Source organism: Maylandia zebra, linkage group LG22, assembly GCF_041146795.1.
Source record: "Maylandia zebra isolate NMK-2024a linkage group LG22, Mzebra_GT3a, whole genome shotgun sequence".
Taxonomy (NCBI): Eukaryota; Metazoa; Chordata; class Actinopteri; order Cichliformes; family Cichlidae; genus Maylandia; species Maylandia zebra.
In genome coordinates, this window is record NC_135187.1 from 11,062,641 (window position 1) to 11,134,729 (window position 72,089).

A 72,089-nucleotide genomic window follows, 5' to 3' on the forward strand; every position below is an offset into this window, starting at 1 on the left:
GCAACCTTCAGACTCTAGTGGGAGTTGGCTTTCCTGCCCATGTCACGTTTTTTAAAAAACATGTAATTGCAATATAAATTCATGTCACAGGCTTATCTACCAGTTTATTTAATCACAGCACATTTACAGAATACCCACATCCCTAATCATACCTGATCGAATTTACATTTACTTTACCCATCCCGCTGTGTTTCAGCTGAATTAAGTCCATCATTGTGCAATTGCACAACACGGCGAGGGTTCTGATCAGTGAGCCAGAAAGGCTCTGATTCTCTGATCCTCTTATCTCCCCTCCATATTTATGAATCTGAGATCTATCTCTGTTTTTTATTCCCCGTGTTCTGCTCTGTAAACTTCCACATGCTCCAGTATTTCTTTTGCGTATGTGTGTCTATGTGTGTGTCTAAAATGGAAAAGCTATAATGTCTGGCATTACGCTTTAATTTCCATGGAAATAGGTTGCAGCAGAGTGCTCCGAATGAGATGGGAATTTCAGAGGCCCCAGTACTTACAAGTTGGAATTTACCAAGCGGCTTTTTGGTACCGAACATTCATGCACATGCAAACACCACGTTCCTTAGGCTGCCTCATTCATGCTGCGTCGAGCTTCTTTTCACAGAATATTGCAAAATGGAACTTTGGAATCAGATTGAGCAGTTAACTTTGTGGTGTAAAAAAATCTACGTGTCCTGGAATGATTAAAAATAGTTTTTACTGATATGAAAATAACATCTCGTTTTTTCATTATACGGAATGTCAAGGAACTGTGTTATCTTTGATCCAAAAGAAATTAGAGGCCTCCAAAAGTGGTGGCGGCATATCGGCCATGACAAAATGCAGTCCGCTAAACTGTGTCTAATTTGAACTGGCTCAATAAGAGCTTTTTCCAATATCTTTCCTACACCTGGGTCCTCCCCTTCTCTAGCAAAATTACTCCTAGAGACTGCCTAGTAGGCATGCAAAACACCCTCTTGCAGCTACTCACATAATTACAGAGGCAAACACAGACATCTGTGCCCATAGGGGCAAAAAAGTGATTTTGTCCAATAATGCATCCTGCCACGGGGTTGAACTTTCAGGAGAAGCAGAGCTGGACCGTGGTTGAGGACAGAGAAAGGGCTGAGGAGAAGAAGTAATAAGAAAAAAAATAGTGGATGTGCCTTCAAAAGTCTCTGGATAAACAAAAATGAGAGAATTTTGGATTTTTAACCCACAACCACAAAGACATGCCACTTTCACGTGTGCAATGAAACGAGACAGGGAAGCAGGGTGTTAGGGGGAGATGAGAACACGATCGAGATTGTAAATGAGCAGTAAGTAGGGCTATATTATGTAGTTTGCAGTTACATTGTAACAGAAGCTGGATTTCCAGCTAAATACAAAACACATGATAGCTGGACACTTTACCATCCTTTGTTCCTTCTCTTCATCATTACCCGTCCAGGTTATCCAAAGGTCATACCAAAAAGCCATGCCCTGTTCAGTCACTTAAATCACCTTTATCCCCATTTGCATGCTGAGTGTGACGTATCTTATTTTGTTACTGCCACGTGATGAGGTATTTAGATAATTGCATTAATGAACAGCAGAACAGGTGTATCTAAAAAAGAGGCAGGTGAGTATAAATCCCAATATTTGATGCCCCTAATGTAACTTGAGGATACTTCAGCATATCTTACTTATAAAAGAAAGTTAGATCTAACTCTTCACTTATTAATTCAATTATTTGGAACTATATGGAAGAAAGAAAGAAGAAAGATGAAAGGAAAAAAGAATGAAAGTTTGATCTGGACAAGAAGATAAATCAGAGAAATCACTGGACAGTGATGGAGAATAAATGTCGCAGTTAGAACTACACATCTAAATCCATCCAGAAAACTTGGAAAATACTCAAAGCATAAAGTTAGAGGTCCATATCTGGTCAAGTGGTTGCCATTACTCTGCAGCACTGTCTCCATTAATTAACTGTCATTTCCAAATGTTAACAAATGCCTCACTAAAATGTGGCAGCTGACAATAAAAATGATTTGTTTGATCTATCTCCTCTAACACGAAACCGCCCTCCACGCAGAGTGCACCAAGGTAATAACCATGCAGTATCATTACCAGAGATTAATAGGGCTTTTAATATAGTCATTAAACTCCAAGCTGAAATATGGATGACAGTTGTTAGCTGAGATAGTTTTCTGTTTCATTTCAGGATGCTTTCAAGCTCCTTTGGGTGCCAGAGTTATAGGTGCCATTGGTGCTATCAAGCGCTGACAACATCCTTTGGCATTTACACTTGACTGGGTTCTAAACTATGGATGTTGAGCTCATCTGCACTGTCAGGCAATATTCCTATCACAGCATGTCAAAACCTTGCTTAGCAAAGATAAACAAATACAATTACTATAGGAAGCAGGATGGCCAAAGTATTTTAAGCATTTTAGTGTCATGGTCCTGGGTCATTTTGACCCAGTGTTCTTAGTTTTTCTGTAGTTTTGTATTTTGTTTCTTATGTCCATTGGATTGTTTGGTTTGGTATTTGGATTCCCCCTGTGTCCATGTTTTTATTGTGGTGTTTGCTCTGGTACCGTGTTCCCATCCTATGTGTTCTGTGTTCTCCTCATCCCCTCGTATTCATCCTTCTTCTCTGCCTCTCTCTCTGCCTCTCTCTCTCCGTGCTCATCTCTGTGTACTGTGTTGTGTTTAAGGTCTTGGTGTCAGTATCGTCAGTTTCGTGTCCTCCCTGCTCAGCCATGAGTAATTGTCTTCAGCTGTGTTCCCCATGTGTTCCCACTTCCCTCGTTACCTTCTGTGTATTTATGTCAGAGTGTCCCTTTGTTCTGTGTTGCGTCGTCCCTCTAGGTTGTGTGCATTTTCCGTGTCTTCCCAGCGCCTCAGCTTTTAGTTGCTCCCAGTATAGTTTTGTATGACTTCTTATGTTCCTGTTAATAAAGACCGGCCTTTGAGTTCATCCCCGTGTGTCTAGAGCCGTGCATTTGGGTCCTCTCTTGCCTTCACACAGCCGCCGCATGACAGAACGACGCAACCACGAAATGGACCCAGCAGGCTCCGCCCGTGAGGGAGATATTCTCCGTGTACAGAGTCTGGTGCAACGAATAACCCACGCCTCGGACTCACGGACAATTTCCGTCGGACTTAACGCCATAAAGGCAATAATCGAGGGAAACCCTTTCCTTCAGCAGCTCACCTGCTATGAAGGCTTTATCGACGAATTGAGCCGAGCTAAGGAGGCATTACAAGCCCGTGAGCTGGCAGACAGTGTCCGTTCCCGGGATTCCACGCCACAGCGACTGCAGACGGAGATCTCCGCCCATCAGCCACCGCAGCAGCAGCAAACTAAGCTCGCCGCGACGGTACCGCAGCAGCAGACGGGGCTCTCGGTGTCGCAACAGCAGCTGCTAAAACGAGAGGGTTTTTTGGCGCCGCTGCCGCGGAGCCCTTCTCCATCCCCTCTCAGCTCTGACCGTCGCTCTCCCGCTGCTCTCCTAGCAGCGATGTGGTCGGATGATGAAGAGGAGACCGTCACCCCCGCATCATCACCGGTTTCCCCCGTCACCTCCGTTCCCTCATTAAGGAGGAGACGCCGTCGCCGGTCCTCTCCTCAGTCGGATTCCGGGACTACTGGGCAGCCGGCTGGGGTGAGTGACAAAGACACTTTCTCTGTTCACTCTGAGGCTAGTTCTCACTACTCTGAATGCAGGAATGCAAACTCTGTGACTCTTGCCGTAGACGCTAAAGGCTCACGGTCTGTAAACGTTGAATCTGAACCCGAACTTCTTATGAACCATTGTACTGCCCGGAGGGTCAACTCAGAGACAGTTTCTCCTACGTTTGGACTCATATTCGAGAAAGATCATCCTTCGCTAGTGTTTCCTAGGTCTAAAAACTCGAAGTCAGCATTTCCTGAGTTAGAGACACCTGTTTCTGTGCCCTTTACCTGTGTGTCTGCTGAGGATGATTGTTTTGCAGTTAAGCTCACCCCTGGGGCTTTACTACCTGCCCCCTTAGATGGTAAAACAGTAAAATCCAAGACTGTAAATGTTCCTGTGATAGCTCGACCCCAGCTCGTTGCTTCTGAGCCATCACCCCCGGGGATTGTCCATTCTGACGTATGTACTGATTCAAATGTTCTTGAGTCAGGGGGCTCTACACCCACCACTGTTTACCCTAGGTTTACTGCTTCCGGCGATCCGGTGGTAAAAGACTTTGTTTCATCTGCCTCTCCGGTGCACAGACCTATGTTTACATCAGCTATTAACCCCTCCTCTGTCAGTATAAGTACGGTTAGCTCCGAAGAAAGAAGCTCTAAGACTGTTGGTGCATCAGCTGATCACATTTCTCTAGAGTCTGTACACACTGAAGGTGATGCATTAGTGCCTGTAAGCTACAGCTTTAGTACACTTAACGCTACGAAGTCAGAGCGCTGTTCCTCATCCGCTCACTCAGGGCAGGGAATCGATCTCTTGCAGACTGTTCTTTCTAGGCCCGCCTCCCAGGCCCCTTGTGTTCTAGGGATAGCTGCGGCCCAGCACTCACCTGCACCTGTCTCAATTCCCCAGGTGAGGGGGGCTGGCGCCCAGCTGGTCCCTGTTCCGGTTTCCGGGTCAACTGAGGCTCTGCTGGTCCCTGCACCCGTATCGGCTCCTCGGGTGGGGACAGCAGCCGCCCAGTCCCTGCCGAAATCTGTGCCAACCGCTGAGGTGGGGCCCGCCAGGACCCAGCCAGTCTCTGCACCTGTACCTACTCCTCAGGTGGGAGCGACTGGTGTCCAGCAGGTGCCTGCACCTTTCAACTGCGTTGTAGGCCCAGGGGAACTGACACTGCCACCTGTCCTACATCCGCTCCCACACCCATCATTGCACTCAGCTGCACAGGATGCCCCTCAGTCAGTCATTCAACCCATAACCCTGCCATTAATACACTCTGTAGCTGAGCCATTAGCCGCTCAATCCGCGGCCGATTCAGCCGCTCCTCCACCCATTACACCTCCACCACAACCGACAGTGCAGTCTCCAGTGTCCCCAGTGCAGCCTCCCTTAGCACAGTTATCCACTCAACCACCAGCACCACAACTGTCACTACTACCTCTAGTTCATTCACCTGTGAGGTCATCAACTCCACCGCCTACTCCACTCTCACCACCACCGTTACAACAGACATCACTTCAGTCCCCTGTGCCAGTGCAGACACCCTCAGTTCAGTTTCCCGTGCAGTCATCTACTTCACCACCATTAGTAGCTCAGGTCCCCGTATCTCCAGTAGCTCGGCTCGCACTTGAACCATTGGCCCAGTTCCCCGTGGCAGTGCAGTTCTCTAGCCAGCTTGACATTGAGCCAGGGGTCCCAATTCTCTCTGGCTCTACATCAGCTCCTGCTGGAAGCTCGGATGAGCTCATCCAGGACTCCGTGGCTCCCGCGCCGCCATCTACCTTGTCCGCTGGGGGTTCCAGTGAGCCCGGCCAGCACCTCCCTGTCTCCGCTGGAGGGCCCGAGGGGCCCGTTCAGCCTCCTGTCTCCGCTGGAGGGTCCGAGGGGCCCGTTCAGCCTCCTGTCTCCGCTGGAGGGTCCGAGGGGCCCGTTCAGCCTCCATCAGCCTCTGCAGCTCCGTCTGGCCCAGCCTCAGAGTCCTCGTCCCCGTCTGGCCCAGCCTCAGCCTCTGCAGCTCCGCCTGGTCCAGCCTCAGCCTCTGCAACCTCGCCTGGTCCAGCCTCCGAGTCTTCGTCCTCGTCTGGTCCAGCCTCAGCCTGTGCTTCGCCTGGTCCGGCCCCCGCATCGCCACCGTCTGGTCCTGCCTCGTCTGGTCCTGCCTCGTCTGGTCCTGCCTCGACTGGTCCTGTGCCCACCAGGCCATGGCCAGCGCGCCTGAGACTGGAGGGCCGCCGCTGCCTTCCGCGCGGTCGGCCCCCTGAACTGCTCCGTCGTCTCCTTCGCCGCCGCCGCTGCCTTCCGCGCGGTCGGCCCCCTGAACTGCTCCGTCGTCCCCTTCGCCATCGCCGCTGCCTTCCGCACGGCCGGCCTCCGGACCAGCTCTGTCACCTGTGCCACCCACCTGGTCGGCCCCCCGACCGTGTGACCCGTGACCTCTTGTGCCTGTGGTCTCTGGGTCGGCCCCCTGAACTTTATTTGACCTTTGGTCTTGTGCTCCTGTGTTTTCTGTTGTTCGTTTTTGTTTTTTGTTCCGAGCCCTCCGTCCTAGGCCCCCGCCGCCCGCCCTGGGTCGTTTTCTGTTTGGTTTTTGTTTTCCTGTGTTTGGGCTGTCTGGAGCCAGCCCTTGAGGGGGGGGGGGGGGGGGGGGGGGGGGGGTACTGTCATGGTCCTGGGTCATTTTGACCCAGTGTTCTTAGTTTTTCTGTAGTTTTGTATTTTGTTTCTTATGTCCATTGGATTGTTTGGTTTGGTATTTGGATTCCCCCTGTGTCCATGTTTTTATTGTGGTGTTTGCTCTGGTACCGTGTTCCCATCCTATGTGTTCTGTGTTCTCCTCATCCCCTCGTATTCATCCTTCTTCTCTGCCTCTCTCTCTGCCTCTCTCTCTCCGTGCTCATCTCTGTGTACTGTGTTGTGTTTAAGGTCCACATCTTGGTGTCAGTATCGTCAGTTTCGTGTCCTCCCTGCTCGGCCATGAGTAATTGTCTTCAGCTGTGTTCCCCGTGTGTTCCCACTTCCCTCGTTACCTTCTGTGTATTTATGTCAGAGTGTCCCTGTGTTCTGTGTTGCGTCGTCCCTCTAGGTTGTGTGCATTTTCCGTGTCTTCCCAGCGCCTCAGCTTTTAGTTGCTCCCAGTATAGTTTTGTATGACTTCTTATGTTCCTGTTAATAAAGACCGGCCTTTGAGTTCATCCCCGTGTGTCTAGAGCCGTGCATTTGGGTCCTCTCTTGCCTTCACACAGCCGCCGCATGACATTTAGGCAATTATTGGAAAGTGGAGAACTCACCAAAATGAGGACAGAGAGAGAATCCTGGCTAAAGTCAGACATTACATTAAAAGCTTAACAACCAAGAGTCACACATTTGAACTTCACATTTTTTTGCTTCTTGCTAGAGGCAAAAAGTCAAACAAGGCATATCTTGCACAGCTTTTTCGCTTAACTTAGACAAAAGAAAGCCTTTTTGTACCTCACCCTTGCCCTCCAAAATGCAGCATTATCTGGGGTCAGGAAATAAAGGTAGGGATGAGGAATACAGGAAACGGTAGGCTTTACTCTGTATTATTTTTAGCAATTTAATCCAATTTCAAAGAGCTTTGCTGTGTTGTTTTGCTGTGAGGGGATTGTGTCACACAGAAAGCGTCTACTAAAAACTTAGAGCATCTTATGCAGGGAGCACTGTGGCTGTGGTTTGACGGCTGATTCCACCTTGGCAAAGTACATGGACTTGTTTTACTATAACAATAACCTTGCTCTCTATTAGCAAAGGACAATATGCAAAGCACACCTGCAACATCAACATGGTTTTCATTCTACCCAGTCCTTACTGTGACTTTCACTGTAAAATGATAAACCTGTCCAATGGTAGGCATCAGTTGTAGCCAGTTAATTGTATATCTGCAACAGCTACAATAAAACTCTTGACTTTTCTCTATAATGTGGTTTTTATTTTCAGGAAAATGCTGTTAGGCAGGGAAAAGGAAACATATCCCCACGCATACGAGTGAATGTGAACAACTAAGCGGGGACTCTTTTATTTTTTGAGAAATGAGCAAGCCGAACATTTTATGTCAATCTCAGAAAAAAACTTAGTTTAACATGTCAGTACTTTCTGCTTCTCCACGTCTATTTGGAAGCCTCTAGAGATTGCAGCAAATTATTTATAGAGAGTAATGTACATAAACCAGTTTTAAATTATCATCATACATTTAACACGGTGATGGATTGGGGACTTGTACTCTCAAGGGTGTACTCCGCTTCTCTCCCTGTGATAGGATGGAAATAGATGTGTAGTTAGTGTTTTGTATAAAATAGCAATTAATCTTGTTTTTGGTTTGTTAACAGGACTAGCTTTGTGGCGAGTAATTAAGCTGGTAATAAAAACAGTAGGGCTTCAGCCTTAACACCCAACAAAAGTTAACTGCCAATTAGTTTTATAACTTTAATTACTTGAAACTGTAGAGAAGTGAACCTTAAAGGATTCGACGGGGAATGAGTGATAAAAGGGTAGTGGATTCTGATTGTATAACCTGAACTCCAACCTGACCGCACTATCAGTGGAAGACTGATATATTGCTGCTTTCATATATATTTGCCTGCTGGTGTTACTGTCAGAATTAGGATCAAAATGATAAAGATATAAAATACCCCCACAGCCATGTTAAACTCTTTGGGAGAAAGCTGTGCTTCAAAGAGACACCAAGTATTTTTGACCTTTACATAACAAAGCAAGTTGACTAAGAATATATTCTTATCTATAGGAACAGCCTCGGGAGAGGTATGTGGTCAGACAATTACTATTTAAATCATATCACAGTTCTGTGAAGACAGCATTAAATCATTTGGGGCTTTTTTTTTTTCATATTCACTCCTGACCTTAACTAAAACAGCAGTACCAGTGTGATGATAAAGCACTGCCATTTCATAACGTTGCTGTCATCGCATTAAAAGGTTGTTGGCATGCCCACAGTTTTTTCTTACATAAACCACAAAAAAATTGGTTTAGTATATCAATAATATGAGTCATAGGAGACCAAGAAATTTGGGCATGCTGATAATAAAACTATTAATGAATCTGGGGACTTATTTTTAAGACGGAGGTTGTCATTTGTCATCTACATTAAAATACAGCACAGCCCCCAGGGTTTAAATATTCTAGAGATACTTCCAACTATTTTTGCCAGTATGACAAACTGCCATAAAACAGTGGGAGGTTAAAAAAGAAGGGAAAGCAGCTGAAAAAGATTCCTGTCAGTACCTTAAGATCTCTAGTTTTTGCATATTCAAGTGTTTTTCATTTGTAAAAGAAATCTGTTTTGTAACATGACCTTTCATGCCCGCAAGAAATAAGCAACCTCCATTAAAGATTCAAATTAATATCCCATATACAACTCAGACATCCCACTCTGTTTAGTCTTTTGAGACTCCCTCTATAATGGATATTCAAAAGTTTACTCTAGTGAGCAATAAACTGAGATTTCAAAGACTTATTAATAATCAGGAAATGATGTCATCGCTAAATTCTGATGAGTAATGCAAATTGTGGTTTCTGTTAGAAGTTGCCTATGTGGGATTGCTAGCAGAATAAAACTATGGTGTATGTGATGGTCCTTTCTCTTTGTTTTGTTCTCTTTTTTGTTCCCTAGTGGATCTAGGGAACTATATACAGTACATTTATATATTTAGAGTTTCTGCCCCACTAAAATGCACCATGAGAAGCAGCTGGTGAACAAGTAAAGCTTACCTAAAGTTCTTTTTACATGAAATCATAGCTTGTGAACTGCCAGCATCTTTGGCTCTCTTCCTTTATCCTGTCTCCCTTCTCTCCTGCCGCCCAGGTCGCAGCAGATGGCCGCACCTCTGGTTTCTTCCTGTTAAAAGGGAGTTTTTCCTTCCCACTGTTACCAAAGTGCTTGCTCTTAGGGGGTCATATGATTGTTGGGTTTCTCTCTGTGTGTATTTTTGTAGGGTCTACCTTACAATACAAAGTGCCTTGAGGTGACTGATGTTGTGATTTGGCGCTGTATAAATAAAATTGAATTGAAGCATACACCGTTTGAGTGTAGTATAAAACAACACCTTTTTGTAACAAACACAATCATGTGGAAACAAAAAAAGGTTTTCACAGGACTCTATGTAGGGCTATGTAAAACTAAATACACCCTTAATGCCTCCATGGGAATCAAGAGGCTAAGAAGCAGCTACGTGCTGCTTTAATTAATCAAATACACTCGATTAATTAATCATAAGCAAGTGTGACCACCTCCATCAAAGCAGAACTTTTGGCACTTTGCTGGTCTGGTGTGTGTAAACACAATGCTGTAATCTTCCCAGGTACAAATTCCCCCAAAGGTCAGCTTGTGCAATGTGCAGAGAAATTGCAAAAAACCCAACAGTTACATCACAGACTCTACAGCCCTCAGATAGTACACTATCACTGAATGTTGGCGTTTATGACAGCACAGTTTAAAAAAGACTGAACAACTGTAGCTTGTGTGGAAGGGTTGCCAGGTGAAAGCCTCTCCTCTTTAAGAACATACACCACAAGGCAGCACGACTGAGGTTTTCACAGTTGCATCTGAACATACCACAAGACAAATGTCAAACTTGAATGAATCAAAACAACACCGTATAAAAAAATGGAGCAAAATTCCTCCATGATGATGTGAGAGATTGATAAAATCATACAGAAAACGATTACTTATTGCTGATAAAGGTGGTTCTACAAGCGGTTGAGTACTTAGATTTTCACAGGACTGCATAAATGCTCTTTGACTGTGTATAGTATGCAGTCTCATTGCTATGCTCTCCAAGCACATTGGCCCGTATATGCGTGTGCTGCAGCTCACTTTCAATAAATAATTTAATTTCCTTGCAATATCTGCACCCATTGTAACTGTCTTTGCAAATAAGGTTGATTTAATTAGATTTAATTAGGTTTGAGCGTGTATTCTTGTGTCATAATGGTAGACTGGCACCAACGATTTATTAATTATTTAACATCTAGCTATCTATAATATTCTGCTGATGTATTTTTATTATCATTTGAGCTTGTGGTAATAATAACCCAACCACAGTAATCCAGACATTAGGTTTCTGGGTTGTTGTCAACCTTCGTTAAGTGTCATTAACGTGTTTTCTGTAGTTTTGTCCTTTACAAGAACTAAAAATGTGCCAATCTCAATCACCTCCCTGTCGGTCTCTTTCTTTTCCTCCTCTCTTTTCCTATCACAGATATGATTGTTGAACAATACTGTGCACCATCAATCAGTCCATCAGTCACGTAAACAGCAGAACCTATTTCATTTAAATGTTTGCCAAAAACAGGGTTTGGAACAATCAGTGACAGACAAACCGGTCAGGATGCAGTTTCCTGCAGAGCACCCTGCAGGGGCCCAACTTCAGGACAGCCTCTGTGACAACAGGGGGTGGTGGATTCTCTTTGAAATAGAATGTGAGTAGGATTGTGGATTGGTTCCTGGATTTTAGCTCATTATAGTGAACTTGAAAGGGCATGGCAGTAACGACCTTGATTTAAAGACAAAACGTTTAAATTGTACAGGGGGATTTTTAAATCACCCTTTTTCCTGATATGTTTAACTCGTCCTATTAATTTTCACCAGAAACGTACAGCCTTATAAATTCTGACTTATTATCACTGCAGGCTGTTTTTTTTTTTCCTTCTCTTTTTTTGGATCCATTTAAGAGTGCAATGAGTTTTACATTGAACATGAAATCTATTCCTATTGCTAAATATTGATTGAGGTAAAATACAGATTTCCCAGCTTTATAACCCCAGGGAGGAATATGAAAAAGTTATTAGATCACTTACACAAAATTGCGAAAATATGTAGTGTATTTCAAATACACCCATTTGTGCTGATCGCCATACATCAGATGACATGGAAACAATGAAAGTATTCTCCCTTCAGGCTTCTACGAATAATTAATAAAGTGAGAGCTGCCTCAAATTAAAATGATTGATGTGTACATGTGTGGGGGTTTCTTCGTTCTGGGTCTTTTAAAAAAATACTGAAATCCACAATCAGTTGTGTTTTCAAAGTTGGGTAAGGGGCTTTAGATTTAAACACACTTGAATTACCCTTCTTTGGGGTTTTATGCATGTGCAGTCTTATGTGCAGCACAAGGGCATCAAACATGCCTACAGGCACAACGTTTTACACACACACTGAACCTCATATAGCCATTGTGACTTGTAGTTATAGTGAGGACTGAAGGCTGTTCAGTTACATTGCCTGATGTCTTCTATAGAGCTTATTATCGTTTCACTTGACCTACCTGAAGTAATTCAATGGTGGATCTGAATTATTTAATTCTTTTTCGCTGCTGTAATTTCCCCGCCACGCTCACAGGAGAGTAACTTCAGATTTATGCAGATAATATTCTCACCTTATCTCGTCTCAAAACACAGGGCTTATTCAGCATGAGGAAAAGACACATTAAGATGCCAGAGGGTGAAAACTAAATTTATTTAATAAATATGGCAAGCAGAGAAAATTCTTTCACACGCATTTTTTAGGGTTTTCCTCCAACATTGCCTCATATTTTCAACAACATTTCATTGCTACCTGCACAACAAAAATCAAATATTTATTGTAAGGGCTGGCCATGTCTGAACCACATATTAGTCTTGTTTTGCACAGAGAAAACAACACGGTGGCCTTCTAAGGAATATAAATACATTTTTAAGCCAGCTTTTCCTTCCTTGTATTCTGTGGTTGTCGTAATACTTGTATCATTTTTTCTAGCCTTTTTAATTTATTTTATTAAGCTTTCTGATGGACACTATCCATTTTGTGCAGCTTGTTCTTATCAATTTTGAGAAAATACTTGCAGTCTTTGCAATCTTTTGACTAAACGGAATACCACTTTTCTGAATTAAATAAACACCTGGCTTTGTCTCTGTCCTTCACTGATTTTGAAAAGTCTTGTTCAGATGTATTTGTGAGGAAGAGAAAAGAAAAAAAATTCAAATAAAGTTTGGATGAAAAGATTTTAAAGAAACACAGGATTGCTTGTTTAACTAAAGCTCACACTGACAATTTTCTGCAACTCATGAAAGGTATCAAACCTTTTGCAAAGCATTAGCACAGTTGTGTTTCCATCACTTTAAAGGATGTTACATTTAATTTAATTTGTTCCCTCAAACTCACCATAACTATAAGCCCAAGCTCTACCAGAACTAAATAGTCATACCAGAGTTTCATGATTTACGTTAATGTAACTTCTTGTCCCCCAAAAGGGAGAAAAGTCCCCATAACATGAGTAATACAAGTCCAGATACACAAACAAATCATAAACAACACAAACTATTAGAATTTATGAAGGCACTCTCTGTTCTCCTTGGTATGGAAGAAATATAGTATCATCAGAATTCAAGTATTTTTAGACATTGAATTTATGACACTGAATTTTTATCCTCCAAATTTCCCTGCAAAAATATTCACCTGCAAAAATTCACCTGCAAAAAATTCACCTGCAAAAATTCACCTGAAAAAAATTCACCTGCAAAAAATTCACCTGCAAAAATTCACCTGCAAAAAATTCACCTGCAAAAATTCACCTGAAAAAAATTCACCTGCAAAAATTCACCTGCAAAAATTCAACTGCAAAAGTGATGAACTTTAATGACCCAAGCCAGAGCAATCAGCACCAGATCGAGTCGAGTGGCTCTCGGCCAATTCAATTACGCTGTTTGATCACATGACACCGTTAGCCAGCAGTTTGTCTCCTAAAAGAGAGCTGTTTAGAGGTGAGTGATTAAGTTTTTCTCCTAAATAGAGATCATTACAGAACGCCTAGTCCTACTTAAAATCCCATTTATTTTTATTTTATCATCTACTCGAACTAAGGAAAACGTTTGACTAACTCAAAGACAATTTCCACGCCTCCCCTGCCTGACTGCAGAGGCAGTTTTGAATTTAGGAGCAGCAAGATGGAAGCGGCAAACCCTGGCGATTCTCCGGTAAGTATATTGTTTTTTATCTTCAAGTTTGTCTTTTGAAACGTTAATTTTATTTAAATCCGTTGCTCACGTATAAAGTACACAGACGGGGTCTTTGCTCAACTCGTCTGAGGCGTGTCTCACTAAGCGCTACATGCTAGCATCCTGCTAACCGAGCTACCCTTTACATGCTGTGCTTTAGAAAATAGGATACTCGTTAAAAAATACTCCGCAGATATTGATAGATAGACGAACACTGCAAATATAATGTTGTAAACGAAAACGGCCTTTGGTGAAGTGGTAAAATACACCATGAATAAAGCCATAGATTTAATGGCTGCCATGGTTGCAGAACGGCCTGATTTAATGACAAGAATGGGGAAGAGTGAGGCGAAGTGAACCAAAGCCACAAAACACGGTCAGACAAGGCGGCAAAAGGGCAGTGATCTGTCCGTCAGTATGAAGTTGGTGTGTGCTTTGGTGAACAAAAACTCGAGACCGGTAGCAGGAAGGTGGGAGACTCGTGTTTCACTGGAATAGTGGTGAATTAAAACATCCTTTGTTGGGGACATTTAGGTGTAAATGCATCCATAAAGGTGAGACAGAGGCAGACCAGACAGTGAAGAAAACAAGGCAAACATTAGAAATATTAAAACGGAAATATAGGATTAATATAACATACAATTGGGGAAAATGTAAGGAACACAATGTAAATGATATTGTAAAGTCATTAAAACAGCATACTCTGATTAAAAGAAACAGATAATTGGGTAGGAGGAGGAGGATGATTTTGATGATGATAATAATAATAATAATAATAATAATAATAATAATGTTAAAGAACATGTACAAGATGGGTATGTATACTTGTAGCCAGAACTTAACTACATGCCAGACCATCTTGATTGAATGTAACTTCGCTCCACACAAGTTTTATGGTAGACATATTCATATTGGTATCTAATAAATGATTAATTCTTAGATTTTATCAAACGTTAATTTATAAATTGTTTCTGTCTTTATGTGTTTGTTTCAGATTATGCAAGATGTAATTATTCAGTCAGCAAGACACTTGCTGCAGTTACTGACATCATCCAACTGAACTGCTGCTGTGATGAATCAGAATACAAGGTTTACTTTAGCAAGACTTATGAGTTAATGCTACATTTAACTAAATTGTTATATATTTTGTGTCCAATATTGTCTCCATATGATTTTGTTTTTTGCAACATCTTGCAGAGAACAGAGTCAAGGTACCAGCTTGGTCAACCCTAAAAGACCATCTGTTCATCAAGAAATGACCAGGTGAAAAAGTCATAAACTAAACACTCTGCATGAGCATGGAATTTAGGATGCAACTTTATATCTTACCTGCTCTACACTCAGGGCTTGAATTACAACAACAGTCAATCACATAAAAAAAATATATACTTTTGGTAGTTCTGTGTCTGTCTCTCTCCTCCAAACCCAGATGGCTGCTGGTACTGAACCGGGTTCTGCTGGAGGTTTCTTCTTGTTAAAGGGGAGTTTTTCCTCTGCACTGTCACTTCATGCTGCTCAGTGTGAGGGATTGTTGAGGTTGAGTCCATATGTCCTGCGAACAACTGCTGGGCAATGACACCATGCAATCTTCTGGGATTCCTTGGATAGAAAACCTGTGAGCTGCACTTGTCCTTGGTCTTCACAGCTCACCTTTTTACTGTTTATTGAATCAAAATTCTCCAGTGACATGGATTCTACATTGTAACTGATGTGATGTTCTATAAAGTGGTTTTAATAAAAAAAAGGCAAAAATTAGTTTGTTTCTTTATTCAATTTTTGAACAGTGATACTCATTCAGTAAATGCAAATTATTTACATGGCAGTGCACTATAGGCATAAATCTAGACCCCTAGATAAAACATGATGGCATTATAGCAGTGACAACTCCTCCACAGTAGCAGGTGGGATTTTTCTTTTTTGAGGACGGCTCCTTTTACCTGTCACTACAGATGGTCTGTTTGTTCTGATCAAGAGCCTTTTTTTGGGCAGCTGAAGAGGAGAAGTCTATCTTATGGCCAACCTCTGGCTGTATCTTGGTCATATTACCCAGCAAAACCCAGTATGCAGGTTCATCTGTAACAGTCCTTGTGCCACAGATCACTGTTGCTTCTACATTAAACAGAAGAGCAGTGACGTGGGTGCAGGTCTCCGTGACTCCGGCCTTACAGCTGCAGTGGGCGGCTTCAACCTTCCCTGTGATGCTCACAGTGACCCATGGCTGCAATGCTGGTTCATTCAGTCTTTGAGAGTGCAGGACCTGAAACACACACAAAGTTCTTGTCTTTAAATGAACTATGAGCCAAGGCTGACATAAATGTTTTATCTACTTAATCATTAATGTAACAGTGTTTAGAAAGTTAGCACATACATGTAATTTTTCATTTCTTTATGTGTCCATCTATAGAACGCTGCATGTTATAGTGTAAATCTGCCTGTTCTCTGTCAGAAACCTGCCTGCAGAAAATGAACCTAAAGGAAGGATGTCATCACTTTCAAGATGGAGAAAGCATAAAGTGACAATTATGAATCACTTAATATGATAAGGAGATTCTGCAGGTCATTAATCAATGTATAAAATTAAATAAAATTATTTTTAGTGACACAAGATACAAATATGGAAGGAAGATGTATAATCGCTCAGTTTGGGGAAATTGTGGGTAGCCTGCAAGGGCCTCAACTTCTCCATACCCACAATGTGCAACAAATGGGCACAGCTATCTTCAACAGTGGAACATCGGCCAGTTACTTCCAACTTTAACGCAGCTTGTAGTCTTGGAGAGCAGCACACCAAAACTGCATGCACAACTTCTGCTAACAGTGGAAACAGATTAAGAAATCCATGCAAACAGATTCATAAACCGAAAGAATATTATTTTACAGGATTAATGATCATATCAGCCGCTGGCTGATCACAAACCCTGAGGGTGTATACGAGAAGCAGAAGAAGCAGAGGGGATATCCAGTTTAAGTTTAGATAGTATTTGTAAAGATATTGACCATATCCTTTTCTGAAAGTGTGGATATAATGGATGGGGTAAGGTACTGACATGCTACAACTTTATAGTTGTTAAGTTCTGGCTACAAGTATACATACCCATCTTGTACATTTTTTTATTTTATTATTATTATTATTATTATTATTATTATTATTATCATCATCATCATCATCATCCGCCTCCTCCTACCCAATTATCTGTTTCTTTTAATCAGAGTATGCTGTTTTAATGACTTTACAATATCATTTACATTGTGTTCCTTACATTTTCCCCAATTGTATGTTATATTAATCCTATATTTCCGTTTTAATATTTCTAATGTTTGCCTTGTTTTCTTCACTGTCTGGTCTGCCTCTGTCTCACCTTTATGGATGCATTTACACCTAAATGTCCCCAACAAAGGATGTTTTAATTCACCACTATTCCAGTGAAACACGAGTCTCCCACCTTCCTGCTACCGGTCTCGAGTTTTTGTTCACCAAAGCACACACCAACTTCATACTGACGGACAGATCACTGCCCTTTTGCCGCCTTGTCTGACCGTGTTTTGTGGCTTTGGTTCACTTCGCCTCACTCTTCCCCATTCTTGTCATTAAATCAGGCCGTTCTGCAACCATGGCAGCCATTCAATCTATGGCTTTATTCATGGTGTATTTTACCACTTCACCAAAGGCCGTTTTCGTTTACAACATTATATTTGCAGTGTTCGTCTATCTATCAATATCTGCGGAGTATTTTTTAACGAGTATCCTATTTTCTAAAGCACAGCATGTAAAGGGTAGCTCGGTTAGCAGGATGCTAGCATGTAGCGCTTAGTGAGACACGCCTCAGACGAGTTGAGCAAAGACCCCGTCTGTGTACTTTATACGTGAGCAACGGATTTAAATAAAATTAACGTTTCAAAAGACAAACTTGAAGATAAAAAACAATATACTTACCGGAGAATCGCCAGGGTTTGCCGCTTCCATCTTGCTGCTCCTAAATTCAAAACTGCCTCTGCAGTCAGGCAGGGGAGGCGTGGAAATTGTCTTTGAGTTAGTCAAACGTTTTCCTTAGTTCGAGTAGATGATAAAATAAAAATAAATGGGATTTTAAGTAGGACTAGGCGTTCTGTAATGATCTCTATTTAGGAGAAAAACTTAATCACTCACCTCTAAACAGCTCTCTTTTAGGAGACAAACTGCTGGCTAACGGTGTCATGTGATCAAACAGCGTAATTGAATTGGCCGAGAGCCACTCGACTCGATCTGGTGCTGATTGCTCTGGCTTGGGTCATTAAAGTTCATCACTTTTGCAGGTGAATTTTTGCAGGTGAATTTTTTGCAGGTGAATTTTTTTCAGGTGAATTTTTGCAGGTGAATTTTTTGCAGGTGAATTTTTGCAGGGAAATTTGGAGGATAAAAATTCAGTGTCATAAATTCAATGTCTAAAAATACTTGAATTCTGATGATACTATATTTCTTCCATACAATTGGGAATACCTGGGCCCTGTGCTTCCCAGGATATAAAGCAATGGCTGGTACTTTATTCTTTTTCTTGCTCATCTACCCTCCTGCCACTGTGCTACACACTTGTCCTCATACTCATGCATCCTACACCACTAATATTACCAATTTGAACAACTCCTAGCTTTGTATTTAAGCTATTACATTTGTTTAATGAATTATTTTCTTAAGCTGCTGCACAAGGTGGCCATACGAGCGAGGTTGTGCCACTACCAGGATTGTAACCGTTGTGGTGGCCTCCAGTTCTAGTGCTTTTGACTGCTGTTGGCGACAGTGTATTATCTTGGATGGAGTTATATGATATCCTGATTGCCTCTGTAGCCTTATTGAGCTTGGCATAAACTAGTTCTAGAAGCTGGTTGGAATGCTATTTTCAGAGGCTCTCGTAAAGGACAGAAAGGGGCTACCATCACAAGATCCAGTCCTGCAGTTACTGCATTTATAAAAACATAAAAATGCAATGTAATACAAAACTGCAGCAGAGCCGCATGTGTCGCAGAAGACTTTTCATTACCAGTGTTGATAAGAAAATCCTCTGGATTATTTAAATACACACCGGCAGGAGGTTTTGCTAGATGACAGTGAAGCACTTGATGAAGGCGGAGGAAGTAAGTGAGTATAGAAGGTGGGGTCCACTTTAATGGTGTTGGTCATCATATAAAACCTTCCTAATGGTATTCAGTCAAGTGATCAGCCATCGTGGGACCCCTGCTGCTGCTGCTACTGTGTGTGTCTTTTTTCAGTCTGTCGTCTCAGCTCATTCATGAATAATTTATAACGGACCCCATAAATTCACATCTTTAGAATCACAGATTAATACACCGGGGGCTGAGGGTAACAGAAGAAAGTAAAAAAAAAAGAGAAAAAGAAGATGAGAATGACAACCTCTCCCACCTGTGTGCCAGTTTTTGCTATGTGTACATTATTCTATTTTTATGTATCTTTTTACTTCAGCTCATGAGACATTAGCATGGCTTCTGAAGTGAAATGCACCAGTGTAAAGGAGTAGATTTAGCAAAATACTGTGACAGACAATAAACACAGAGTACTACAGTACATTAGCACTGCAGGATTCAATACAGGCCTCCTAATCACTACCCATTGGGACAGGCTCACAGGATTGGCAGCTGTATCTGCACCGCCTCCTGTCCACATATCAGAGAGTGCTTGAGCAGGACACTGGGCCCCTGAATTGCTCTCAGTGATCAGGGTAGCACCTTGCAGAGCAGCTTGCAGCAATTAGTGTGTGAGTGTGTCAGCGAATGAGATGCAAATTATAAAGTACTTTTGATGAACGTACAGTATAAATGGTTTTGGCAATTGCGGAATACTAAAAAAATATGTGTTTCAATCCATTTTCTAAAAGTTTGAGTTCTGTGGTTGTCATTTGCATGGTAATGTTGGAAAAGAGGATGTTGAGGACATGTTTTATTGCTTTACTTGCTCAAGAATAATAATATAAAAAAAACCCAACTTTATTTCATTCCTGATATGAGCAGCCTTCACAACTGATATCCAATATTTTTGTAGCTACATTTTAAACTTACAGAAATACTTCTTACTCATAGATGAATTTTATCCTCATGATACTTTAAGGAAAAAATTGTAGAAATTTTTTTTTTTTTACAGGCTAACTTTTATTTGATGGACCCTGCTGTCTGTTTAATCGATTACAAACACTGTCCTCAGCAAAACAGTTGTAGTCTTTCATAGAAAAACCACGTGAAACAACAGGTTCGATAGGGCAACAGGCGTGAGCAGCCAGATACGAGTTCGTCAACCTCTTTCACTGTCAAAATTAATTAAAAAGAAAAAAATGATTGCTGGCAATATAAGCACAACATGGGCTCAATAATTTTCCAGTGTTTGAAAGGAGCTCTTATTTTGTAGGCCACTCACTCTGAACAACTGAGCAGTAAAAGGTTGCTTTTGAGACCTACCTTGGTCTGCTAGCGTCTTTGTATACAGTATGTAAAACATAATAGGAAAAGCTGTATCACACTTGCATTATATCACATTTGTGGGAGACGTTTTATGTGTATGAGGTTTCATGTTTTACAAGCCTGAATGCAAAACGATTACCACAAGAATAGATTTGCATTTAGATGTATTTCAAAGCAGCCAAAAACACATTACTCAACACCACATCAACTTTGTGAATTTTTCCCTCTGCTCCATTTCACTGCAGATCTGCTGAACTGCTGCACTTCATTTTACATGCTTACATTTAAGGTAAAAAAAAATGGCAGCTCTGCTAATTTGAAACATCATAAATTCCATGACAGTTGCACGCCAGTACTATATTTCAGTAACCCAGTTGTTCTATCCTGCTATTTGTGTCATCATTTTACGACCGTATGACCAATTTCCACTTTGCTAGCAGGGGAGAGTCTCTATCTTCTTATTATATGCTCTTTCATGCTTCCAGTTGATATACCACAGGAGGCATTCTTTTCTGCCCCTCTGTATGCAGTTATCACATTTTGCAATGTAAACTGCCACAACGGTGTTTGTGAGAACTTTCCTGATCAAAACTAAGGGTGAATTTGAAGATCCGACTGGTCCGATCCATGAGTTCTGTGTCCTCGTTTAATAATTAATACCGATGACTTGTGGATTCTAACATCATTGTGTTTTTGTTCTATTTTAATGACAGTCATGTTTATTGTAATACCAGCTGAGAGGAGACACCAAACTGCTACAGGCCATGTTTCTGTAGGAATTTAAAGGGAGCTTGAAATTAGTTGGTATTCAGTTACTGTATCATGTATCACACCCACTATACCCTTTGCTAATGAGGAGGTGGATGAAAAAATGCACTTGCTGTGTAATTTAGCTGAAAATTAGATGATGTTTACATCACCCTGAATGTTAACTGTGAGTTATTTTTAAGTTAATTATTCATTTTTTTCTTCTTTTGCTGACAGAATATCCTTTATTTTAACTACTATGTAACTGAATAAATACCTGTTATTTTACTGAAAACCACAATCATAACACTGCACAATGCACACAGTCACAAACTACTGTAAGAGACAGTTTCATGAAATATGTATGTAGAGAAAGCTCAGGCTCTGAGGTGTGTTATCAAACTGTGAGGGAAGTGCTTTGAATTTTATGAAGCTTCTACTGAGAAACTGAATGAACTGAATAGTATTGTTCAGTAAATATCTGTTCAGAAGGAACTGGTAACATGAAGTAAACAAACCTCAAACAAACCAATGCCGAACTGGGTGGTGGTGGTAGTTGAAAGCTCGGGGAAAAGAGGGAAAGAAAGATAATTTTCCACTAGTTTAACTGCATATAAGTCTCTGTACATTCCAGCAAAGTGACATAAGAAAGTGTGAGGAGACTGTGGATTCAAAAGATGTTGTCTATAAAATAAAATGAATATATATACACTGAGTGGACACTTTATCGGGCATACCTGTTCAGCTGATACTGGACAGGTGCACCTGTGATGTAATGTTAGCACAAATATTTAATCAGTTAACAATACATGCCAAAATTCATCTCAGTACAATTAGGCATGCAGACATGGTCATGATGAGCAAATATCTAGTGTACTGCAGGACAGAAAAGCAGGAGTCCCTCAAACAGCTACTCAATCACGGTGTGCGGAAGAGTATCACTGAAACCATTATACATCCATCCTTGAAGCAGATAGGCTACAGCAGCAGCAGATGTCATTTCTGTTAGCTAAGATCAGGGAATTGAGGGTACAATTTGCTCATTTGCTCACCTAAACTGGACAACAGAAAACTGTAAAAAAACATTACCTGGTCTGATGCAACATAGTGTTAGAATTTGATCTAAACTATATGAAAGAATGGATCCATCCCGACTTGTATCAAAGGTTCAGGCTAATAGTGATGCAGATGCTGGTTGTCCTATGTGTAAATATAAATAAACCTGAATTAAAATGGAATTGAATGGAATGTCCCAGGTGCTCACATTTCATGAATTACAGCTAATGATCTGTCTATGAGAGAGAGAAAAAATCTCCCATTATTTCATCCATGAAGGCTCGGTGGAAAACTAAATGTATATTTCTGTCTGCATCGTAAATAAACAGTATTCCCTACTCAGGGAATCTGGGTTAAGGGAACTTTGTTCTACAAAATTGCTCCATTCGGAGTACCCTGCAGCATCAACAAGATCAACACCACTTATTGCATGTTGCTGCTCATAATACAATTTTAGACTCTGTAGTAAACTAAAATATAGAATATATACAGAAACCAAAGCTCATGGTATTGCAAAGTCTAAACTAATGAAATGCAGGGAAGTCAGTAGTTCTCAAAGGTTTTTATAGCGTTGCTCACTTCACAAGTAGAAAATACTATAGTTCATCTCTCACGCCCCCAAGATGCCTCATTTGTTTTGCCAATCTATGAACAAATAAGAAAACAAATTAGTCAATATAATATGTTTATATTTCTTCCATTGCCCCCTGTGACTCTTCTACCAAAGATTTATGTAGCCCTTCTCTTCTCTCTGCGACAACAGGCTGACAAGGCGTCAATCTCTGCTCTCTAACTGAGCGTTGCAGCACAGAACACCCACAGAGATGCCAGACGATCGATATTCAGAATAAATTCTACCTTTCACTTCCTACTCACACTGTGGGAGAGAGGAGTTAGGGAGCAGACTCACACACACGCTTACACACTTATCCTCATATGTGTGCACACTCTTACATGCACACACATCATACTGGTGTTAGAGAGGGCAATGCAGTTGACATGTCAGCGTGCTGCAGGCAGGAGGCAGCGAGAAAACCTCCCTGTGGTGAAACCTTAAAGTGTCATTACATTCCTCTGTTGCAGACACCACCTGCCTGGCTGCCATTAAGCATCTTACATGAATACACTGTGACCTTGAATAAAATTGAAAGAATCTCAAAAAAAAAAAAATAATAATAAAAAAAAAAAAAATATATATATATATATATATATATATATAGAGAGAGAGAGAGAGAGAGAGAGAGATTGTGGGGATAGGTTAATTGATTAATCCAGATTGCCCATAGGTGTGAATGCGGGAGTGAATGTGAGCGCGAATGGTTGTCTGTCTCTGTGTGTTAGCCCTGTGACAGACTGGCGACCTGTCCAGGGTGTACCCTGCCTCTCGCCCTATGACAGCTGGGATAGGCTCCCGTGCCCCCCGCGACCCTGAAAAGGATAAGCGGAAGCGAATGGATGGATATATATATATATATATATATATATATATATATATATATATATATATATGTATATATATATATATGTATATATACATATATGTATATATATATATATATATATACATATATGTATATATATATTAGGGGTGCAACGACGATACTCGTATCGATATTGAACCGTTCGATACAGTGCTTTCGGTTCGGTACGCATATGTATCGAACAATACAAAATTTTTAATTTATATTATCATCTTTCCTTCTGACGATGCTGTCTGTGTTGAGCGCTCAGTGGATCTGCACTCGACAGTGCAGCCTAGGCGGAGTAATCGAACGCAGATTCACTGAGCGCAGGGCAAGCTAGCCAGACAGAAGTTAAGCTCTCCTTGCAACATGGCAAATTGAACCTCTCCCACCCTCATTCAGATCTGGCGTTTGGAACTATTATGGTTTTCATGTGACGCATGACCCTGAAGGTAAGCGCATCATGGACAAAAGTAAAACAGTATGTTGGATGTGCCACACAATGCTCAATTACATTGGTGGGAACTAGTGCGTTAGCGCAGTTAACGTGTAGACGCCGTCCAGCCCCACGCACGGGGCGATCCGCGGTAGCTCGTTAACGGAGATTTGCCGTGTTGTGGCGTTGACGTCTTTTCAACGAGATTAACGCTGACAGCACTAGTGGGAACACAACGAATATGACTGCACATTTACTCCGACATCATCCTAGTGCAAAGACAAGTGGAAGCAGACAAAAACAACAAGCACGCATGCTACAAACTTTACCCGAGTCATTTAGACAGCTGTTAGCACATGATTCTCCTTATGGGGACCTGATTTGTTTAATATGCTGCTGAGAATATAGCCCAGAAGAAGCGTATAGTATAGCTTTTATTTTGGAAAGAGACATTTCTCTGTAATAAACTTTTCCAAAGATGAGTGATTTTTTACGGAGCCCCCCAGGGGACATGGGAGAAAAAAAAATTACGGAGGAAAAAAAAAAAAAATTAGGGAGAAAAAAAAAAATTAAGACGGACTTTTGCGAGATCTCGCAAAAGTATTGCGAGCGCTCGCAAAAGTATTGCGAGATCTCGCAAAAGTATTGCGAGCGCTCGCAATAAGTATTGCGAGATCTCGCAAAAGTCTGTACCATAGACCTCCAAATCAGCACTGAAACCTTAGAAACAACCACAGCGATGGAGGACACACACCCATTTGAGCGATTCATAGATTTTTACTTTGAGCTTGGACTAAACTATAAAGACATTAAAACTGTGCTTTGCATTAGACACAGTTTTCATATAAGCGAAAGACATCTGAAGAGAGTTCTTAGCGCAAGGGGACACACTCGCCACAAAGCGTACTCTGACCTGGCCGTCTTGGTTGAATTTATAGACAACCAATTTCAGTACTCTGGGCAGCTTCACGGATACCGATGGATGTACGCTAAATGCAGGGAACATGGACTACGCGTGAGGAAAGAGGATGTGCGCTTGGTTTTGAAGGAGCTGGATCCCCGAGGCGTCGCACTGAGGCAAGCAAGACGTTTCAGGCGGAGGAACTATTTTTCAAAAGGGCCGAATTTCATCTGGCACATGGACTCCTACGACAAACTGAAGCCATATGGCATCTGTATCAATGGTAGTATTGACGGTTTCTCGAGAAAAATAATCTGGCTTAATGCATACACAACAAATAGTAATCCGAAAGTGATCGGGGGGTATTACATAGAAGCGGTGCAGCGTTTAAAGGGCTGCCCTAGAGTTGTGAGGGGCGATCTTGGAACTGAAAATGGCCATGTTAGAGGCTTTCAGCGTTTCCTTGTGCCCGTGGCTCCTAACGACACCCCTGAGAGTTACTTGGAGGGAGCAAGTACCGCCAATCAAAGGATTGAATACTGGTGGCGTTTTCTTCGCAGCCAGTGTCTGGAGTTCTGGTTATCCTTATTTGCAGACATCAGAGACAACGGGTACTTTGATGGTGGGTTTCTGGACAAAAACCTCCTTCAGTTTTGTTGCATGGGACTCATCCAGGTGAGTTAATAAAATATGTTTTGTTGCGTGCCTGGATGCATGCGTGTGTGAGTGAGAGATAAAGGAAACTGAGGAAGTGAAACGTCTCCTGTACTCGTTTGTGGTGTTCCCATTATCACAAATGTGGAAGCCAACTGCTCAGCCTCTGTGTGGTGGTGGTGGTGGTGGAGGACCCCCATCTTTTTTTTCGGGCCTCCACTTTTTTTCTAGTGGCCATAACGGGTCACATTTGAGCATACAGAGTAAGCAAATATGTACTTGTAATGTGCTCAGATAATTTTAATAAGTGCTTACAGAAAGACAATTAATGTAGCCTCTAACTGCAATTGATTTACATCGGACAAACAGACCAAGCACTATGGCTCATAATACAATTACACCTCACCTGTTTGGACTATATTTTTATATTTCATTTTTACTTGCTGCCAGGAACGTTTGGGGCCTGTTGGGTTGCACCTGCGCTCACATCACGTCACAAAATAAAATGTATAAAATAAAAAATAAAATAATAAATAACGTGTTAAATGGGTGGAAATCCCTAGATCAATGTTTAAATTAACACTCATGCATTGACTCTGTCGGCTATTTTTTGCCATGCATGCTCCCTCTCTTTTGCAGCTGAGGCTGTGTTACTTTTTTTCTGCAAAATTTGCATGTTATCGGCATATGCTGCCATCAGAATTTCGGCCTCAAGCGCTGTAAAATACATTGACCGCACCTTCTTTCCCTCCGTCTCCATGGTGACTCGCTTAATCTGTGCTCCACTAATAAGGGCTTTATGTATCCTCGTGCGCGTGCTTAACTTGGGGTTAAAGCAACTCCGCGTTGATTGAACTAATTGTTATCAGCCTTTCTGAAACCGAATATTCCGAGTTGGACAGTTCGGGGTTACTCAACCCTGAGTATCGTTTTTCACTTCCTGAAATAGGGCCCTGTACCAGGTTTAGGGAATGGAGAGACTTGCAGGAAGAAAGAGACAAGACAGGGAGAAGCGGGTGAGAGGAGCAGGGAGTAAATGAAATCAAAAATTGTGTAAATACTATAATTTACGTTTAAGCAATCGGCCGCCTTAAGGAAGAGCTCAACAACCAAGACTACAGTAACATCTATGTTGTTTATGTTGACATGGCATATGAAATTTTCTTATCTATAATATTAACTATTTACAATTTGGAATTATTTCGATTGGGATATCAAAATAACTTACAAATACAAAATACAATGATCAGTGACATAAAACAAATTGATTATTATGAGGTGAGTAGATGAGCCAAGCAGGTAGTAATAAGACTAATAGTACTAATGTAAGATATCACAGCATAACAGTAACCGTAGTTAGTGTGTGAAACACTTGTACAGATGACATTAGGTAAAGTACATGATTACAAAAATGCACATGATTGTTTAAAAATAATAAATTGCATAAATCTAATAAACCTTCCTCTCAGTGAGTGAGTTGTCTCATCGTGATTTGCGTATATGTATATACGTACATGCGATCGCATTTCTTAAATTTCTGTATTCTTTTTAACAGGATGAGCTGGATGACACTGCACAGGTTTGGAATACACACTCCATCAGGCCATCAGCAAACATCAATATCCCCAGTGGTCGACCTAATGTAATGTATACATTACCTGAGCTCTACGGGACAAGAGACTTCCTTTGCCCCACTGAAGAAGAACATGTTGAAATGTGTAAAACTGAGTGTGTTTTTCGACTGACCAAACCATGTGACCCCGATGTATATGAACTGTGCAATATCATCATGACTGAGTCCCATCTGACTCCACCAACAGACTCATATCAGGCTGTGAACTTGTACATGCATTTAAGAGAGAACATCATGGCATTAGTGTAAATTGCATACACTGCAGCAGAGAACATTACTCAAAATTGACCTGTGATATGTGCGAAAGCTAACTTCTGGATGTTAAACAGACTGTAAACTGTAAGCTTTCTAGTACACAGTCATTTATGAGAATATCTTATATAGAAATATTTATTGTTGTGTTCCAGGAGGGTCAGTGAACTAAAGTATAAAGGGGAGTCTCTGCCTGTTAATGATATTCTGAGTGTTCTTTAGCACAAAAACACTGTAATGTTCTGTCAAATGTTATCAAGTTCCATGTCTATGTGTATTACTTCGAATTACTTTAACTGTGTATTTGGCTTGATACATAAATCAAAACATAAGACACATCTTAATTTAATATGTTAGGAGTTTTAATGTACAGTGTTTAATCAGATAATGGTGGTTTATGTTGAGTATTTTGTAATAATTTTTAAATGGTGAGTTGGTTTTTATTTACACCATCTGTATTTGTTAATGATGGGAATGTTTAGTTGTTGATATTGGCTAGAATACTGTTTAAAATCGAAGAGATATGATATTATGCCTTGCTGCTTTATATATATTATAACGCCAACTGTCACATTGGCAGGCTACATGAAATGGTACTAAGGGGCATCATGATCTGAGAGGGGGCACCTTGGCATTTTTCTGAACTCCAGTTTCTCTGGCTAAAAATATAGTTATGTCATGTCATTTTTGCTTCTTTTTTTTTAAACTATTTATTCTGATTCCAGAACAGCTTTAGTTTTTTAATGTTGGTTAAACAAAACTGAAAAAATAAAGAACTAAATAGAGACCTTTTGAACTCTTAGAATTTCTAATAGATATAAACATTCTTTTTTTGTCACTGAATTTATCTGAAGCTTATTTTATCAGCTGAATAACAAATTCTTTGCACCCACCTGTTCTGTTGATGAACAGCAATTTCATTCGAATGCTATTTTTGCAAAACTCACCACTTCTGAAAGGATGATATGTGTTGTTGAACTACCGGACAAATAAACTGAAATCTAATCAATTTCTAATTATTTTTGGACTATGTAGTACAGACAACTAAAAAATTGCAAATGACAAAAGTATATCGACAACATCTGTGTATTGACTGCCTGTGTTCCCAGGCACTTTAATTTCAGAGAAGGGTAGACAGAAGTGCATAATCTGTCAAAAATGTAGCAATACTTTATAATTAACCATATATACTATTTAATCTAATTAGAAATCCTGGCCTACAATCTTGTTTATCCTAGAAACTGTTAAATCTGATTATCATTGCTTGTTAATTTGTAATTATATAAGACAGTATAAAGAATTGTGAATCATCTGTATGTCACATTATGGCAAAGTCCTTTCAAAAAAAAAAACTTGTGATGGCAATATGATTTTTAACAAAACAACTAGTAAACATTTTGGAAGCTAATCAAGGGAAAATAGGACTTATTGTTACAAGATGATGTTTATAGGCCACATCAGCTTTAAGAATATGTAAACAGGGTCTTATCATTAACTTTCAATAACTTCTTTCGCAACCATAGTGACATTCTTTACTAATATTAATGGACTTTTCACCCTAAAATCAAATTTACAAATTTTTCTGTTCGCTAGCTGTAGTATTCCTTAATCCACATTGTTTTAGTGTGAGTTGCCCAATTTTAGAGATATTGACTGTACAAGCCTACCCCTCTCTTGTTTCACATGGTACTTAATGCTTAGTAGCAAAGTCCTTATGTAGACCTTATGTAGCTTCATGTTGTTTTTCAACAAGGAAGAGATCTCTACAGCTAATATCTCCCAAAACTAGGCAACTCACGACAAAACATTCTAGATGGATAAACAGCAAGCCAATGTGTGTCACTGCGGGGTATGCAGGTGTGTTGAGAGAACGTACCCAAAAGCAGACAAGGAGAGAGAGAGGACAATCAACTTAAAACAAAAGCGAGCCTTTATTCTGGCTGATGGCTGGAGTAAAAGAAAATAATGACAATGTGTACAGCAAATTTTGATGTGATCTGTCCCTCTAACGCTAAACACAAACCTTGTTTTCAACAGAAGTTAAAGATGTGGTCATTTTCAAAGAATTTTAAACAATAAAGAGTCCTTGTGAAATCTGACCTAACATACAACTAAACCATCAGAAAATTAAATTTGTGACTGCTTGTTATACGGCTGAATATATCAAATGCTTCAATGACAAAATGAAACAAGACAGAATTTATGAACTCAAGGATAATCATACAAATAAAAATTACAGCTCTAACCATTAGTACACTCATCAAGTTCAAATGATGTCCATTTCAAAGTAATTGCTGGAAAGGACATTGTCAAACTCTGTGCGAAATTCAGGATAAGAACTGTAAGTGCATGGCACTTCAAGGGTAGCTCCACAGGTGTGAGCAACAGGCCTTCTGTTGAGCCCAGTTTCAGCATTAAAACACACCAAAATTTTGTCAACACATATCACAGAAGATCCTGTGCAGAAGCGCAGGATTTTTTCAGCTTTGGTTTCATCAGCGTTTTTAACATAACGCTGAAGATGGTTAAACGTTGTTTGTTCTCCGTGAGACAGCATGATTTTTGTTGCTTCAAATAGCTGCACTAGTCTTTTGCCTGTGGCCTTCTTTGTCTCATACAGAGATAACACACTTTCCTTGTCTGCCAGTTTCAGCTGCAGATGTGCCATGGGTGTGGAGAAGCAATCCATTATATACTTTGGCTCTTGGAGAATGGCCTTATGAGCCATTGTTTCAATGGCAGGCTGCATGTTGTTCTTAGGTGGTAGGAAGTGGGAACCCATCCTTGTAAAAAGGTCAAGCAGGTCCTCTTCATCATTTTCATCCATTGTGCCTTGGAGAGCCTTCTCAACAGCTGATCTCTCAACAGGAGGCAGATAGTTGAGAAACGATGCAATCAGAATGTCTACATCAACTGAGTCCATTCCGTGGATGCAGGCTAAAATGAAAGCCCTTGACAGCCTCACTGGAAAGACACCATGGTCTAGTAAGCCTTTCACCCATATCTGCCCAACTGCTTGCCATTCAGCCTCACTAAAGTCTGGCCTCAGCCTTGGAACTCGTTCATTTTCACCTTCACACTGTTCCAAAAATTGCTCCCAAAATGCAGTGTAAACCTCCCTTGACACCCCAGCATCATCAACAGCATTTTCATTTACAAAGTTCATCTTTAAAGTCACATTCAGAATGCGACTGTCCATAAATACAGCCAAAAGATCATCAACAACTTTTATCCTGCGAATTGATACATGTAGGGGGCTCTGTGGGTCTCCTGAATTTGATGGGGAAAGTTGGTTGCTTGAATCTAAACGCAAACCTTGTGCGATGAAATTCAGTCCATGGTCCTGAGTAAAAGACAAAACATGCACATTCCATAAGAAATGCAAATGAATTGTACAGATTACACAATATCAATGTTCTGAAAAAGTTTGAAATTTATTTGTCTAATTTTAGTGGGCTGTACATTCCCAAACCATGGTTGCACTGACAATTTATATATAACATTAACATTGTGGCCTGATGGATGTCCTTGTATGCCTCACAGAAAATTATACAAGTGTTCTTTACATGTATGAGAAGACTCACTTATGTGCAAAATAGGTAGAGAACACAATAGTGACACCAAAACAATGTCTCACTGCTGTGTTATGTAAATAATTTGATTTCAAGACAAAATTTCCTGTTTAATCTTATGTTAATGTAAAACACTGGAATTGTCTCTCAACTGACAATATCCTTTTAATTCAAATAGACCCACAAACTGCCATATCCTCAGAAAATAGCATGACATTTTTGGCATCTCTACAGTATGTAAAGGTAGGTGTTTATGGTTGCCTGAATTGATCCATCTTACCTGTGCAATCTGGGGTGCTTCCTCTTGTATTGACTGCATATGGGGTGTGGGCAAGCCATTAGCTGAAGACAATGGTAGCAGGAAACCATCCATAGGTAATCCATTTGTGTCGGCATTCTGAGAAGGAAGTATTGCATTAATTGACAACAGACACCTTAACCCTTCAAGATTAGAAGACTCTTCTTCAGTCTTCTACCTTGGCCTATTCTAAGTCATGAATGTTCTTAAAAAGTCTGCAAAATATGTCAATAGGTATTAAGAAATAGAACAAAAATACACCACTTTATTTTCAGCCTACATGTCTCACTTACAAGAGTAAAAAGACATATTACAGTGGAATCCCACAGGTTTTTATCAGATCTTGATGTACTTATTGCTACTTAAAATGTTGTATTACTGCTGCAAAAAAAATCAAGTTTTAAACAAACAAGAGATGAATTCTGATTAATAGAAATCGAGCAATTCTTTCACAGTACTGTAAGTTATTTCTTTTAAGATCCAAAAGAATATTACAGAAAATAACACACATGCTTAAATTTTGTCCAAGCAGGAATGCATGATCAGCTTTTTTAAAATCAGAACTATGCAAGTTACTGAATTTGATTATTAATAAATTTCCATATTTTGTCACACTTGAACCATATCAACCACAACTGTCCATGGTCTTACCTGTCTGAGATCCTCACTGTTGACATAATTCAGGGTTATCACGACTGTGTCATCACCATCTGCTCTGACAAGATCCTCTTCAGGATTCCATACAACCGTATCCGCTTCGTCTATGTGTGGAAAACGACATTCCAAATCTTCTGGAAGTTTGGCCCAGGACTCTAGTTTGAAGGATTTGTTAGGAACTATACTGGTCAGATCAATAATTTCAGAGCAGTGGTCAGGGAAATCATGATCACTTCAGTCAGTCTGCTGCCGCTGTCCCACGACAGTGTTTTTAATGTCTGTTGGGGTTGAATGCATATGATGGGATTTTCCTGGACTTTGTGTTGTCACTGCCTCACAGAGTGATTTCAGTTTTTTTGGATTGGGTTCCATCTGGAAATTGTGAATCTGTGAACCAGAAAACAAACACAAGACACAAACGAAAATAATTCAATTATTTTTTCAGCAGCCAGTCATTTTGTACATGTTAATGAATACAAAGCTGTAAGTCTTTCACAGATGTATTAAATGTACCTTACCACACAAGTCAACAACAAATTCCTGGAATAATTTCATCCTTCAGAAGTGCAAATATTCGTAGATGTACATAAAGCACTTGAATAAGACAACTCTTTATTGCAGTTGCACAGTCAAACCTAGTACAATAGTACAACAAAATTAGAAAATGTCGCATGTTACCACCGAGCACTACTAAACACAACAAAATACAGTAACTTTAAAGTGATCATTATTTTTAATAATAACTTTCTTATTTTAACAAACCTGTTTGCCAGTGTCACTGTCAGATGAATCCCCATGTTCAAGTAGATCTGGGACAAAATCATCTGTCTCACTGTCAAATCCAAGTAATGTCACCGGTGAATCTTCTTCAGTTATGCTGACAGAAAAATCCTCTTCAGATGAGGACTGAACTGTTAACAGTGTTTCATCTTTCGTGCAAATGTAAAATCTCAGGAGCTTCAATTTGGTTTGTTCATAAAGTTTGCCAACAGTGTCATCTAAAGCAATCGGATTTTTTTTTAAATCACAGATATCAATGACAAAGTCTTCAACTCTCCCTTTTGGCGAGTACCCATCTGGAAAAAACAGGTCCTTTCCCATTTCCAAAATCTTAGCTACAGTTGTCGTTTTTTCCACAGTTGCATGTCTTGTTCCTCCACCATTTCTGGTTCTCACTTGACGGTATTCATTACTGCTTAAATGAAGCCATCCGATTTCTATTTTTCTGCAGGTCTTCTCTGCTGCAGTATTTCTCTGTCTTGCCATCCCTTCACTTTGCTTTTGGAACACACCTGATGAACCACACAGCACTCCTTTGGTTTTTGATCTTACTTTCCGTGTCGCAATTTTATCTCTTAGGTTCTGCAGAACAGTCTCTTTATCTGTGCTGTACTTAGTTTGTTGACAGAAGGACTGGACAGCTAGTCTGTCACCATATGTCCTTATGTATTTTGCCATTTGTCCATCAGTCATGACGGACAGCACTGCCTTATCCACCTGCAGACATAAAACATTAGAGAAATGGTATTAATATACTTTTACTCTAGGAAGCCACACTAGCACACATGGAATACTAACTGTATTAGAATAGAGTTCTTAATCACTGTTCATGATCATTATCAAAAGTTACTCTGTCAACTTCTGTCTTATTACTTTACTGTTGCTGTGTTAGTATTAGTATAGTAATAGTAGTAGATATTTATATATGTTGGGAGAAAACCCTGCAAAAATAAACCCAGGAGGAATAGAGACACAATGAGACAAAGTTACTTTTTTATGCTTAACGTGTACACGGGTGAGCTGCTGGAAACAACCCACAACCATGGACAGTGGCTTGGCATTTTTATAGGCACAAATCACAGAGACAGTGAGAACAGGATAAGAAAATAATAAACAGATAAAATAAACAACTCCATATATGGTGCTAGTCTCGTCAGCAGAGAGCTGGGAGAGATAAAACAATCTGAAACAATATGTCCCCGAAACAATATGTCTTTGCTGGGAAAGTCTAAAAAGACACTTCTAAACTAATCTAACCACAGACAAAGGGCATCTTTGTACATTTAAAAGAAGGTAAAGAAACATAGAATCATTTTTCCTGTAGCAATATACTACGTTACTAAAAAATATTTTGCTAGTAAGGTATAAGTAAGGTAAGTTCCACCAAGTATTTTGTGCCATGCTGTCCATGTTACCATGGTAATGGCACAGCCAGATAACAACATCCAAATTCATGGGCTGCAACCTCTTTTTTTTTTTTTAAACTGTATTTATCACATTGTCCAAATTCATGGGCTGCATCCTCCTGAGGACGCTTTTGTAGACCGATTATGTCACAGCGATGCACCGAAGGCTATCCAATTTCGTAGACTCCTTTTTTTTTATTATTTTCACAGAAATGTACAACAATTCTGGCAATCTCTACAAAGATTCTATTTTAAATTTGTAAACTCCTCCAAATGCAGCAGACAAATGCGTCCTCCTTTTCACCTATTTTTTTTTTAATTATTGAACTTTATTAAGAAACAGTATACAGAACATGTATACAACCAGAACAAAATTAACATATGCCAGGGGGTGTAATACAAAGAATTACATTCACTTTTCACCGAATTTGAAGGATGGGTCCGGTGTGTGCTTCGTGGCCCATATCCCAGAATTCAAAGTGCGGCCCAGCCAAACTCCAGTTTCCGGTAATGGCGGCCGTTAATAAGTTTTAAAATGACCGTTATTAATCTTTCTGGGTCACAAAATTTTTTTAAACACATTTCAGGGGAGAACGTGGGTGTATAAACTTGAAATATCTTCTCGGTTTATCAAGATATCGCATATTTGCAAAAGTGCTTCGACGTTTTCCTTGATGTCTGTTACCCACCAGCTCGATAGGTAGCCGAGAGCTCAAGCGTCACTAAAGCCGCCAAGAACGGCACAACTCGCGGCATATTATTTTCAGATCACCGCGGACTTTAGCTACTCAGGCTAAACTTAATATATAAAACACTTAGACAACCTAAAAATGTTAATGTTTGGCTTTTTTCAGTGTTTCATTTGTTCGTGAGTAAAACGGTTTGGCTGAGATTAAAGTTATTAGATTAAATTCGATAAAACAAAACTTTATTAATCCCCCGGGTGGGTTCCACATTGGTTTTACAGCGCTTAATCAACGTCACACAGAAAACTGATTAAACAGAAGTGCGAGATGGTCGAGAATTTACTCCAGTGTCGTCTTATATTTTAGATAGAAAGGAGCAGACGGACGAGCTTATTACACTCCACCGAGACAGCGGTGACGCTAATCAGAAGGCTAGACCGTCCAATTTCCCCAGCCGTTCTGAGAACCCGGCCCACGTAGACCACGAAGCCCGAGTCCTCGGGAGGATGCAGCCCATGAATTTGGACACGATTTGAAATTTCAAAACATATGTGCACTTAACGAGTTATGTTTAATGAACCTGAACATATTTACAAGAATTAACATTAAAGGCCTGCATATACGACCTCGGTTTTTCAACAAGTTACTCGCCTTTTGAACCGCGGTGTTTAATGCTTTGTTGTTTATACGTACTTTGTCTTGTTGCATGTGCATGATGTCGTCGTGTGGGACCTCTCTTGACCGCAAGAAATGTTCTAAATCCTCCTCCATGTCCGCACCGTATGGAGCCCCGTACCGTAGCACCGCACCCTTCAACTGAAACGCTATCAAAAAGGAGCGGGATCTTTTGCGAGATCTCGCAATACTTATTGCGAGCGCTCGCAATACTTTTGCGAGATCTCGCAACACTTATTGCGAGCGCTCGCAATACTTTTGCGAGATCTCGCAACACTTATTGCGAGCGCTCGCAATACTTTTGCGAGATCTCGCAATACTTTTGCGAGCGCTCGCAATACTTTTGCGAGATCTCGCAAAAGTCCGTCTTAATTTTTTTTTTTCTCCCTAATTTTTTTTTTTTTCCTCCGTAATTTTTTTTTCTCCCATGTCCCCTGGGGAGCTCCGTAATTTCTCGAACAGATAGATTTATTTTTTTTATTACTTTGTTGTTTCAGCAATATTAAATTTAAAAACTGTACTTTTGAGTTAAAATATATATTTATAATTTTAATAAATGACAAATTAAAGAGGCATGAACCTTTTTTTGTATCGAAAAAATATCGAACCGTGACACCAAAGTATCGAACCGAACTGTAAATTTTGTGTATCGTTGCACCCCTAATATATATATATATATATATATATATATATATATATATATATATATATATATATATATATATATATATATATATATATATATATATATATATCCCTAATACATATATATATATCCCTAATATATATATATATATATATATATATATATATATATATATATATATATATATATATATATATATATGCTCTCTCTGAGTGAATATCTAACTTTTCTTTGTGGCAAGCTTTAACTGTCTGACTGCTACTCAGTACTTTGGAGAGCTCGATTCTGTACTGGGTTCAAAACAGCAAAAGTGGTAATAAGAAAACAACACTAGTCCCAAAATAAAATGAAGGTATCAGTGCTGTTAAATAAATGAGCATGTGTGAATGAAAAGTTTCATTCTTGTAATCTGTGGGGTTTGTGTTTATATGATACACTACTTTTCCACTCTGAAAACTTTTAGAGCCCATCCCTCAGCTGAGATGCACTCTCTTTCACCCCAAGCGCTGTCAATATTCTGTCTTAGAAAAATGAATGACAAAAGCTGCCTGAACCCCCCCCCCCACCCCCCACCTCTTCTCTTCTCTTACATTGTTACACAAGAGTTGCATTCCTGCAGAAGATTTAATCGCAACTTAAACTTTACAAAGCAGCATCTTCCACAGTGCCTCTGCTTTAATACACAACACTCAATCCTGATGGTTTTTGATCACAATATGTCAGAGGTAAACATATCCAGCCCAAGTGTGGCTGACAAAAACAGCAACTAAGAGGAAAAGTTAATCATATGGTGGGCTTAAGCAAAGTTACATAGTAGGTGTAACAGATTTTAAACAAGAAAAAAAAAAGAAGAATGCATCACATCACATCACATGTCATTTTTAGGTAAAATGCCTATAATTAATATAATAATTAATCTACATTGTTACAAGTGTTACAGCTTTATCATGGGACCCTTGTTACATTTGTAGTACTTCAGTAAATAAATGCGTCGGGGAGTACACAGTATCTGTGAAGTGTAGCGAAGCAGAACTATTACATGAAATCAATTTAAATTGTAAGTTGGTGTTAAGTAACATTAGAATACTAATTAGAAAAATAAAATAATTCAATGTAATTGGCAGTCAGTAAGTGAAATGAAACGGTGATGCGGCTTGACTCTCTCACTCTTATCCTCTTACTTTTTTGACCTATTTTCCTCTCTCTCTCTTTCTCTCGCTAACTCTCTCTCTCTCTCTCTCTGCTTCTTTATTTCACCCTCAAGCACCAAAGATGTCTCTTCTTTCTTCCTTTGATCATAACAAAACCACAGCTGGAATAATTCCCATGACAGGAAAGCGCAGAAACAGACACACACTCGTCTCCGAGGAATTTGCTGAGTAAATGTCACCGTTGGCTACAACACGCACAAACATACAAACACGCAAACTGGGCCTACATCAGGATCACCTTTCCCAAACCCAACTCCATAACAGGCATTAGTCCGCGATAATTTTTGAAACATTCAAAGCAGGCAGAATCCTTGTAACAGTAATCTAGTCAGTACATACTGACATGCATAGTATATAAAATACCGCTTGGTCATTGCTGGCTGGCAAAGAAATCTAGCCTTAATATGCTTTTAGTTCAGGGGCCTGTGATGATTTAAATCATAAGGGGCAGAAAAAAGCTGGTAAATAAATGCTCACGATCCCAGTATGCCTGCCAGAGTGCTTTTTGCATCACTCAAGGCCCACCAGTGCTTTTAGCTAAATGCTAAGATTAGCAGAATAGTGCTAACATTAGCATAATACCTGAGTTTTAGCCAGTGAAATACTATTATTAGAAGGTTGTAAAAGTGATGATCAGTAGTGAACGTAAATTACAGCTTAAACTAATGGAAAAGTAAAAAGTGTATGGAGCTGTACGGTTACACTATTTAATTTCCTTTTTCTTTTTGAGTTTTTTTCTTTTGCCTATGCCTCAACAGAGGCTACAACAGTAGTTTGAAAAGAACAATTTAAGTGTTTTTTCAGTTTAGAATATAGGTGATGAAGCCTATTATGCTCTGTGGTGTGGCTGACTTAATATCGACCAGATGTTTCCATATAAGGATGCCGTGCCCTCTAATTTCCTGTGCTTATTTGATGTTTGCTCATCAGTCTGCAGAGTGTTTACTGTCAGACAGAGGTGGTGTCAGAAACATGCGGTACAACCAACCTGTCTGTGCACTAGTTTTGCATGTGCTGTTGATGGTCTGTCAGCCAGCCATGGACAAAGGTTATAACATACAAATTGCTGAAGTGGAAGTGAAGTGTCCACTGCAGCCACTATCGGAATTTCCATGCTATATTTTTAATCTTTGATATTTTCTTTCTTACTTCGCATTCCTGAATTCCACTGTTGCTTCTTTAGTTATTCTGGCCCAGCAATTATTCAACCAATGCATATTTTATCCGCATCCAGCAATGTGCAGGTGGGTATTTGGAGGACAACACAAGAGTACATACACTGTCCAAATAGAAACCCATACTGACAAAATTGCAGGATCCTAAATTATCCTTGAATCAGATCTACCTTGAGACATCTGGTTTTGAGAGATGAAGATGGCAATGGCCAGCATGCTTAGCTTTATACTTTAAAAAAGCATTTCACAAACAAACTGTGGCTATGTGCATCTTTTAAACAAACTCTACCACAAAAAGGGTTTGTGTACAAAGAAAGACAAATCAAGAAATTAAAGTGATGAAATTACAAGTACTGAAATTATTTGAATAAACAATTCTTGAAATGAGAAATTCATCCAAATTATACCTAAAAAGCAGTACCCAAGAAGCCACAAATATTTACAAAATATGACTAATAAACACAAGAAGACTTTCACTATGAAACCCGCTCGAATGGCTGAAAAGTTCAATTTTATGTATCTATTTGCTGAATTACAGGCACATAGGGAATATAGAATCTGCATTTGTTTTGCTATTAACACCTGCTAATTAGTTAGCTGAAAGTAGTCTGGTAGATGGTGTTGTACCTATAATACATAAAATAAAATTTTCCAAGGCTGTGCAGACTCAAAAACTAGAAACAAAACAAAAGAAAACTCACTACTTTATTTTGCTTACACTACTATATGCAGACACTTTAGGTTTAGCTAGTAACAATTTCTGTGGCATATATTAGTCGAAGTCAAAGTAAACTTCATTGTCATCTCTGCTATATGCAGTACAGTATATAGAGAGATGAGACGCAAGGCTCCAGTTCCATTCGGTGCAAAAAAAACAGCAATAAATATATACTTTAAGACTAAGGCAAAGGTAAATATGCACTTAAGCTAAAAAGTGCTTAAGTGCATATTTAGCTAAAAAGGGATCAATAACAGTCTAACTTGAGATTTTAAGTAACCTTGAAGTGGTTTAAAGTGACTGGTGCCCGTTGGTACCCAATTATGGGTTCAGTGTAGCACCGGTGTGAGATTGCATGTTAAAATAGAATTATAGATTATGTCTGTATTAATTTTTAAATCCAGATTTTACAAACTTGAAGTTTTTTTATTAATTATATTCTTCACGCTCGAAAAAAAAATGGTTAAGGCTCGTTGGCCATCCCAGTAAAATGTCTTGAGGTGCCTCGTGACTTTGTGATACTTTGGGAACTTTCAGCGTGTCAAAGAAAGAACTATAGAGAGGAGGAACGTGTGTGGGTGCATTTATTTATGTCTCAATGTGGACAGTAGGCAAAAATGAAGTGGTATATATGAACACAAGGCTACAGCATAAGCTTTGGTACATAGCTTCCTTTAGTTCTGTTGCATGAGCCAGCGTAGGCTGTCCTCCTCTTTCAGTTTATGCAACTGGTTATCAGATATGAGCCAGCCTTCTTATCATATTGTATGACTCCAGGCTGTGAGTGGGTTCGCACAAACTTTCCCCAAACTGAACGATTGAAATAGAACAGAAACTTTTAGTCCTCAAGCCTCGTTGCCCGCTGTGTGAACCCCAAATACTCAAATCCCATTCTGCAGTGTGAAGAAACGGAAAAAAATTGAAGGAAGGAAATGAACACAGGGGAAGAGGGGGAAGAAAAGGGAGATTGGGGGAGGAGGGGGAGGTGGTTGGCATGCTCAGTTGTCTTAGTAGATAAGAAATAAGCTTATATAGCTTGAAATCTCCCTGGATGTGCTTTCAACAAGGTGCACAAGCAGATATAAATATATTAATGGGAGAAGTCTCTACATTTATTAAAGAGGGAATCTGCCACATTTCCGTGGTGCAGAGGATGGCACCCTGAGGGGTAACGAATGACACAGTGATTCATCTGTTTTTGTGTGTGTGTTTGTATTCAGTGTGACTCTTCAAGACATGCAGACATCTGTGAGCTGTCATGAAGTTTGTGTGTCAGTAAGAAGGGTCATATGAATTGCCACAATTACACTATCTGTCTGATCTTAACAGTCGTTCTCTGCTTTGTTTTCATCGTACTGTCCCAGTTCTTCTTTTTAATTAATACCTCACCTACTTGTGGGAAAGAAGCTGCTAAAGTCAGAGATGGCATATGGATGTGCTGACGGTGAAACAGAGCCAGATTCATGTGAATCCTTTTAGTTTGACCTCCTCCATACATACATGCCTTTGTCATTCATTTGCACTCTGCCTATAGGCTTCTATATTATTCATGAAATCCATATTGTTTTTATACGATGCAAAATACATGCTTTTTCCTGCTATATTACAGCATGCCATTCTACTTTCAAGCCTTATCTACAACTAAAAGAGGCGACCAGCAGAATTACTGTAAGTTACTGCATAAATAATTAAATTCTTTCCACTTAAATCTCATAATATATTCAGCCTGTATACACAGGAACAAGGTGGGGGATGGTGTGACAAAGATTGTTATCACCACGTGATATCGTAACCTACCTTGTTTTAATTGTTTTCTATTAATGACTCATTGCCCAGTCATACAGGAGAGCTCTAGAAACCCTCAGCTACAGTCAATAAAAGTACATTTTCGTGTGTTAAAATAGTAAGTGGGCTAGTGGCAGTACTAGAAAAATATACAGTAATGTGTCACTGCCAATTTGCGATTTACTTTAACCGTGCAAACATACATGTAAATTCCTTGTAGACGTCAACACAGAGTTTGTGCAGTTGCAGTAAACTTTAAAGTCGATATTTAAGTAATTTTCCTTTGAGTAGTCTTCAGGAAGTGTTCTCCAGTTTTCTTGAAGGACATTCAAAACTCTTCTTTGGATGTTGGTTGCATTTTGTTCTGTTCTCTGTCATGATGATCCCACACTGCTTTAATAATATTAAAGTCTGAGCTGTGCAGACCAAGCTATGACTGATAGTGTCTTATTGTGGGTTTTTACTGCATTTCTAGTGTGTTTTAGGATTGTTGTCATGGTGAAAAATGAAGCCGCTTTGAATCAGGTGACATTGTGTCGTGGATTCTTTCCCCTTGAAAGTAAAAGTGAGACCAGAAGCCAAATGTGACATCATACTTGACTTTATATGACTTTATATGACATTTAAATGAGCAAATAAGTAACCTTTTTATCAATTTCCGATCATTGAATCACTGAGTGGACCTTAAAGTCCTTGGTGACCTTGGTGACCTCTACACCCCTATAAGTTTTGTCAGAATTAATTGCAAACTTTTTGAGCTGTTGTATTTACAGAGAGAAAGAATGGCATACACACACAAGCTAATGCTACCACACACAAAAAAACCCTTTCTTGGCAGAGGTATAAATGGTTAGGTAAAGAGTTTACTGAAAATAAGTTTAAAAGCTGCCACAATCCACTCGAGAAATATTGCTCAAGACCACTTTAAAAATACAAGAACATCTGGCTCCTTGAATGTTAAGGTAATAAGTGGTGGCCCAATACTTTTGCACAGTTCTGTAAATTGAAAAACTAAGATTATTGAAGAATTATTTCAGGAAAAATACTTCATTAAAAAAGTTAAAGGTCGATGCATGTGTGTTCTAAGGTGCATTTAAAACCCAGGAGGGCATGGAGCTACCTGCCAGAGAGCAGCAGGTAAGCGCATGGTCCCTCCTGCTAGCCCTCAATGCCTACGTGTATTTAAAATTGAGAGGTGGGCAACGACGCCAGGGGTGAGGTGTACACCCTGATGGTACTTTGGATTCCGTGTATCGTGCCCACCCCCAAGATCCTATATGTATGTGTAATGAGAGTGTGAGTAATGTGAATGTCTAAGTTGTGGGATAATGAGCGGGTGGAGGGAGGTTTGGAGTCTTCTCTCACCCCCGTTCTCTGCGGCCTGCTGGAGCGGGGGGGCTAGGAGGAGGAGTTGGCCGTCCGACTGAGGTCTGGAGTGTGGGGCCTCCCTGCTGCTGCGGAGTCGGGGCGGTCTGCCTCCCCCCACCGCAGGGAAAAGGGTAACACCACCTGGGTCTGGGTGCAGTTCCCCCCTCCAGGGGCAAGGGTACCTAGACCCGGTTTGTAGAGTACGCTTGGGGAGTGTGATCGTGTGTACAGCGTCTCTTTATGTCTGTCTCCACGTTGGTTGAGTGTGGAGTAAGTGCATATGAGAGCATGAGGGTGGGAATGGATGTTTGTATCTGTGTGTGCCTGTATGTCTGTGTCTATATGTCAGGTTGGGTGTCAGGCGCCACCTCTCTGGGGACATCTCAGGCCCTCCAAGGTTTGAAGGCCTGTTTCCCCCTACCACCACTTCCCCTGCCAGTGGCGGACTCCCTCAGACATCGGTGCGTTGGTGGTTCTTTGTGTCCGGGGATGGGCGTCCAGGTACACACCGGCTCACTCCTTGGCGGCCGCTTATCGGAGCCTGGGGCTCGCTCGGGCCACTTCGGAGGTGGGGTGCCCCCGGCCTCTCGGCCTGGGGCTCGGTCATTCAGGCACGGCTGGCTGCCGGCAGAGCTCACGGGCGCGTCACTGCAACCCCCCCTGGCTTCTGCTCCGCGGCTGCTGAGTGAGCCCTCATCTGGGACTCTCCTCAGCTCTTTCTGGGACAGTGGCGCGGCTGCCCCTCTGTTGGTCTTCCTTGGTCTCTTGTGTTCTGGGGGCCTCTGGATGTCTGGAGTTTTGATCTCCTCCATACTTGCTTCATGCCCTGGAGGACGGGGCTGTGGCCCCCCCACACCCTCTAGCAGATCATTACATGAAGGAACCTTTTAAAAAAAAAAAAAACAAGCGCGTCCATGCTCACAGGTGTACACACGGGTGATCACACCCACAAACTACACCCTTTTTGGCTCCTACCTCAAAGCACACTGTGTTCTGTTGATCTTATGTGCTGCACAATAATGTTTAACATTTAGTATTTACTGTCATATTCCCATATATCATTGTGATGCTGTTTATTCTATTACTCTTGTTCTCTTCTGCTTGTTTTCTTTTTTCTTTCTCAGCAGGTGATCCAGGTGATTTATATATGCATTTTTTTTCTTTTTTTTTTCTGCTCATTCTGTTGGTTTTTGTCTTTTGCCCTTCTCCCCCGTCCCTCTTCTCAGCTGTTTCTCTTTCCCTCTTTCTTTCTCCCCTTCTTTCCCCCAGTCAAGTCTGTCCCATATTCAGTAAGTGAAAATAAAATAAACAATAAAAGGTGAATCAAATGGACCATTATGGCAAGGCTGGGATGGTCAATTTGGTAAAGTAAATCCGTTGGGCATCTTTCTTTGCCTTTAGACAACAATTCTGATGGCAAAAGAGCCAAACGGGACAGGCAAAATAACCTATGTGCAATGTAACCGACAGGATGCCGAAAATTTTCCCAGGCAAATATGACAGAATCTGTTTATTGAATTAAAGTCAAATGAAGACTTCAGGTGACAAAGCTCTAGTGGCTATGGGAGTTTAATCAGTATATTAAAAACAGTATGAGCCAAAGGTCTATAGAAAGAGTTGGTCTGGGTGGATTAATTGGTCATAAAAGACCTTTCTTTAAACATTCAATATTAAAGCTCATTTCTTTTTAAAGCCATAACAGTACATTTTTGTGAATAAAAATTAACAAATTCCTAGCAGTGAATGGTCACGATGCTGACAAATAATACTGTCCACTGGTTTCATGCCAGAGGATCATTTATGGTGTGATACTTGTAAAAGTTTCTTTCTGAAATGCACATTGAAAAGAAACTATAGACTATATAAAGTAGATATTTGTCTTTTAATTAATACATACACCAGTAGAACTGAAGAGCTTACAAATTAGGAGCTAGCTGATTTATAATCTTCCCTTTAATGCATCTTAAGGCCTTTCAAAACCCTTTATTTTTTAATGATAGTCAGTCTCTGTAGAAATATCCATATACAGTGAACACATTCCTACAGACACATTAAAAGCTAACAAAACGTAACTATTCTTCACATTTGAAGTAAAGGAAAATTATTGGAACATGTGTATGTGGAAATACCATTCAAAGTATTACTTTGTTTTACGTAGCACCTTGTTTGACGTAAATTACACTCATCTATTTTGTCATATTCATTACATTTATTTTGATCAGTAATGCTGTTTCTCCCTCTCTCTCAAAGTGGCCTCCTCAATCTTCTCTGGGCTTTCCTCTGAATCACAGGATGATGAATGTCCTCGTCTTTCAAAAGTTAAAGTATACTTTTCTACTTTCTGTTAGATCCTTAGGTATTTTTTTCCCACAGCTGTTTTTCTGCCAAACCCTCCCCCCTTTGCTGGCTCTCGTCCTGATATTGTAAGCCACAGAATTCTTTGCCAAATAAATAATCTACCTCATCAGATGTGATGACATGCAAATGAGCTGATTGTAACATGACAGCAATCAGCAGGGCCTTTTTTAGCCATCATATTGAATCTAAAAATGGCTGCCAACCTTCTTGCATGCTGTACAAATGGTTATAATGCGAGGCATTAGTGAAGCGGGGTGCCTTATCTTGTATTATGTATTAAATGTGATTATGACTCAGCAGTCAGCATACATTTGGGAGAACATTTGTAACGTTAATATCCTGTAGAAACATTGTGTGTCCTGATTGTTGCCTTAACAACAGAACAAAATTATCGTAGGAGCTCATTCGCTTTCGTTATTTTTAGAATAAATTATGAGCCTTCAATAGAAAACACAGAGAAGTAAGTTTTACTGTAGCCACAAAACATGTAATTACAGCACCATTCAGAGCCATTCATACAGAATTCATGCATGAATCATTTTCTAGTAGTCACCAACAATGTCTCACTCATACACTCTTTATGAACGGGGTCAAGTTAATTACCCTGTACTTCCAGTTTGATTTTCATTCATCCTTAACCTCTGACTTTCCTCTTGACCTCAAAGACACACCCCAGTTCCTTCACAATTCTCTGCCGTGTGCGTGTATTTGCGCATGCATAGGTGTATGGCTGAACTCCTTGTGTGTGTCCGTTTGGATGTCTGCTAAAGACCTGTCTGTGCACCAGACACTGAAGCAGTTTCATTAGGATTGCAAGCTCCCGGGAGGGGGCCATGTGTATAATTACCAATTAGACTGTTGTCAAGAGCCAGTGGTGGTATAGCGCTGTGGCAGCCATGGAAGGTTAGGGCGGGTGTGTGCAAGCCTATCCTTGACACGAGTGTGTAGCGTATATGTATGTGGGTGTGGGTGTGAGAGAGAGGTTTCTGATTGCACTACTGAAGCACTAGAGCATGCAGTCGTGGCTGTTAAATACAGAACATTGTTTAATCTAATGCTTCAGTCACTTGCTGGGGTTCTTGTCAGCTTTGTCAGCTAATTATAAAGTAGCCACATGAATCACACACTAATTCGTTGTCTCATTTTTTTCTTATTATCTTATCTTTTTTTTTTTTTTTTTAAATAATTCTCCCTGTCTTGTCTGTGTTTTCTATGTGGGAGCTGATATGTGTGGGCTGTAAGTCATGTCGACATATTGAGTAGCTATGAGTGTTTCTTGCTTGGGTACTTGATGTAAGTGACCTTGATTTTTAGGATTTAAAAGCTTTTTTTTGAAAACTTGTAATGTCTGTGTAACCACTTACCATGATACAAACCCGACCTCTCTCGACAAATACAAAATTGTATGCCGAAAACTGCAAATGTTTTAGGCATTAAAACTAAAATAATGAAGCTTTTTTTATTTCAATCAATTTTATACTCCTAAAGCTAATTTGCTGTGACCTTCTTTGGCTTTTAAGTAGATTCTTTAAACAGATTCTTCTGGATTCACTTGTACACAGTTTTACCGAATACTTTGTAAGTTGTTTGTGGTAGAAGGAAGTCTGAAGGCGAAGTTGCTGCACATCTACAGTGGATTTAGATGGAATTCATTACTCCTGGTCTTCACATGACCCTAGCCTGGCCCTGCGATGCTCTGTGGATGCTATAACATTTGTTGCAAGATTTTTTGTTGTTTTTGTTGCTAACCATAGTTCTTTTCATTCTCTTAATGTAATTGCCATGTTGCAGATGAATTCAGGTACATTTTGTGTGATCCATTAGATTCTCAACAACTAAAATTCTTGCACCACACTTCATTTCCCTATATTTTGCTAGGAAAATGTGAAATAGATGCAGCAATGTATTGAAACGTGCAAACATATATGGAAATAAGACAAAAGCAGAGCTTGTACAATACTAACAAGACTGAAAGTCAGTATTTTGGTATGGCCACCTGTACTTTTCAGCACAGCTTGAACTGTATTAGGCAAGTTTTCTTGTAATTTTTGTTAAGAGGCTTTCAGGAATAACTTTCCTGGCTTCTTATAGTGATTAAAAGCTCTTCTTTGGATGTTCACTGCCTTCTGGAGGCCAATCCATGACTGATGGTGTTCCAATGTGTTTGTCTGTCCAGGTATTCAGGCTTCTACTCCACTGGCTGTACGATCATTGTAATGCAGAACCCTGAAGCTGTTGCCAGTCAGATGTTTTCCAGATTACATTTCATGGTGGAACAAACAAGAGCAACAGAAGTCCCTAAAAAAATCTGAACCTGGGTCTTTGCTAAGTTTGGCTGTTATGTAGACAACACTGGTTCATACCTTGAGTTTTCGTTAACTTTTTTTTATGTTTGAATGAATTATAGGTAAGGTAAGTGTTTGGTTTAGGTTTAGGTCGCATAACAGAAAGGAAACAAAAGAACTCCCCAAAAAACTTTTCTCGGAAAATGGTTAGGTTTGAGGAATGGACTAGAATTGAGTGAAACAGCCATTGTCCAAAGAAAAACTTTAAAAGACCTTTAGAAAACCTGGAGAACTATTGACTAGTGGCTCAAGGCTTTTGCACAACAATATACCGTGTCTTTATTTGCTAAACACTATAAAACACTATACTATAAAGGCTAACTTACATCACGGAGCACTGCTCTCAAAAACTGGATGTAACAATGTCTGTGAAGCTGGATTTAAGAAATAAAAATTAGTTTAATATTTCATATTAGAAGTGAGGAAATGTGAAGCCCAAGTGTAAGTGAAGGAGGCTGTGGAGATTTTTCCCCCCTGTGGATTACTGATGGATGTTTAGATTTCCAATCATCTTCAGTAAGAAAAACTTACGTTTGTGGTGTGATATACTTGTAGTAACCTGTTATGTAGTAAACTGTTTACTTGCGTGTGGGAAACGACAGACTATTTTATTGCATAAAATAGCACCGATCGCTCATCTCTCATGACGTACACTATTACTGCGCTGAACGGTCTCTAAATCAAGGTGTGACACAATATCTATTTTCGTGTGATCAATTTATTACAAAAAAAGAAAGAAATGGCAGACAGAATAAGGCTTTAGTAACAAACAGGTTGATTCAAGAGGGTGATGTATTCTTTCATAGACTCCTATCCCCCCCAGGATTCACCTGTGTGGGGAAAAAAGAGATGGAGGAGGGCGATACATACTACAGTATGGTCAATCTCACCTCGCTGCCTCCTCCTCCTTTAGCCTGCATGCTTCATCCTTTTTTACCCAGTATTTCTCTCATTTTTCATTCTGCTTGGCTTGTTCCATGACAGGGTGAGATAGGATGGGATGATAGCCAGCGAGGTGGTAAGGTGATGGGTTGTATTGTCAAAACCTCTCTCCCCACTCTTCCCCTCTTTTCCTCATCCTCCTTTCACCTGGTTCTTCTACCCTTTTTGATCTTTTGTCTTCCTCTTCATCTTTTTCCCTACAGCTACACTGTTTCCTGTCTATCTGTTCTTTTGTTTCTCTTCTTACATCTTTCACACCTTTCTTTCCTACTTGCCATGAGAAATGAGGAGCTTTTCACAGGGAGAGGCTGTAGAGAAGAGAGAAAGAGAGAACGAAAGAGGAGAACTGCTTGTACTATCATAACATGTTTCTCCTCAGTTTTCTCTAGCTCACTCTGCTTTGCCTTTCAGTCAGATTTTTATCCTTCAGTCTCGGAAAACCCTTGAGTTTCCTAAATCACACTTTCCTTCTCTTAAGTCTTTTTTGCTTTTTGTCTATTCTCCTATCTTTATCTCCTACACACAACAAAAGACTTGTTTAATAGAAAAGACACGGCACTGGAGTCTGGGAAGTGGACTCTTCATTTTGCTCTTTCTGTCCGTTTCTTTCTACATCATGTTTTTGTCTTCTTTTTTTCAAATATTCTCATCACAAGCCTCCTTTCTGACACTTTGCCACCATTTTTATAATTTTATTATTAGTACTGACAAGACCTGTGACTCTGGTTGCTGTTCCTAAAAGCAGGTCTTTTTTGATACTTTATTTTAAGTAGCAGGTGTTGTTTTTCCACAAAAATACAGTTTTCTTTTAATACAAAGAAAGTCAAGAGTTCTTAAATGAAAAAGTTTCCCTGTGGAGTTTCTTTTCCAACAAGCAAAATGTGTTTCCATTCAGTGTTTCTTACAACAGATTGTGTTTATCCTTGAGGTCAAGCAGTAACTTATAATGTATTTCCTTTATCACAACACAACACTGGTTCTTGTGTTGCTTTTGTATTGTGTAATCTATGCACCTGAACGCTGCAACATATTGCACAGAAGCTCAGTTATTACCTATATTTTTGAATTCTCCTTTACGTAGATACAGTCTGCGCATAATTCAAGACACTTTAAAAAAAAAAAACTTGATTCTTCTTGATTTGAAAGGAAACGGGATTGGTACATTTTTTTGTGCTTTTTAACGACACATTTCTGTGGGTAACAAAATGTTCAGACACTTTAAGAGCAGTGAAAAACAACGGCGACAGATTGCCTTGGACAGATTGCCTTGGACAGATCAGATGATAAAGTACTTTTTACTTTTCCATGAGATCTCAAACTCTTCTCACATGTTTTCAAAACACAGAGAGAGTATAAGATCTCCCTTGCTGAGCATGTCAGCCCTGCCAGCAAATAAACTCATCTCCCAGCCTGATGCAACTGGCTGCTGTTGTTCGTTCATTTCTCAACTCCTCCCTCACTCATCTTCAGTCCTCTTCTACAGCTCGTGTACGTCCATCAAACCGAGATAGAGGAGAAACTGGCGGACAGACATGACTGTCTACACAGACACACACATACATGTAGACACGCTCAACTGTATGACACCGCCTCAGCTGGGACTCCCCACATTTAGTCCTCGTTTCCCACAAATTAAGCACAGAATCACTGAAAAGTAAAGTGTGTGTGATTGAGATAAAAAGTGCTTCTTGAATTCTCACCATGAGATTTACAGAGTGGTTATGGGATTGAAGATTAACATTTCCCAGATTAGAGTAGTGCAATGCGTTATCGTGACTTAAGCTCAAAACCCATCCCGACTTGCTACCAGGACAAGCTGATGGACCCATTGACCTGGTCTCCTGCTAAGCTCGATTACGTCCACTATCATCTGACATTCCAAATCATATTTCCATAATAGATGGGGTTTATTTCCACATCAAAAAGTCAATTTAGCTTCTTCTGTTACATGGTTTTCAAAACATTAGCTTTCCCACCATTTTTTTGTACTCTTGGCTCTGTCTGGTGTGAGTAAATCTAGATATCGCTAATATGTTAATATGAAGCTCATAAATCTTGCTGCCCAGCTGTTGTTTATACGTTGTGTTTATGAGGAGAAGCCAATCAGAAGGCTTAAACTGAGGCAAGCTAAAACAGCTCGAGTACAGACCTTTAATGGTTCTTTTAGATTAGAATCAAAATAGGAAGACATTTTTTTGTGCGACTAAGAAAAATTGGTTGTAGCCATGTGTTGGTACGGATTTTTTTGTTTTATTTGACTGATTCTAAGCAGTTGCGGTCACCAACTGGTTGCCCCCATGTTGAGGGTGTTGGGAAACGATTTTCGATCACTAGGTGATTACACAGATCACCTCATGGGAGGCAACCTGTCTCCAAACAACTGCAGTCTGGCTCAAAATGACTGCAGTCACTCTCAGACAGATTACAGAAGGTTTGCAAATAATTGTTGTCTTTTTTGGGGGACAATTTGTCATAGCTAACCACTATATTATAACAAACAAATTAACTGCCTTCCCAACCACAGCTGTAAACTGATAACAGACTGATTTTATGTTTTTTTTATCACCAACAGTCACTTTTGAGATGGAAACTTGTAACCATTTGCAGTCAGTTATTTTTTTGAAAGCAACGATTTCAAGCTAATTGTCTTGTTTGTTTGTTTTGGCTGCTTGCTTAAGGAGCACACCAGATCATCTGCCTCCATCTCACCCTATCTTCCTCTGTCACACCAACCCTCTGCATATCCTCCACTACATCCATGAACCTCTTATCAGGTCTTCCTCTTTTCATCCTGCCTGGAAACTCCATCTTCAGCATCCATTAGATCCACTATTCTTCCTCTACATGTGTCTAACCCATGTGAGTATTGACTCTTTAATGCCAAACCACTCAACCTGAGCTGTCTGACTCCTCTACTCAATTCCACTCTGGTCAATCTTGGTCACCAAAAATGAAAACATCTTCACCTTTGCCACCTTCAGCTTGAATTCCTGTGTTTTTGCCAGTGCCATTATCTCCAAACCATAAATTATAGCAGGTCTCACTATTTTCTTTCATGCTTATCCATCTGTCACAAATCACCCCTGAAACTTCTTCCCACCCACTCCATCTTGCTGGCACTCTCCTCTTCACCTACCTTGTAGACCACTCGTTGCTTTGGCTGGTTGAACTCACCTACCTTCACTGTCGCTACTTCTACTCTCTGTCTTCTCCTTTCCAACTGTCTCTGTCTCATTCACACATGTATTCTTGACTTTCATTCCTCTTCTCTCCAGGGCATATCCCCACGTCTCCATATTTTCTTCCACCTGCTCCCTGCTCTCACTACTCATCATAGCAAACATAGCTGTTTCAAAGACAAGATCACAAATTCACTGGAAATGGTCACAATAATATTAGTCATCTTCAATCACTGTTCCCTAATGTGACTACAGCATTAGAAAAGAAATGTATTCACCCATACATGAAATGTATTTGTTACAGGCCTTCGATGGGGTCTGTTTTTAAACTGTTTTTTTAACAGAAAAGCAGAGACAGGAGACATCAGTTGCGTTCGGTCTGCAGGCTCTTCCTCGTCTGATTTATTAACAGAGTTTAACAACGTCCTTTTCTTTTCATTTAGACACACATTTCGCTTTTAACAACACAAACATTCAATTAGGTCCATAGCTCAAACCCTTTTGGTTACCTTGCACTCTCACAAGAATAAACTTACAAAATAATCATTGTATATGAACGTCCTTATTTACAATAAATCTGTAACCAATTTTACTGCATTTCAGCATCAAAACATTTCTGTGCAGCACCACTAACACTGCAATTAACCCGCTTATGTCACCTTTATACTTTTCTTATACTTTAACAGATTCAAACAATATATTACATTTGTAACCAATAAACTAAAATATTCTTCCATTGCTCACAAACAGTTCACAATCATCCACAAACAGTATACATCAGACTATTTACATTTGACACATAAGAACTGGGTAGGTCCTAATCAACTGTAACTTCCAATAATGCCAGGATAAAAGAAGTGTCTAAGAGCTCCATTTGTCACGAAATAAAACAGGTAATAAGACCAGCTGCCTATTTAGACTACGAGTGAAATGGCGGCTGCCATTACAAATGGCGGTATAGTTAGCTTTCTCTCAATCAGTGAAAACACACTCTCTCACAACATTTGCGGTCTTTAAACTAAGACAGAAAAAGGTTTCTTGCCTTTATATGTACATTGTGGTGAGCAAACTTGAACTACTGACCTGTTTTTTTAACAGAAAAGCAGAGACAGGAGACATCAGTTGCGTTCGGTCTGCAGGCTCTTCCTCGTCTGAGGCCGAGACGCGTTGCAACAGCCTATCGCACTCACCACTATCTCCCCCTTGTGGCAATGCCACGCAATTACATTGTCCATAACGCTAAATGAAAAGTGCAATACCACCATAAAATCAGGTCTTTTACATCAAAAACAATTCACAACAAAATTACAATTGTGACCATACACTTGTGGGCGTCACACACTCCCCAACAAAAAGAAAATGGCTCCTGACATTTAACCTCTTACCCTTTAAAACTCATTATACTCATTACTCAAACAACTCAAATCACATCCCCTTCCCACATACCCACATTCCTTGTGTACTAACATGTATAGATTGGGCAGTTATAATATACAGGGAAGGTGCCTGGGTGTGCACAGTGAGATGTTGGAATGCGATATGGCACTAGGGGGAAGTAAGGTAACAGGGGATATGGTGGCATGGTGTAGTGTGTTGTGTTTGGTGACTCGTGCACTTCAGCACAACTGACTGATGGATGCACCCGGAGAGAGGGCTGGCCAAGGGTGTCATATGTGAAATGTGTAACAGGCCGTCGTTCTCTAGTAGACCTTCTTAGAACTGATTCATTAGTCGGCGGGGCCACGTTAGGTGTATACTGTGCCCTTTCTGAAAGCGGCAGTCCAACTTCTCCTTCGTCGACTGTGAAAGGCACTTCAGTGACTCCTGATTCCTGTACCCTCTCATGTTCCTCCTCTCCCATGTCGTTGTCAAGTTCAGTGCTTTGGTGTCCACCATCTTGTTCCATTCCTTGTTCCCTCAATTCATCTGTTGCTTCTGTTGGCTGAGGTGCTCCACAGTTGACCACTCTGCTGAACTCAGCTGTTCCTCTTGGGGGTCCAACAGTATGGTTACAGGTATGTAGTGCATCCTCTTTGTTCCCACTTCTCAAATCATACCTCAACTCATAATACATGGAACTCTCATCCTCATCGGAGCTTGCGTCAGAGTGGGGTTGAAACTCTGTCTCTCCTTGAGCTGGTTTTGGTTTCTTTTTCTTGACGGCGGATGGCCCGTCCCCCTTATCTACAGCAGGCAAGTCCACAGGAAGCTCATTGACAAGATGCAATAGATTGCGATGCAGAACACGCACTTTCTTCCCCTTTGCCTCTGAGGTCACTCTGTACACTGGGCTGTCATTGATCTGTTCCTTCACCACATAAATGGTGTTCTCCCAGTAGGACCTTAACTTGCCAGGACCACCCCTCTCAGTCAGGTTCCGCACTAGTACTCTGTCTCCAGGTTGGAGTACCACTCCTTTCAAATGCCGGTCATAGTGTTTCTTTCCACGATCACTTGACTTTTGGCTGTTTCCAGATGCAATCCTGTAAGCCTCAGTCATTCGTTCTTTCCATTTCTCAGCATAACCTCTTGCAGTTTGTGGCTCTCCATCAGTAACCAACTTGAACAGGAGGTCTACTGGCATTCGTGGATGTCGACCAAAAAGCAGAAAGAATGGCGAGTAACCTGTTGCTTCATGGCGAGTGCAATTGTACGCATGAACCATCTGTGGGAGATATTCTCTCCATCTTTCTTTTTTTTCTTCACTCAGGGTCCTCAGCATCTGCAAGATGGTACGATTAAAGCGTTCAGCTGGGTTGCCCTGAGGGTGGTACGGAGTTGTTCGAGAGTGCCCCACATTGCTCAACTGTTGTAGAGTCCGGAAAAGCTCGTTCTCGAACTCCCGCCCCTGATCATGGTGCAGCCTTAAAGGGTAGCCAAACCTGGGGATATAATCACTGAAAATCCTTTCAGCTGCAGTTTTGCCACTCTTGTTGCGGGTTGGATAGGCCTGGGCATACCTAGTAAAGTGGTCTACCACAACTAGGATATACTGATATCCGCCCCTGCTTGGCTCTAAGTGGAGGTAATCAACTGAAACCAATTCCATTGGTGAGCTTGTGGTAATGCTGGACATGGGAGCTCGGACATGTGTCACCGGTTTCTTCTGTTTGATGCACGGACACTGCCGGGTGACATAGGCTTCGATGTCTCGCCTCATGTATGGCCAGTAGAACCGTTGCCTCGCCAGGCTGAGAACTCTTTCTACCCCGACATGCCCCATGTCATCATGCAGATGTTTCAGGACCAGGGATTTGAAGCTAGCTGGTAAGACTAGTTGGCGCTTTTCTGCAGTCTTACGATACAGAACTCCGTCTTCTAAGCTCAGCTTTGTCCACTCATGCATCATTTTCCTTGCCGGACCTCTCACATTCCGTCTCATGTCATCTGTCAGCTTTTGATCTGAGTCTTTCATTTTCATGATCTCACCTATCGCAGGATCTGCTCTTTGAGCCCTTTGTAGTTCATCCAAATTGATGGGCGTGACCATTTCTTGGATTACTGGTTCAAGCTGGTCACCTTGCGCTAAAACCAGAGCAGCGATCCATGCGACATCTCCATGCTTGCCTGCTCCACATCCCTCCCAAGTAGCGGCAACAGCTTCTTTGGAGAGCTCTTTTGTACATTCAGTGACGTATCTGTCAATGTCAAGGGGACTCCTCGACAGGGTGTCTGCGTCAACATTTACTTTGCCAGGTCTGTACCTTATATCAAACCTGAAATCTGATAGCTCTCCCACCCATCTGAACCCAACCGCATTCAACTTGGCGGTACTCATGACATAAGTTAAGGGATTGTTGTCTGTGTAGATGGTAAAATACGGGGCATAGAACAAGTAATCCCTGAACTTCTCGCAGACAGCCCACTTGAGGGCGAGAAACTCAAGCTTGCCCGAGTGGAGTCTGTAATTCTTTTCAGCCGGTGTCAGTGTTCGGGAGCCGTATCCAATCACTCTTAGCTTCCCACTCTGATGTTGGTAGAGAACGGCCCCAAGTCCTTTATCAGATGCGTCTGTATGAAGGACGAAGGGAAGCTCAAAATCCGGGTAGGCAAGTACAGGGGGGTTTACCAACATATCAATCAACTTACACAGGGCACCCTGGTGCTTCTCTGCCCACTCAACTGGTGTTTTGGATGGTAACTGTGCGCCTTTCCCCTTCTGTCCTGTAACCTTCCCCAGAAGATGCTCCTCTTTGGTTTTCTTGGGTTGCAAAAGCTCATAGATGGGTTTTGCTATTCTCGAGAAATCCTGGATATATGAGCGATAGTAACTCAGGAACCCAGCAATCCTCCTCACATCTCCCACTGTGGCAGGTGTCTCCTTTTTCAGGGCGTACACTGCCTCGAGATCTTTTGGGTCAATGCGTACTCCTTCAGCTGACACTAAGCGCCCAACATACCTCACTTCTCTTTTAAATAGGTCACATTTTGTCGGCCGGAGTTTGACTCCGTAGTTCTGCAGGGCTCTCAAGACTTTCCTCAGCCCTTCCACATGTTCCTCAAAAGTCTTGGCGTAGCACAAGATGTCATCCAAGTATGGAATGCAGCACTCATCCCGAAGGGGAGCCAGCATTTCTTCCATACTGCGTTGGAATGCAGCAGGTGCGTTGGTAAGACCGAAGGGAATTCGCACCCATTCATAAAGGCCCCAGGGGGTGATGAATGCAGTCAGATGGCGGGATCCTTCTGCTATAAAGCCCTGGTGATAGGCTTTTCCCTGGTCCAAAATGGAGAACCAGTTGTACCCTCCCAAGGTGTCAATGAGGTCCTGGATTCTTGGTAATGGGTGGCGATCAGGTACTGTGCGCTGGTTCAGGAGACGGTAGTCGATACAGAGCCTTAGGGAGCCATCCTTTTTCCGCACACAAACTATTGGCGCAGAGTAAGGGGATCTAGACTTTACAATCCATCCTCTTGCCAAGAGGTCCTCAATATACTCTTTAACCTCCTTATAGAGGGGTTTTGGAATTGAGGTGTACGATTTCTGAATTGGGGTTGTGTCTTTGAGTGTTATTGTCATTTCCAAGCTGGGAATGCACCCCATGTCATTCTCATCACGTGCAAAAGCCCCTGACTCTTCCCTTAACATTTTCTTGGCAACAGTCTGTTGGTCTTCAGTCAGGTGACTAACATCAACAGGTGGATCCCATTCCTGTGTTGCTTGATCTTCACCGCACTGCTGGGGTATTTGAGATACATCAGGGTCGACATCTTGAGTCACTTTGGGCTCACCGAGGTTTGGTAAGTCAGTTTGTACGACTCCTGCTATTGGTTCAATAGTTCCAAGGGCTGCTCTGCCGGTGAGGGTCACATCATGCTTAGTGTGATTGCCAATAGGTACTTTGACATATGGGACTCTGGCATCACAAACTGTGAGGAGGCTGTTGCCAATATCAAGCTGTTGCAGTTGTGGGTTGCTCTCAGTTGGTTCAAAGAGCACGAGGGGGTTGGACATGTCAACTGTAGAGGAGACTTTACACTTAACATACTTAACTTGACCAGCCGGGATTACTACATCATACAGGCCCACTTTTAGGACACTCTGGCTGACCACGTTATCACTGGTAAGCTTGGTCTGGATGAAGTTGACCAGTGCCGTCGCTGTGTCATCCTGGAGGTTCATCGCGCTGCGCAGGAGGCTCACAATGGTGGGTATGAGGTTTGTACTAGCATTTGGCCCCAGTATCAGCTGTTCAATTACATTGAAACCAATCAGGGGGCAGTCCATGGGCACACTGCTTACTAAAAAGGGGACTTGTACAGTCAAGTTTGGGTCACTATTCTCTGGGAGACTCACCATCACGCCCACCCAGCCGTCGTAGGGTAATGGCTGGCCATTAACACCAAGCACACTAAGAGCCTTATCTCCAATAAGTTCTGTCAGTGGCCGGAGTTTGTGGTCAGAGAGGTAGGTTTTTGCCCACTGGCGATCAATGAGACTCACTTGTGCACCTGTGTCCAATAAACAGTCCACTGCAAAGCTATGAATGTAACACTTGATTTTACATTTTTTCCCAACAAGCTGTGCCACTCTCTCACTTGCCCCTGTGTCTGCATTTTTCGTTGGAAGGGTCGCCCAACTACTTCTGACATGAGCAAACTCTTCTGAGCACATACCTCGTGATTTTGGGTCTGGCTGTCCACTGGTTCTGGGCGTGTGTGTATCAGCAGGAGGCCAACTAGAGCTTCTGGGTTGGCTTCGTTTGAGACATCCCACTGCCCTGTGACCTGTCTCCCCACAGATAAAACAATGAGTGCATGAAGTAGCCCCACTTTCAATACACTTGGGACAGCCATACTGTTTTGCAGTTTGTCTGGGCTTCTGCTTTGGGTGTGCACACTGACAAGTGGGTTCACGAGCCTGACTGGCTGTGAGAGACTCAACCACTTTGGTCAGGGTTTCCACCTTCGCAGCCAGCTCTTCTATGACTTTATTCTTACTCTTAGATTTACAGTCAGTCATTTCAGTGTCTTTAGCCGGTTCAAGTTGAGCAGTATGAGCATGTGTTACCTTTTGTCGAGTGGAATATCCCAGCCTTCGCTGTCGCTCACTCTCTTCACTTGACACTTTGTTCACTTGCCTTATCAAGGCTTCATCTGACACACTGTAGTCTGATAGTAGTGGCTTGAGTTCATTACGAATGTCACTATATTTTGGTAGAAGACCTTGATGAATGGTGCGTAGAAATACATTTTGGATCGTACGTGTCTCATACGCAACGTCCATGTTATCCTGCCTGGATGCAAACATGACTTTCTGCTTCAGTCCAATCATCCTGTAGAGGAACTGTTGTGGAGTTTCATGGTCATGTTGCTTAGTGCTCAACAATTCCTGAAATAACTCACTCCCACTCTTCTCACTCAGGTGTGAACGTAGTAAGCTTTTGAGTTCAATGAGGGTCAAGTCATCTTTACTGATCAACATGTCCTTAAACTGTCCAGGCTTGATAATACGGAGCACACCTTGAATGATCTCTCCCTCTGTGTGCTTCACCTTGAGCCCCTCCTCAATCTGCTTACACAGTCCATGGTAGCTAATGTCAGATGCAATGTCCCCAACCTGACCACCATGTACTTTAAACTCTCTGCGTTGCAAAAATGGCAGGTCTCTTAGGGAAACCATGTGATCAGGCTTAGATTGTCGCATGTCTGTGGTGGAGCGGTTGTTTGTCACGCTCTCAGCTCGAGGCTGGAGTGACTGTGTAATAGTGGGGGTGGGTGTGTCTTGTGTTGCAGATGTCACTTGTAAATCTGCTAACTTTTTACCAAGTGCCTCGTAGTTAGCCTTTAGCATTTCATACTCTGTTATTTGTGGATTAACAGACTCAAGAGGCAATATAGCTGAGGTAAGTACATCACTCTGTTCCGGGTGCTTAAGTGTTGTGAGAGTAACAACATTTTCCTCTGAGACTACAGGGTGAGATACTTCAGCGGCATGACTATCAATGAGATGAATAATAGCATCTTTCAACAGCAGTAGGTGTGAAAACCCCTGATCCTCTAAGTCAAGCAATGTCTTACAGCGTAGATAAGCACAAACATAATCAAAACAACTTTCCTCATCACCACGTCTTACACTTGCGGGGTCCACATCAGGTACTGGTGTGATGTTTGTAGCAATCTGGAAGAGTTCCTCTGCTGTCAGTGCATAAAGACTCTTTCTGATCTGCCAAGCCAGTTCTTTTCTTTCACTGTCCTCCATTCTGTGTCTTTTGGCTAGCACTCCTCACAGTGCAGTCAGCTCAAACACGCAGCCCGTCACCTCTCCAGCAGGGGTTCCCCTCCTCGACACAGGTCCCGCTGCTGCCTCAGTTGCACGTCTGCTGTTCCAACACGCCTGCCCTGTGATGGCTGTCTCTGGTTCGTTGATTAAAGGATCAGCAGTCACCCACGTAGCATGCTGATCCCCGTACGGGCCACCAAAATTATGTTACAGGCCTTCGATGGGGTCTGTTTTTAAACTGTTTTTTTAACAGAAAAGCAGAGACAGGAGACATCAGTTGCGTTCGGTCTGCAGGCTCTTCCTCGTCTGATTTATTAACAGAGTTTAACAACGTCCTTTTCTTTTCATTTAGACACACATTTCGCTTTTAACAACACAAACATTCAATTAGGTCCATAGCTCAAACCCTTTTGGTTACCTTGCACTCTCACAAGAATAAACTTACAAAATAATCATTGTATATGAACGTCCTTATTTACAATAAATCTGTAACCAATTTTACTGCATTTCAGCATCAAAACATTTCTGTGCAGCACCACTAACACTGCAATTAACCCGCTTATGTCACCTTTATACTTTTCTTATACTTTAACAGATTCAAACAATATATTACATTTGTAACCAATAAACTAAAATATTCTTCCATTGCTCACAAACAGTTCACAATCATCCACAAACAGTATACATCAGACTATTTACATTTGACACATAAGAACTGGGTAGGTCCTAATCAACTGTAACTTCCAATAATGCCAGGATAAAAGAAGTGTCTAAGAGCTCCATTTGTCACGAAATAAAACAGGTAATAAGACCAGCTGCCTATTTAGACTACGAGTGAAATGGCGGCTGCCATTACAAATGGCGGTATAGTTAGCTTTCTCTCAATCAGTGAAAACACACTCTCTCACAACATTTGCGGTCTTTAAACTAAGACAGAAAAAGGTTTCTTGCCTTTATATGTACATTGTGGTGAGCAAACTTGAACTACTGACCTGTTTTTTTAACAGAAAAGCAGAGACAGGAGACATCAGTTGCGTTCGGTCTGCAGGCTCTTCCTCGTCTGAGGCCGAGACGCGTTGCAACAGCCTATCGCACTCACCACTATCTCCCCCTTGTGGCAATGCCACGCAATTACATTGTCCATAACGCTAAATGAAAAGTGCAATACCACCATAAAATCAGGTCTTTTACATCAAAAACAATTCACAACAAAATTACAATTGTGACCATACACTTGTGGGCGTCACATATTTTTGATATGATATTGCCATATTTTTATATCACATTTAACAAAGCTTAAATTAAAATTTACAGTTTCTTTTTTTTAATCCAAATCCTGTTGCTGTTGTACAGTGCAACTCTACTGTCATACTTTTTCACTGTTCTTGTCATGATGCACTGAGGGCAGGCAGAGTTGCGGACGCAATACACAGGACTCAGATGTAGAACTGAACTCAAAAGCAGCTTTATTACTGGACTTACAGGACACTGAATAAAAAAAACCCCATAAACTATACAGATACTTGGGAATACTAGGTATAAAACTGCTAAACAGACAGAACACACAACTAGAAGGATATCATAACAAAGAACAAAGGAAGGCAAAGAGCTTAAATGGGTAGGATGGAACACACCAGGGAACACAGGTGACTAACAAGACAGGGGAAGCAAAACTGAACACAACGCACACAGGACAAGAGACTATCAAAATAAGACAGGAAACTGTCACGGCGGGGTGCGCCGGTGTGTTTTTTGAAACAGGACCCAAAAGCAGATGTGGATGAGGAGTTGCAGGTTTAAACAGAAAGCGATCCTTTATTTGGATGATAGCAGGAGTTAAACATGGAACCCTAAGCAAACTAAAAAACACTAAGAAACAAACACTATGAAGTTCTATGACTAAGACTATAACAATGACAATGACTAAGACAATGATGGGGATAACAGACGACCTAACAATGACATTCAGAAAACAGAGGACGTAAATACACACATGAGGCGATCAGGGGAAGTGAAGACACATGAGGAAACAGCTGACTTGGATGATGCACAGAAAAGAGTAATCTAAATGCAGTGAACAAAGAACAGACTCTTTCAAAATAAAACAGGAAACACGGAGACATAGACATGAAACGAACTAGACAACAAGAGCCACACAGACATGACACATAACGGGTAGGCGCACGAACCAGGGAGACCGAGTACAGGGGAAGGTGACAGAAACGACAACATGAGCTTGACAACATAAGACACACAGACATAAACACATGAAGGGCAAGGGAGACTTAACACAAGGGTAATATAATAACAAATGAGCTAGAATAACTTAACGAACCTAAACAAACAATAAACATCAAAATAGACTAAAACTCAAAACACTGGGTCGCACGACCCAGGACCATGACAGGAAGCAAACAAACACAGAGACAGAGACCCAGACTCAGGACAAACTTGATGCAGGGAAGGAGAAAACAAACACAGAGACATGACTGAGGAGATAACAGTGAGTTGACACAAGGACACTACAAAGACAGGGCTCGGAGAAACAAGACAGACACAGGGACATGACCTTAGAAACAGACATAGGTCTCTAGTTGAAACTCTTAACAAAATGCCAATCCGCCAGTAGCAACCACCCATGCCAAAATAAGCTACAGCTGAATGAACTTGGTATCTGTTTATGAGGGCAATTATTCTCACCCAAACTTGATGTCAGTTGAAGTGGTGCCAGATGGCTAAGATCTAGATGCCTGTATGTTTAGTTCTACTGTTGGATTTGATGTGCGTGTGTGTGCATGACTCTGTAAATAATGGTAATAAGTGATGTTTGGCCAGCACAAGGCAAATTGAGTTGACTGAACCCAATGACCATCCCAAATTCCTCTTTCATGTAACAATTCCTCAGCTGGATTTAGAGGCTGTCACTATCAATTAACTTTCCACACATCAGTCACAGCTGGAGAGGAACAAAAGGTTGACAGGAGAGTGGGGGGTGATAATGTGGTTGAGAATGAGGGATAAAAACAAGAATAATAAGACACTGATATCTCTATGCGCACACACTTGAGGCGTGGTGCTATGGTACCGTGGATGATGGTGGTGGTGCTGGTGGCAGCGGGGGGCGGGTTGTATAATTTGATTTGGATTTAGTGTTGCTTGGAAGAATGACACAAATTCTACAGGGATTAATCCGGCTTTAATTCAATCTGGCCGCCACAGCCTGAAATACTCCCGCTCGAGTCCTGCTGTTCCTCTATGAAAGCACAGCTGCACCTGGCATGGGGTCCAACGGCAGCTTGTATGGTTGTGTAAATTGAAGTGTGTGATTGTGAGGAACAAGTTGATTGTGTTTAATTTTCTTTAATTTCTGTATGGATTTATTTTGTGTTTCCAAGCAGTGTGTCTATGGGTGTTGTATTGTGGCTGACAGCTTTAAACCGACAGCATTGCTGTCTGTGTTTCCACAATGTGTGCCCCTTGGCTAGTCTGAAATTCTTTTAGCCTCCTAATTGCTGTATTGTTCAGATTACAAACAAAACATTATTTTGTCCCAAATGTTGCCATGCTGGTTAGAGGTGTGCAACTACAGCCCACACTGACTACAAGATCACTTCTGTTAGCAAGAACTATTTGTGCTGGCAGTTTTGCAGTTTCCTGTTGTCCTCTCTTGAAAATTTGCATGCTTCTTTAATCAGATTTCACTCCGAGGTGCTGAAACTACAACTGCATCTTGTTTTTGACTATGACAAAGCAAACTGTTGTGTTTGCTCCAGCTTACATGACAAGAACATGCTCAGATTTTTTGATGTTTAGAGAGTTTTAGCCATATATTAAACATATTTAAGTCAGGGAAATACATTTGTTAGCCATATTTAGCAAGGAAAGATTCACATATATAATAAGATGCAAATGTGCATGTGCGTGTGTGTGTGTGTGTGTGTGTGTGTGTGTGTGTGTGTGTGTGTGTGTGTGTGTGTGTGTGTGTGTGTGTGTGTGTAAGCATCTGTGGGCCGTGTGCTTGGCTATTCACTCTCCCACATTTTTTGGCATGTTGATATGTATTTGGCAGGAAGTATCTAGGAATTGTTTCCTAGGAGCAGGATATCTGGATTTTTGAAAACTTAAATTGATCATTGCTGTGAAAGCTCTGATGGAAGCTGGTAGCTTGCAAAAACTTAAAGAACTTAGGAATAGCCAATTTTGTAGTTCCTATGTCATTTTAATATGTTTTGTATTTATTTATTCCTGTTGTCAAAAGGGGTTTGGCTGTACAAAGACGGATGAAGACAATAAAGAATCTATTCTATGCCAAATTACTTCTTACTTTATTAAAGCAGTGCATTACATTACTTAATTACTCCCCTGAGAAAGAAATATGCTAATATTTATAATATTACTATGGCATTTCTCCCCTACTTAGCCTGAAATGCACTGTGACATAATTACCAGTTAACAATAAAAAACAATATTAAATTTCACTCTGATTTCATTGCTAGCTTTGTTCTTAGCATGTTGTCTGTGTAGATGCTTCCAAAAAGCCCATGTTGTGTTTGTAGTATAAAGCAGCTGTTTGTGCTCTGGATGCAGTTTTTACTTTACCATTGTATGCTTGTCCTTTAATGTCCTTTAATGGAATAAAAAGTTGTAGATCACCCCATCATTTCCCCCTCCCTGCACACAAACTGAAATCAGCTTATTGTAGCACGAGTGCTGGAAACCAAAGGCAGCGTTTCTCTTTCTATCTGCCCATCACGCAGATAACTGAACATATACTGAATTCCGTACATTACTGCATTACCAAAAAATGTAATTATAGTAATGCATTACTTTAAAATGTGTTATGCCCATCACTGGTTATATGAATGACTCAAGACAAATACTATTTTTTTATTGTTGCACGACCAAACGTGTCTCAAAATTACTTGTTGAGCTGATTTGTTTTTACGGTGTTTTTGGTCTCATGTATTTATATATTTTTTTAATTGCCACTTTGTGGTGACTGCACTGTAGTGCATTGGTTAGCGCTGCTCCCTTACAGCACAAAGATTCTGGGTTCAAGCCTGGGTCCTTATTGAAGTGTGCATGCTCTGTGTGTGCACTGGTTTTTCGCCGAGTGGTCTGATTTCCTCCCACAGTCCCTTTTACATGTAGGTTAATTAGTGATTCTACACTGGTGATAGATGCGGATGTGCTGTCGATGAAGTGGTTAATGTGCATAGAAGGTGTGAGTGCGTCTGAATGGTTGAATGTGACTGGTAGTGTGCAGTGCATCAAGTGGTCACTAAGACTTGAAAAAAGCAGTTATATAAATGATAGTCCATTTCCACTCGTTCTCTCTCTCTCTCTATCTCTCTCTCTCACACACACACAAATATAGTGCTATTTTCAACCACCTGCCTCATCAGTAGTGTTTGGCTTGCTGCCTACAAGCAATCTACAGTTGACCTCAGTGTTGACCTAAAGGGATGGTTATATGGTGATTTGAATCCCACATCTGATGTTCCAAAAAAAAAAAAAAATCCCAATCATAACTACTATGGTCTCTTTACATCTGCACCTGCACTCAAAAGGCCAATGAAAATAACAAGGCTGAGCGTTTATGCTGATATGAATGCTGATATAATTTGAATCCAGGCTGGGATAAACTCGGTAACAGTGATGCTTTATTGGACCAGAGGATTACGAAACAAAACACAGGAGACCTTTTTCGTGATGTAATGGCACCGAGCAGAACAAATTACATACTGACCTGTGTTGTTACTCACACAGCCTTCAAAGTAATGAGGGGGAGGCTGCACAATCACAATTCAGATGCATATCTATTTTAGTGTAATGAATCATTATTTTGATATAAACAGCCTTCTTCCTATGTTGATGTTAGCATCAACCCCAAAGAAGACACATTTCTATTTCTCTTATATCTTTGGACTCCCTATATCTAATAAAGCACTCAGTGTATCGTGCAGCTAACAATCAGAAATGGAGAAGTGGCTGTTGAACATGACACTCAGATAATGAACTGGTGACAGATGGTTCAAATATGATAAGCGATGACAAGAAGAGTATGATATGTAGCCTGGATACTGCCACTGACAAAGCTGAAGACTGACAGATAAAGACTGAAAAAAGAAAAGAATTAGACGGATCAGACAAAATATGTGATGGAAAAGAGGGTGGACTGAAGGACTGGGTTGAAAATCACTACTGTATGTTTTAAAACAATGGTACACAGTGTAATAGAGTTAGCACTTGCCTTTTAGCCAAAGGTCCTGGGATCAAATCTGCCACACAGGGTCTCTCTTTGTGGAGTTTTCATGTTCCTTTGAGTCCTCTTCACACCACCCAAAAACAAAGTTGGGTTAAAAGTTAAAAGTCGGGGCGATCGTGGCTCAAGAGTTGGGAGTTCGCCTTGTAATCGGAAGGTTGCTGGTTCGACCCCCAGCTTAGACAGTCTTGGTTGTTGTGTCCTTGGGCAAGACACTTCACCCGTTGCCTACTAGTGGTGGTCAGAGGGCCCGGTGGCGCCAGTGTCTGGCAGCCTCGCCTCTGTCAGTGCGCCCCAGGGTGGCTGTGGCTACAATGTAGCTTGCCATCACCAGTGTGTGAATGTGTGTGTGAATGGATGGATGACTGAATGTGTAAAGCGCTTTGGGGTCCTTAGGGACTAGTAAAGCGCTATATAAATACAGGCCATTTACCATTTTTACCATTTAAAATTGGCTGTAACTGAATGCAAATGTTTCTGTCTTTACGTATTCTCCATGTACTTTAAATATCAGGGGTGAGACATTTAAAAAAACAATTCAATCCAATGCAATGTACATAGGACATCTAGACACAGCTAATTTGCAGACCATGTCTCTGCTTAGCTTTTTAAGACACAACATCTCAATACTAATTAAGACATAAACAATAATCGAGACAACTCCCAACCTTCTGAGGAAGACAGTTAGGGAGGATTTAAGTCCACTTTCAGTGATCCTAGACTTGCCTTTTTAATTTTAATTTAGATTGGATTACAATTTTTAAAATCAGTTCATGTTTTTATTTCTCGTGGTGGTGTTCGGATCTGTTGCCATTCAAGAGATCAACAGTTTTTGGTAGCTTACAGTCCCTGTTAAAAGCTCCGCTTGCAATTATACCTTTGGCACTTGTTCAGGAGGATTTCAGCAATTCCACTCATTAAATAAAAAATAAATACAACAAAATATAATAAAAAAAATATTTTGATTTGGTTCTTTTTGGGTCGTTGTGCACCTCACTTTAAGTGCAGCTAGTCAGGGATTGTTATGTTGAATATACAATATAATCAACATCAGTATTGTTCAAACTGATCAGGAGCTCAACCAGAGAAATGCTTCTACTTTTCAGCATCCACACTGCTTTGCACTGTGAATGTGTCCCATGAGGTAACACCACTTCACAAGTTCTACTTTTATATACTGAGGTTATTTCTGCCAAAAGAAGTAGAATATTTAGAGGAAGTTACCCCTACTGTGGTACATGCCTTGTGCCACTAACATGTACATACATCTTCAGGCTGCACCAACACATCGTCACATACCACCTACACTACTCGTCAGATTTGGATTCGAGGTCTTTGTTTCTTCTTGAAATGAAATTGAAGCTGTTGTAACAGAATGTGGGAATCAGAGATCCACTAAAAAGATCTATTAAAAATGAATAAAAGGCAAATAACTTTATATTTGTGAGCCAAATCACAAAACTTAATGATTGTACCTCGTATTAGTTAGGCTAAAATTAATCATATAATAACCACATTTGTTTAATCACATAAGGCATATTTTCAAAATGTTTTCGAGGTTTTATGGGTAGAACTTCACCTGTTCTCTTTAATGTAGAGCAGGGGTGGGCAATTCCAGGCCCCGAGGGCCAGTGTCCTGCAGGTTTTAGATCTCACCTTGGGTCAACACACCTGAATCACATGATTAGTTCGTTACCAGGCCTCTGGAGAACTTCAGGACATGTTGAGAAGCTAATTTAGCCATTTAAATCAGCTGTGTTGGTTCAAGGACACATCTAAAACCTGCAGGGCCCTCTGGGCCTGGAATTGCCCACCCCTGATGTAGAGCTTCATAAAATAAATACTTTCAGCTATTTAATTTTAATTAATGACCATACGTACTTCCATAAAGGGTTATTTAGTAGTTTAATGTTTATTTTTTTCTGCTGTCATAGATCAAACGAGTCCACTTAAAAAAAAAAGAAGAAAAGAAAAGAAACACTGACTCATATTCTTAATGGTCCTTTTTAATTCCCATTAGGCTCACTCATGCTCAAAATATTTATACTCATTGTAAGGGAAGGTGCTTTGGATAAAACCTCTTCTTGATATTATGTTGCATTTGGATTAACCATTGCTGCCACAAATTAGGACACTCAATATATGACTCATTAGGAATGACTCTAACATTCAGGAAGCAAAGGCCTTATGATAAAATTTCATCATACCAATGCTTTCTACAGAAATACATCTCAGAAAACCAATTTATGATTCTTGGCCTTGATTCATTTCATGGTTACATTTTAGATGTAGTCTGTAAGGTTGCACTGCATTTCACTCTGGTACAGTTTATCACACGAGTGAAATTGAGCTACTGGATAAGGAATTACACATTTCAAACCCTTTTTCATCAATGTTATTGCATTAACGACCCAGTAGAAATAAAAGCAACAGACTTAAATAAAGCAAGGTAATTAAAGAAAATGAAAATTTTCCAGACTCTATCCTGTTACAAGAAGGCAATCACTGCAAATCTTGCAGTTAAAGGTGCTGACGTAGCTAAAAGTAACAGGTCAATATTGTGCAATGTAATCTATAAGAAATATTGCCAGATATTTAGGTTATTTGGACTACAATTCCAATTTTAGAGGGTAATGCACTTTCCTTGAACTCCAGTTTACTTTGAAGTAACCTCACTGACTGCACTTCAATGATATACCAAGCAACATTTCTCTCCAGGCAGGATTAAATCATTTATCAATTTTGTTCTTACTGACAGATTCTAACACCATGTTCCATGTTACTTTTATTTCTTTTTATATATTTTATTAGTGTAGACCTTAAAGATCAGACGTAAAAGCAAAATTAAAGTAGCTTTTTCACACCAAATAGACAATCCATGATCAGTGTTGCCAACTCCTCAGTAAGGAAAATCGCTATTGGCTGTCCTATAAGTCACTAGAAGCCGCTAAATGATGTCATCACCTAATTTGCATAATTTGTCATGCTTATGTAATTGTAACCTACCTACAGGAGAGAGAAATAACATTGTTGAAGAGACATAAAGTAAACAAAAAAGCACAATAAATGCATTTAGAATTTATTTAGAACTACAAATTACATTTCTTTTAGCTATTATTGTTTTTTTTTATGTCATAATTCCAACTCTCCTCCTTTATCTGGGCTTGGTACTGGCAAAAGTGATCCAAACTTTTTCTGTGTGTGTGAATTTTTAAGTAGTTTTAAACCTTGCGATCCTACAAAAAGTACCGGCAAGCGTAAAAGAAGAACTGACTGCATTACACTCAGGGAAGGAGCAGCAGCTTCGCTCAGTGCAGTTTTGGAGGCGTAGGGGGTCAACATCTCCTGCTCTGACAGCAGCTGGGGGCGACTTCTGCGTTACAACAATCCGTTGCCTGTGAACGCTTTGGCACGGGCCCGGTGCCCATGGCAGCACCCACTGTTTATTGAGAGTAAGAGTGATACGTGCTTTCACGTCAAAAAGTGGTCATAAGTCTTCCTAATAACACCAGCAAAAGTCACCAGATTTGTCGCTAGTGGCTTTTTAGAAAAAAAAGTCGCTAAATATAGCGACAAAGTCACTAAGTTGGCAACACTGTCCACGATGACGGTAAAACCCAGCATTGATTCGTCTCATTTTGAGAATTATATATTTAGAAATGCAAGAACAATTGGTTGACTTCATGCTAAAGACTATAGAATCAAATGCAATGACAGAATGAAACTGCATACCTCTTCTACAGTGAGTTGTTGATACAGTAAACACTATTCGGGGGTACATTCAGCAAGCATTCTTGTGTCTGTAATCTTAATGACTTTGATGGTCACTTGACTTATACAGCATCACCAAAAGTCATCAGTCATTTTTGTCTAAACTGTCTAAACCTTTTTTCCAACGCTTTTGCACAAATGTTTAGTGCAAATTTTTGCACGTTAAACTAAGAAGAACATAGCATATATTTTATCTACTGATTCTGGCATGTTGACTTTATGACTGTAAGCTTTTTGTGCAACCTCACAGAATTGTTAGCTGTTGTAGATTATAGTCCAACAGGGCTATTCCGTATGTCAGCAGTTTACTCACAATCCCCTTTGCAAAGATTTTGGCAAGACAACATTTGTCACAACCGTGAGTACAAGCCTCCTACAGCTTTTCATATTACCCCCTTAATAGAGTCCAGAGTCCATACTACGAAGCAGAATTTGTGGCTTATCAAGGTAACTCCAGGTTTAACTCTAGGTTTTCAGTATTGCAAAGGCGGTTCCCTTCTTAGCAGGTTGCACTGCCATAGTAACTTGTGCTGCAAACCTGCCATACTCTGAAGCAGGTTGTGTTTGAGATGAGACATCTACAGCTACAGAATCACTGCCTACTGACTAATCAACACTCTGGAAAATAGCATCCTGGAAGATGACCTTGTTATGTGCTTTGCTAAGAGAATGTAGCTTTTTTTTTTTTTTTTACAAGAGCCTTTACAAGAGTTTTTTTTTCTTTTTTTGCTGATGATTATCAGTAAATATAGTTTATTGAAAGCTTTATTTTTTATTCCGTGATTATTTTTTTTCTATAGGCTCCAAGAAATTTTGAACTATGATCCTAAAAAACAAACCCCGATATACACTTATATTTAATTTGGAAGTAGGCTAAGCTGGAATTTCAATTATATTTTTATTTTTAATCTTTCTATGAATAAAAGTTATCCTACAAGCATCTCTTAAACTCTATAACTGATCAGATGTTTACCTTACACATTAAGCATCTTTTGACAGTAGACTTTATCAGTTTAGTTTATTAGATTTTTTTTCAGTCTTGCTAACTAAAGCTCTTATGTCACTAAGAATTCATACAGTTTGTTTATTACTAGATGTAATAGATCCATGGCAGACCCGACCGCATTTTCATGCTTTCCAGCATATTTTATTCAGCTGCAGCCATGCTTTTTTACAGACACGGCTGCAGCTAAACATACACAACAGCAACCACAGTCACAGGACCCTACACAGATTTTAAGCTAGTGAGCCGTGATTAAGATGCCGCAAAGGCGCGTCCTTCTCTGCCCCAGCACTTTTCCTCAGCTACACACTTCCTTCAGCCTACATTGTATGTTTAATTTAAATCATTTAATTTTTATAGAATTTTTGCTTGTTTGTAACACCTTAAGAGAAAAGCTTTAACAGAAAAATCATAATGCCAGAATGTATGGCACTTCATTTGAATTTTACTTTTTTAACAACAAAAATTAACCCTACCATCACAACCCTGTGTATCTTTTGCAGACTGTGCATTTTTACAATAATAGTGTTACAGCCATTTCTGAAAACAGAATTATAAATAGTCTGCTCATCAATTAAAATAAAAATGCACTGTGACATTCCAGGGAATTATTCCTGAGTATTCAAGTTGGAACGAAATTTTATTTTGAGCAAATTCATCCTGGAGTCAGGCACGCCCTGATTCACACTTCTCCTCCCTTAGACAGCCCTGCTGCTGCCCTATGTTCTCATATCCACTAACACTCACGCAGGCGGGCTTGGCCTCACTTCACTAAGGTTTTGTCCTTTGCCCTGAAGCCTGCCGGGCTGTTATAATTCCTCACAATCCACGTGTGTGCGCATACATTTACATGAACACGTGCACACACTCTGGCCTTATTTATGGGAGTTTGTAATGTATTTTAATCTCTTGAGCTTTCTCTCTGTGTAGCTCAGTAGTGAAACATGTACATGTTCTTTATATGGATGTGTGTGTATGCATTTGTGTGACTTTACATTAAATCTTAAAACCAGCATGTGTGCATTATGTTTTTAATGCCCTTTTGTTGTGAGTGCTTGAACATCAGGGAAGACTGTTAGTTCTGCACGGTTAGCTAGGTGACTTGGCATTCAGTCTACTGCTGATAGCAGTACCCTGCACTTAGCAGTGGGTGTGACCATGTGTGTGGCTTTGTGTATGAAGGCGTATGTGTGTGCTTATCAGTTCCCAGCAAAATCAGCAGCAAAGGTAAATCTGAATAAAGCAAGTGGTGCTTAAAATGTTCCTGATTGCCATTGTGGTGTGACCCTTATTTTGAAGGGCACTGTGTCCAGTGTTGCCAACTCCTCAGTAAGGAAAATCGCTATTGGCTGTCCTAAAAGTCGCTAGAAGTAAGAGCTAAATGACGTCATCACCCAATTTGCATAATTGGTCATGTTAATGTAATTGTAACCTACGTTGTTGGAGAGAGAAATAACATCGTGGAAGAGACATAAAGTGAGTAAAAAACGTCCTAAATGCATTTAGAATTTATTTAGAACTAAAAATTAAATTTATTTTAGCAATTATTGTTTTTTAATGTCACAATTCCAACCCTGCTCCTTTATCCAGGCCTGGACCGGCAACAGTGACCCGAAATTGGCACTCTGGTGGGGTTACTTTGTGTGTGAGAGTGTGTGTTTATAAGTAGTTTTAAACCTTGTGATCCACAAAACAGCATAAGAGTAAAAGACGGACTGACTGCGTTACAGTCAGTGCGGGAGCAGCGGCTTCGCTCATGCGCGATTCATTTGCAGTTTGGATGCACAGGTGTGAACGTCTCCTGCCCTGATTGCAGCTGGGGGAGGACTATCCTCCGCCCGTGAGCGCTTTAGCACGGGTGAGGTGCCCAAGGCAGCACCGCTGCTTGTTGAGAGTAAGAGCAACACGCCCTTTCACGTCAAAAAGTCGTCATAAATAAGTCTCCAATAACACCAGAAAAAGTAGCCAGATTTGTCGCTAGTCGCTTTTTAGAAAAAAAAGTCGCTAAGGGGTCTGAAAACTCGCTAAATATAGCGACAAAGTCGCTAAGTTGGCAACACTGACTGTGTCTACTAACAGGAAGGTTTTTTTTTCATTAGCTTGAAGGGTGTGTTGTCCCAAATGGAATGAGAATAAAAGGACACAGCCGAAGCCTGTAACTCCATGACAGTGTAAGAGTGTTATTAGTGTGAATGCTTGAAAAGCATTCACAGTATTGTTGTTGTAATCTTTATTATTATTATTATTATTATTATTATATTTTATTCTGTATTCCGTAC

General features: G+C 40.6%; 2 protein-coding genes and 2 long non-coding RNA genes across 6 annotated transcripts; 2 read left to right on the forward strand and 2 right to left on the reverse strand.

Moving 5' to 3' along the window:
- Positions 1-13,373: 13,373 nt before the first annotated feature.
- Positions 13,374-15,419, forward strand: LOC143414686 (uncharacterized). Of its 3 annotated transcripts, none has more exons than XR_013095372.1 (4): positions 13,374-13,427; positions 13,583-13,640; positions 14,656-14,750; positions 14,859-15,419. It is a non-coding gene; the product is annotated as an uncharacterized LOC143414686 (long non-coding RNA). The 3 variants fall into 3 exon arrangements; XR_013095371.1 differs by having other exon boundaries at positions 13,380-13,427; positions 13,528-13,640; XR_013095370.1 differs by lacking the exon at positions 13,374-13,427 and having other exon boundaries at positions 13,434-13,640.
- Positions 15,420-24,772: 9,353 nt separating this feature from the next.
- On the forward strand, positions 24,773-27,545 carry LOC143414624 (uncharacterized). Its single transcript, XM_076879379.1, has 2 exons — positions 24,773-25,383; positions 26,918-27,545. Exons 1-2 carry the CDS (start codon positions 24,790-24,792, stop codon positions 27,242-27,244), a joined length of 921 nt encoding a protein of 306 aa, XP_076735494.1. The 5' UTR covers positions 24,773-24,789; the 3' UTR covers positions 27,245-27,545.
- A 1,631-nt stretch (positions 27,546-29,176) lies between these two features.
- Positions 29,177-31,987, reverse strand: LOC143414576 (uncharacterized). Its single transcript, XM_076879260.1, has 3 exons — positions 31,769-31,987; positions 31,100-31,216; positions 29,177-30,590 (listed from the first exon to the last, which is right to left on the reverse strand). Exons 2-3 carry the CDS (start codon positions 31,190-31,192, stop codon positions 29,514-29,516), a joined length of 1,170 nt encoding a protein of 389 aa, XP_076735375.1. The 5' UTR covers positions 31,193-31,216; positions 31,769-31,987; the 3' UTR covers positions 29,177-29,513.
- A 42-nt stretch (positions 31,988-32,029) lies between these two features.
- LOC143414665 (uncharacterized) lies at positions 32,030-33,096 on the reverse strand. Its single transcript, XR_013095333.1, has 3 exons — positions 32,537-33,096; positions 32,293-32,409; positions 32,030-32,161 (listed from the first exon to the last, which is right to left on the reverse strand). It is a non-coding gene; the product is annotated as an uncharacterized LOC143414665 (long non-coding RNA).
- Between the last annotated feature and the right edge of the window lie 38,993 nt (positions 33,097-72,089).

Bases quoted from the DNA above. Each gene is read 5' to 3' on its own strand.
- LOC143414624 (XM_076879379.1), top strand. From the start codon at position 24,790: ATGTACGCTAAATGCAGGGAACATGGACTACGCGTGAGGAAAGAGGAT. The intron at 25,384-26,917 runs GTGAGTTAATAA...TCTTTTTAACAG, and splicing joins GTTGCATGGGACTCATCCAG to GATGAGCTGGATGACACTGC.
- LOC143414576 (XM_076879260.1), bottom strand. From the start codon at position 31,192: ATGGATGGTTTCCTGCTACCATTGTCTTCAGCTAATGGCTTGCCCACA. The intron at 30,591-31,099 runs GTAAGATGGATC...TCTTTTACTCAG, and splicing joins AAGCACCCCAGATTGCACAG to GACCATGGACTGAATTTCAT.